The sequence below is a fragment of the Salmo trutta genome, chromosome 11 (genome assembly GCF_901001165.1).
Source record: "Salmo trutta chromosome 11, fSalTru1.1, whole genome shotgun sequence".
Lineage (NCBI taxonomy): Eukaryota > Metazoa > Chordata > Actinopteri > Salmoniformes > Salmonidae > Salmo > Salmo trutta.
In genome coordinates, this window is record NC_042967.1 from 833,343 (window position 1) to 894,002 (window position 60,660).

Here is a 60,660-nt window from a genome sequence, read left to right on the forward strand (position 1 = left end):
CTTTCACGATAAATTTGATCATTTGATGTTTTGTTGATGGTGGTGGAAAACGTTGTCTCAGGCGCCGCTCCAGAATCTCCTTTAAGTGTTCAATTGGGTTGAGATCTGGTGACTGAGCATATGGTTTACATAGTTTTCATGCTCATCAAACCATTCAGTGACTAGTCCTACCCTGTGAATGGAGGTATTATCATCCTATGTGGCATAGCCATGGTAGCCAAAATAATGGCCTGCCCAGCATTTTTATACATGACCTTAAGCGTGATGGGATGTTAACTGCTTAATTAACTCAGGAACCACACTTGTGTGGAAGCACCTGCTTTCAATATACTTTGTATTCCTTATTTACTCAAGTGTTTACATTATTTTGGCAGTTACCTGTAGGTTGATATTACACTGCAACAATGTCAGGATCAAACATTTGCTCAAAGTTTGTTTTGTATTTTCACACAAAGGAAATTGTATTCAAAATTGCACTCTATTCCCTCTGGACCTCAAAGCCAGTTTTTTCATTCTAACCCCTCTAATCAGGGACTAATATAGACCTGGGACATCAGGTGGGTGCAATTCATTATCTGCCTTAATTGACAGCGACCAGTTGTTGTTGGGGGTTATCTGCCTTCCTTAAGGGCAGAACAGCAGATTTTTCCACCTTGTCAGCTCAGGGATTCGAACCAGAGATCTTTCAGTTACTGGCCAAACGCTCCTAACTGCTAGGCTACCTGCCACTAGTGGCCCTGGTCAAAAGTAGTGCACTACAATACATAGAGAACAGGATGCCATTTCAGACACAGACTTGATTGTGACAGCTGTGATGGTAGGCCTAAAGGAGGAGATCAGATGCAATTCAGAAAGTAGAATGGGGCTGAGAAAAAGGTAAGGAAGAAAACATTTATTTTGTTATGTTCTATTATTACAATCATGTAGCCCTCGGTCATTATAGGCTGCACAACTCGAAACATGGATCAGTAAACAGGAGGTAAAACTTGTCCACCCCTCAACATTTAAAAAAAAGCAACAGAAACACTGATTCTGTCCCTAACAGCACCCTATTACCTATATAGTGCACTAGTTTTGTGCAGTGTACTGAAACTACAAGGCCCATCCAAGTTGACCTGTGAGCCAAAACCAGTGCAACAGCACAGCAGCTTTGACTAAACGAAGGGGATTGTGTTCTTTCTTTGTAAATCTCGATGTTCCAAAAAGGACAATCTATCTAAAAACAGTAATAAATGCTTTTATTAGTGAACATTTGATCAAATGTTTGATTCAAAGAGGACATGTGACATGATAAGTATAGGCTTATATCTAAACATTAGACAAATATATATTGAACCTTTATTTAACTAGGCATGTCCGTTAAGAACAAATTCTTATTTACAATGTCGGCCTACCACGGCCAAACCCAGACGACGCTGGGCCAAATGTGCGCCGCCCTATGGGACTCCCAATCATGGCAGGATGTGATAGTCTGGATTCGAACCAGGGACTGTAGTGACGCCTCTAGCACTGAGATGGGCCCCCACTAGTGAGGCCAAAATATATATAAATTACAGCACCAGTCAAAAGTTTGGACACACCTACTCATTCAAGGGTTTTTCTTTATTTTTTTACTATTTTCTACATTGTAGAATAATAGTAAAGACATCAAAACTATGAATTAACACATATGGAATCATGTAGGAACCAAAAAACTGTCAAACAAATCAAAATATATTTGAGATTCTTCAAAGTAGCCACCCTTTGCCTTGATGACAGCTTTGCACACTCTTGGCATTCTCTCAACCAGCTTCACCTGGAATGCTTTCCAACAGTCTTGAAGGAGTTCTGATATGCTGAGCACTTGTTGGCTGCTTTTCCTTCACTCTGCGGTCCAACTCATCCCAAACCATCTCAATTGGGTTTAGGTTGGGTGATTGTGGAGGCCAGGTCATCTGATGCAGCACTCCATCACTCTCCTTCGTGGTCAAATAGCCCGTACACAGCCTGGAGGTGTGTTGGGTCATTGTCATGTGGAAAAACAAATGATAGTCCCATTAAGCGCAAACCTGATGGGATGGCGTACCGCTGCAGAATGCTGTGGTAGCCATGCTGGTTAAGTGTGCCTTGAATTCTAAATAAATCACCGGCAGTGTCACCAGCAAAGCACCCCCACACATCACACCTCCTCCTCCATGCTTCACGGTGGTGCTTCACACCTACTCTGCGTCTCACAAAGACGGTTGGAACCAAAAATCTCAAATTTGTATTCATCAAGCCAAAGGATAGATTTCCACCAGTCTAATGTCCATTGCTTGTGTTTTTTTGGCCCAAGCAAGTCTCTTCTTCTTATTGGTGTCCTTTTTAATAGTGGCTTCTTTGCAGTAATTTGACCATGAAGGCCTGATTCACGCAGTCTTCTCTGAACAGTTGATGTTGAGATGTTACTTGAATGCTGAAGCATTTATTTGGGCTGCAATCTGAGGCGCAGTTAACTCTAATGAATGTATCCTCTGCAGCAGAGGTAACTCTAGGTCTTCCTTTCCTGTGACGGTCCTCATGAGAGCCAGTTTCATCATAGCGCTTGATGGTTTTACGACTCCACTTGAATCTTTCAAAGTTTTTTTACATTTTCTGGATTGACTGACCTTCATGTCTTAAAGTAATGATGGACTGTCATTTCTCTTTACTTATTTGAGCTGTCTTGCAATAATATGGATTTTACCAAATAGAGCTATCTTCTGTATACCACCCTACCTTGTCACAACACAGCTGATTGGCTCAAATGCATTAAGGAAAGAAATTCCACAAATGAACTTTTAACAAGGCACATCTGTTAATTAAAATGCATTCCAGGTGACTACCTCATGAAGCTGGTTGAGAGAATGCCAGGAGTGTGCAAAGCTGTCATCAACGAAAAGGGAGGCTACTTTGAAGAATCTCAAATATATTTTGATTTGTTTAACACTTTTTTTGGTTACTACATGATTCCATTTGTGTTATTTCATAGTTTATGCCTTCACTATTATTCTACAATCTAGAAAATAGTAAAAAATTAAGAAAAACCCTTGAATGAGTAGGTGTGTCCAAACTTGTGACTGATACTGTACTTAAGTAGTTTCTTTGGTACAGATGAAGTCGGATGTTTACAAACACCTACATTTAAACTTAGTTTTTCACAATTCCTGACATTTAATGCAAGTAAACATTCCTTGTTTTAGGTCATTTAGGATGACCACTTTATTTTAAGAATGTGAAATCTCTGAATAATAGTAGAGAGAATGATTTATTTCAGCTTTTATTTCTTTCATCACATTCCCAGTGGGTCAGAAGTTTTACACACACTCAATTAGTATTTAGTAGCGTTGCCTTTAAGTTGTTTAACTGGGTCAAATGTTTCGGGTAGCCTTCCACAAGCTTCCCACAATAAGTTGGGTGAATTTTGGCCCATTCCTTCTGACAGAGCTGGTGTAACTGAGTCAGGTTTGTAGGCCTCCTTGCTCGCACACGCTTTTTCACTTCCAACCGCAAATTTTCTATAGGATTGAGGTCAGGGCTTTGTGATGGCGACACCAAAACCTTGACTTTGTTGTCCTTAAGTCATTTTACCACAACTTTGGAAGTATGTTTTGTGGTCATTGTCCATTTGGAAGACCCATTTGCGACGAAGCTTTAACTTCCTGACTGATGTCTTGAGATGTTGCTTCAATATATCCACATAATTGTGCTTCCTCATGATGCCATCTATTTTGTGAAGTGCACCAGTCCCTCCTGCAGCAAAGCACCCCCACAACATGATGCTACCACCCCTGTGCTTCATGGTTGGGATGGTGTTCTTCGGCTTGCAAGCCTCCCCCTTTTTCCTCCAAACATAACGATGGTCATTATGGCCAAAAAGTTCTATTTTTGTTTCATCAGACCAGAGGCCCTTTCTCCAAAAAGTATGATCTTTGTCCACATGTGCAGTTGCAAACCGTAGTCTGGCTTTTTTTTATGGTGGTTTTGGAGCAGTGGCTTCTTCCTTGCTGAGCAGCCTTTCAGGTTATGTCGATATAGGACTCGTTTTACTGTACATGATACTTTTGTACCTTTTTCCTCCAGCATCTTCACAAGGTCCTTGTTCTGGGATTGATATTGTTCTGGGATTGATTTGCACTTTTCGCACCAAAGTACGTTCATCTCTAGGAGATAGAACGCGTCTTCTTCCTGAGCGGTATGACGGCTGCATGGTCCCATGGTGTTTATACCTGCGTACTATTGTTTGTACAGATGAATGTGGTACCTTCAGCCGTTTGGAAATTGCTCCCAAGGATGAACCAGACTTGTGGAGTTCTACAAAAAAAAAATCTGAGGTCTTGGCTGATTTTATTTTCCCATGATGTCAAGCAAAGAGGCACTGAGTTTGAAGGTAAGCCTTGAAATACATCCACAGGTACACCTCCAATTGACTCAAATGATGTCAATTAGCCTATCAGAAGCTTCTAAAGCCATTACATAATTTTCTGTAATTTTCCAAGCTGTTTAAAGGCACAGTCAACTTAGTGTAGGTAAACTTCTGATCCACTGGAATTGTGATACAGTGAATTATAAGTGAAATAATCTGTCGGTAAACAATTATGGAAAAATGACTTGTGTCATGCACAAAGTAGATGTCCCAACCGACTTGCCAAAACTATAGTTTGTTAAAACTTCTTATGGATGGTGGCAGTATTGAGTAGCTTGGATGACTGACGTGCCCAGAGTAAACTGCCTGCTACTCACGCCCAGAAACTAAGATATGCATATTATTATTAGATTTGGATAGAAGACACTCTGAAGTTTCTAAAACTGTTTGAATGATGTCTGTGAGTATAACAGAACTCATATGGCAGGCTAAAACCTGAGAAAGAATCCAAACAGGAAGTGGTTTGTAGTTTTTCAAGTGATTGCCTATTCAAACTACAGTGTCTGTGGGGTCATTTTGCACTTCCTAAGGCTTCCACTAGATGTCAACAGTCTTTAGAACCTTGTTTGAGGCTTCTACTGTGAAGTGGGGATGAATAAGAGCTCATTGAGTTAGAGTACTGCCAGCAGCGCATGAGCCTCAGCCATGCGCGCTCACGTGAGAGATAGCTCAGTTCCATTGCATTTCTGAAGACAAAGGATTTCTCCGGTTGAAACTTTATTGCAGATTTATGATAAAAACATCCTAAAGATTGATTATATACATAGTTTGACATGTTTCGACGAACTGTAATGGGATTTTTTGAGTTTTCGTCTGACCTGTGCGTCGTGAATTTGGCTTTGTGAACTGAAGGCGCGAACAAAAAGGAGGTATTTTGACATAAAGGATGGACTTTATCGAACAAAACAAACATTTATTGTTGAACTGGGATGCCTGGGAGTGCATTCTGATGAAGATCATCAAAGGTAAGTGAATATTTATAATGCTATTTCTGACTATTGTTGACTCCAACATGGCGGATATATTGTATGGCATGTTTTTGTGTCTGAGCGCCGTACTCAGGTTATTGCATGGTGTGCTTTTTCGGTAAAGCTTTTTTGAAATCTGACACAGCGGTTGCATTAAGGAGAAGTGTATCTATAATCCTATGCATAACACTTGTATTTTCATCAACATTTATGATGAGTATTTCTGTAAATTGATGTGGCTCTCTGCAAAACATTACTGAACGTAACGCGCCAATGTAAACTGAGATTTTTGGATATAAATATGAACTTTATCAAACAAAACATACATGCATTGTGTAACATGAAGTCATATGAGTGTCATCTGATGAAGATCATCAAAGGTTAGTGATTCATTTTATCTCTATTTCTGATTTTTGTGACTTCTCTCTTTGGCTGGAAAATGGCTGTGTTTTTTTGTGTATAGGCACTGACCTAACATAAGGCTTTACGCCGTAAAGCCTTTTTTAAATCAGACACTGTGGCTGGATTAACAAGAAGTAAAGCTTTAAAATGGTGTATAATACTTGTATGTTTGAGGAATTTTAATTATTTTAATTAATTTTAATTATTTGTTGTTTTGAATTTGCACTTTCACTGGCTGTTGTCATATCGATCCCGCTAATGGGATTCAAGCCATAAGAAGTTTTAACAAGTCATTTGTGGAGTGATTGAAAAACGAGTTTTAATGACTCCAACCTACCAAGACTCAAAATAAATAAAAGCTGAAGTAAATCATTCTCTCTACTATTATTCTGACATTCCACTTATTCTTTTTTTTTACCCCCTTTTTCTCCCCAATTTCGTGGTATCCAATTGTTAGTAGTTACTGTCTTGTCTCATCGCTGCAACTCCCATACAGACTCAGGAGAGGCGATGGTCGAGAGCCATGCGTCCTTCGAAACACAACCCAACCAAGCCAAGCCGTACTGCTTCTTAACACAGCGCGCATCCAACCCGGAAGCCAGCCGCACCAATGTGTCGGAGGAAACACCATACACCTAGCGACCTGGTCAGCGTGCACTGCACCCGGCCCGCCACAGGAGTCGCTAGTGCACGATGAGACAAGGATATCCCTGCCGGCCAAACCCTCCCTAACCCGGACGACGCTAGGCCAATTGTGCGCCGCCCTATGGGCCTCCCGGTCACGGCCAGCTGCGACAGAGCCTGGGCTCAAACCCAGAGTCTCTGGTGGCACAGCTAGCACTGCAATGCAATGCCTTAGACCACTGCACCAGCCGGGAGGCCCTTCATTTCACATTCTTAAAATAAAGTGGTGATCCTAACTGACCTAAGACAGGGAATTTGTACTAGGATTAAATGTCAGGATTTGTGAAACTGAGTTTAAATGTATTTGGCTAAGGTGTATGTAAACTTCTGACTACAACTGTATGTTCTCAGCCCTCTCCTGTACTTCCTGTTCAACCACGACTGTGTGGCCATGCACACCTCCAACTCAATCATCAAGTTTGCAGACAGCACTGCAGTGGCAGGCTTGATTACCAACAACAACGAGACAGCCTACAGGGAGGAGGTGAAGGCGCTCAGAGTGTGGTGCCAGGAAAATAACCTCTCACTCAATATCAGCAAAACAAAAGAGATGATCATGGATTCAGGAAACAGCAAAGGGACCACCCCCCTATCGACATCGACGGGACTACAGTGGAGAAGGTGGAAGGTTAAGTGTACATATCACCAACAAACTGAAATGCTCCCCGCACACAGACAGTGTGGTGAAGAAGGCGCAACAGCGCCTCTTCAACCTCAGGAGGCTGAAAAAATGTTGCTTGTCACCAAAAACCCTCACCATAAACCCTCAAGCTAGGTTTTATTATATAGGTGCACAATTGAGAGCATCCTGTCGGGCTGTGTCACCGCCTGGTACGGCAACTGCACCGCCCACAACCTCAGGGCTCTCCAGAGGGTGGTGCGATCTGCACAACGCATCACCGGGGACAAACTACCTGCCCTCCAGGACACCTACAGCACCCGATGTCACTGGAAGGCAAAAAAGATAATCAAGGACAATAACCACCCGAGCCACTACCTGTTCACCCCGCTTCCATCCAGAAGATGAGGTCAGCACAGGTGCATCAGAGCTGGGGCAGAGATTGAAAAATGGCTATCTCAAGGCCATCAGATTGTTAAACAGCCACCACTAGCACAGAGAGGCGGCTGTCTACCTACAGACTTGATGTCATTGGCCACTTCAATAAATGGAACTCTAGTCACTTTAATAATGCCACTTTAAGAATGTTTACATATCTCGCATTACTCATCTCATATGTATATACTATATCCTTCGCTATCTATTGCATCTTAGCTGCTCTGTCACTGTTCATCCATATATTTTATACTTCTATATTCTCATACCATTCCTTTACTAGATTGTGTGCATTAGGTTTTGTTGTGGAATATTACCTGTTTGATACAGCTGCACTGTCGGATCTAGAAGCATAAGCATTTCACTACACTCACAATAACATCCGCTAACCATGTGTATGTGACCAATACGATTTGATTTGAATAGCCTGAAGCCACAGGGCTCTTCTAGCAGGCTCTATTTCCCTACTTGGGAACATTGTGAGCCGTAGGTCGGGATTTCTGACCTGGTTACATGTACATTGAACAGCACAATAGCTTTTCGGCATGTTTTGTTATTTCTGTATAACTACTAAACATTGTAAAAGTTGGCTTTTTTACAATTGGGGTCAATAAGAAAGAAAATGTGTTTAGTGGTTGAGGACAATTCCTTATTACGCGAATATCGAGTATACTGTGCATTATAGGGAAATAATGCACGCTCTATAATTTCCTTCAAGACAATCAGAAACGAGTATTCAACAATGGCATGATATAGTTAAGCAATAAGGCACCTCGGGGGTGTGGTATATGGCCAATATACCACGGCTAAGGGCTGATACAGCACGACGAATCGCGGAGTGCCTGGATACAGCCTTTAGCCGTGGTATATTGGCCATATATCGCAAACCCCCGAGGTGCCTTACCAACGTAATTAGAGCAGTAAAAAAAGGTATGTTTTTGTCATACCTGTGGTATGTGGTCTGATATACAGCCAATCAGCATTCAGGGCTCGAACCACCCAGTTTATAATCTATTCTACCTAAGATTTGTTTCTCAATTGATTGTGGAATTTAAATAGGTTGGTTTCGTTGTGTAATCTTTCTTGTACAGTGTATAAAAAACGTTTTATGGGACTGTTTTCATAAACAACGCTGTCTTCAGCGAGCAACCCTCACTTCTTCCTCAGTGGTCAGTTACCGAGTGAGTATTTTTGTCCTTGAGCTCCCATTGGACACATTCAATGTCAATCTGATGAGGAAGGTTTTCAAGAATGGAGCCGCAACGTAACATCTGCGAACTGTGAAGGTGCCGTGTTGATTTAGACATAACAGTTTACATTGATAGGGAATCGTGAAGAACTGGTCGTAAAAATGGTATGTAAACATCAACATATTAGATTTCACGGCGACATTTGATTGCTATGGCTATTTTGATGTGCAGTGGTGTGTTTTCCCGTATGAGAACGAGCTATCAGCCTATGGCTACAATATCTGTTCACCATGCTACTTCACTGTAAATTACCACTGAAATTCGTGATGCGAGTGCGATTTTATCGTTCTAATATTCGTGTTGCATCAATGAAAGCATTATTTGCTGTTGAACAAGTCCTTCCAATTACAGTGGAATCATAACACTACCATCACTCTAAGACATTTATTGACATACATGTACTTTCTGATTTATGTTTCTCTTATTTCTGTTTTATATCCGTTTTAGTATGGTTTTGTCAATCACGCCTTGGAACTACTTGTATTAAGAAATTATGGCGAAGACGTGTGGGAAGACATCAAGTGAGTTCAAAGATTTGTTTTGTATTTGTGATTGACACAGGGCATTTGCATACCATAATTCAAAGCAGAAAATGAAAATAAAAACTAAAATTGTGCCATGTTACAAAATGCAAAACAAGGAATCAGCACGTATGTTCAGTAGATAGATATGTTAGTAACGCTTCACGTTAAGTTGCTCCTATAACTAACTGTGTGTAGCAGCATTGTAGTAACACATTTTACACACATGAACGCATAGATTTTTTTGTATTGTAGATATGTGGTAGGAGAGTAGCTTAGTGGCTTGAGGTCAGACACTTCATGTGTTGCGAAAGGTTTTATGAAATGTACGATTTTAAATTGTAGATAACTGCGTTAATGTTACATAATAAATACAAATGACACTACTGCTTAAGTAATTACCATGTAATAACAATTGCTGTTACTTTACATTATTACACTTTAATTTTGTTTACTACATTGTCTTGACCACAACTTTATGTAACCTCCCAATATGACGTGGATAATAATGCAAAAATATGTCCATTAACCATATTATAGTTTTGAAATCAATGATCTCCCCCTATTGCTAGACAGAGAGGACAACGAATGGCCATGTCATTCCACTGATGATACATGACCAGCAGATATAGTGGGTCTATCTGTAACTTAAAACCATGTGACCATAAATCACCAGCAAGCATAAAAGAAAACAATATCTATAATTCATTATTAAATTACACCACTCTTATGAGAAGGCGAGCCATATTTTTACTCATCATTTCATTTTCATTAGCTTTCTAATAGTGGTGATAAAGGGAGGTTGTGCATTATGATAACAATCCCCTCTTTTCAAAGTGCTCAAATATTTGGCAAGATCCACGTTTATTTTTCTTCCTCAGTCTTCGCTGTTCCAGGACCCATTCATCCCATCCTATCCTATAAGAACGGAGGCACAGCTGCCTCTCCGAAAAATGTGTTTTGAGGAATCTGGTCATTTTTATCACCCAAGAACATTGTGCTGCAATATTTCTCAACCTTATCTTGGCTGACGTAATTCAACATTATTACATGCCTAATTATTCAAGCTAGCTAGCTATTTTCAGATCTTGCAGCTCAGAGCAATTGAAAAAGTAATTCTTATTTTCACTACATTTTTACGTTTGTTCAGCAGATCACATGCTCAGAAAGTGGTTGCTAGCCAGCACAGCAAATCAGTCATTGTTTTCTCAGATCAACTCGGTAATCAGGTCAAATAGACCTCATTAGGATATATAACAGGCTTATTTATTAGCATGCCAAATACATTTTCTCATTGTAACTTCTAAATATAGATAATCCTACGATGCAGTTAAGGTCAAAGGTTAATGGTACTGCAACATTCATGAAGGTGTCATGACTTTTTTTGTAAAGTTGTTATGAATGCCTCATGTATACCCCCATAAAGTAAAGTGTTACTGATTGTTTTTGTTTGGACCAAATAAGTGTAGCTATCACTTTACTGAAGGACCCTTATGTAGGATTCATTTAAGGCTTTTATAACAACTATTTAAGTCGTTATAACATCAGTCATAGGCATAAACAACGGCATACAATGTTATGAAGGTAGTTTTAATGGATACTATATGTTGTCATATGCTCTTGTCAACTGCCTCTTTATTACATAGGTAGTAATCACATGTTAATATGATATCTAATAATTAAATTTTCTTTTTTCCTGTTATCAGGAGGGAGGCGCAACTCGATGTAGAGGGTCAGTTCCTTGTCAGAATCATATATGAAGATGCCAAAACATACGACCTTGTTGCTGCTGCAAGCAAAGTTCTCAGTATGTTTTTTAATCATGTTTTGAAATACAAGATACTTTACTTGAACCAGTTTATTCATAACATAATTGTACGGCAACACTTTAAAATATGGTACCCTTTATAAAGGGTAACTTATTGTAAAGTGTTACCAATGGGACTGAGATGGTGTATGCAACAAGTGTTTATGTTTTTATCTTGCAGAGATTGATGCAGGGTGTATCCTACAGATGTTTGGGAAGATGTTTTTTGAGTTTTGCCAAGAATCAGGGTATGACACCATCCTGCGTGTTTTAGGCTCCAATGTCCGTGAATTCTTGCAGGTAAGCACTCCAGTTCCCTTATTAATCTTTCTTCAGTTAACAGAGACTAATGTAAAACAATGTCCTATTCAATGTTATGAATCCTTCAACGTAAGTTAAATACGGTATGACCTATATTTCAATTGTACAGTGCCAAAACAATTCTGTGACCGCCCCCTCGTCTTTGGATTTGGGGGAGTTGACCATGTAATTCAAATAGGACAGTGGCAGTTATATTTGCCAAGACCGAACCCTCTATTTACAAATAGAAAATGTAGGGCTTCACTTTGGGTTGAAACAGAGATAAAGGAGTGAGGACTGGAGTTATGCAACCTTGTTCTAAAGGCCTGCTTTAGGCCCGACTTGCCTGCTCCCAGATCTGTGTATGCTGTGTAGCCAACTCCTATGGTGTTTGGTATGACAATGACCACAGGAGTTGGCAATATAACACAAACTGATATGGGACCAGTCTAAGTGGAATCTTAATGGAGAGAAACTCCTGTTTCAATCATTTATGCAACCCCCATACAGAATCTGGATGCCCTCCACGACCACCTAGGTACCATTTACCCTGGGATGAGGGCTCCGTCCTTCCGATGCACAGACGCGGAGAAGGGCAACAATCTGATCCTGCACTACTACTCGGAGAGGGAGGGGCTCCAGGACATTGTGATCGGCATCATCAAGACGGTGGCCCAACAGATCCACGGCACAGAAATAGAAATGAAGGTGTGCTGTTTCAAATAAAATAATAAGTATATTATTACTTAAAAGGGATTGGACCCTTTTTTCCATTTTTGCCTAAAATGACATACCCAAATCTAACTGCCTGTAGCTCAGGACCTGAAGCAAGGATATACATATTATTGATGCCATTTGAAAGGAAACACTTTGAAGTTTGTAGAAATGTGAAATTAATGTATAGACAGCACGGGTTCAAACTGTAGAAGCCATTTCCTACTTTTGAATATAAACATTGATTTTATCAAACAAAACTATGCTACATTTTATTTCTGGGACCCTCAAGATGACAAATCAGCGTAAGATTACTGAATGTAAGTACATTATTTACCTTCAGAGGTGAATGTATAAAACCAGTTGCTGTGATACAAGTTTGTTGTTGTGCACTCTTCTCAAACAATAGCATGGTATTTTTTCACTGTAATAGCTACTGTAAATTGGATAGTGCAGTTAGATTAACACGAATGTAAGCTTTCTGCCCATATAAGACATGTCTATGTCTTGGAAAGTTTGCGGTTACTTACGTCATTCTAGTTAGCAACAACTGTCCCGGTATAGGGACACCAATCCCATAGATCCTTAAGAAATGAAAGGGATAGTTCGGGATTTTGGCAATGAGGCCCCTTATCTACTTCCCCAGAGTCAAATGAACTCGTGGATACCATTTATATGTCTCTGTATTCAGTATGAACGAAGTTAGAGGTGGTTTCGTGAGCCAATGCTAACTACTGCTAGACCTAACTCAGGCACTGTTTTTTTGTGTGCCTTGGTAGTTATTCGGATTCTGTGCTGCTTGGGGTTCTTACCTTCAGTCCAAAATGGGACAGTGGTCAACTTTCAAATGCCCCTCTCCATTCAGGAGTTGTTTGGGTCTGAGCAACTGCTAGTGTTGGTCACTCAGTAGGCAGTTTTTGATCTGAGATGCTGGTGGGTCTCTGTTGACTTGGGTCAGATGTCTATTAAAGGGGCAGAATGTTAGTACACTCAGAAGGTGACGTAATGCAACTACCAAATAGCTAGTAGTTATAGTGTAAGATAGTGTATTTTAAAGTGTCTAACCATTATTAGACTGATATAAGTGTCATGATAGTTTTAAAGCTAGGAATATGTGAATAAGTTATGTACCTTCTTCATAGCATAGTAGTCCATGCAGCAAACACCAGGTGGAATTAGTATATACCATTGTTATAGACTTGGATAGTCCTTTCAAAAATCTTCTCTCTGAGCACTTAGGTTACCTCCTCATTTTCAGAGAAAGCCAACTCTACCATCAAACCTAATCATATCGCAGAGATAGGTGTCAGTATGTATTTTTTTTATCTCCCAGGCTCAGAGTAAAATTAAATGGGGGAGCTGAATTGACAGACCCTCCAAATATGAAGTCTGGAAATGTTATTCGTCGTTGCCAGGGAAACCGTGTGCGTCAAACCATTTGACGTCAGTGTATAGACTAAAAAGGACTTGTTGTGGCCAGGCAGTAACCCTCACAAGAACATCACTGTGTTTAAAACCATCACACCAAACCTTAGATATTTATATAAAGACATACAGTATTTCGATGTCTATGCATTTACCAATCACCCACCGGTATGTCTTACATTATATATTGCCATAATGGGTGGACTGGCGGACATTTTGAGTGTCCCCATAAAGTAAAGCAGGATATAAACACAGGAAGCATAGCATGCACTCTTTCTAATTTTATGGTTGCACCTTTCTCCCTTTTATGAAATCCATTCTTCCTTTCCCAGGTGATCCAGCACAAGAGTGAGGAGTGTGACCACATCAAGTTCCTGATCGAGGAGAAGGACTCAGAGGAGGAGGCCTTCTATGAGGATCTGGACGGCTTCGAGGAGAACGGCACGCAGGAGACCCGGATCAGCCCCTACACCTTTTGCAAGGCCTTTCCCTTTCACCTCATGTTCGACAGGGACCTGATGCTTACGCAGTGCGGCAACGCTATCTTCCGTGTGCTGCCGCAGGTTTATGTCTATTTAGCTATAGGACATTCAGATTTTATGTGTGTAAATAACTACTCTTATACTGCATTATAACTCAGTAGGAGTGTGTTTATAATGCACTGTAGATATGGGCTTCACAGGTAGCCTGCAGTTGTAATGCATTATGTGGTTATAATGTATTGTAAGACTTGTCATAAGTATGTATGACCCCCTTATGAAGTGTTTTGCTGTTGTATCCTTAGCTCCAGCCGGGCATCTGTAACCTGCCCTCCGTGTTCTCTCTGGTGCGTCCACACATAGACTTCAGCTTCCAAGGCATGCTCTCCCACATCAACACTGTCTTCGTTCTGCGAAGCAAGGTACTCCAAGAATACTCACTACTGAAACTTTTATTTTTTTTAATTTAACGTTAAAATTACATCACAAAAATAATAATAGAGAAACTGGATAGAAAGCTACATTTATATTTTTTGTGTGTCCTGGCTGCTTGTGTGTCCATGCGTGTGTTTATATTATGCCCTTCCAGGAGGGCCTCTTGAACGTGGAGACTTCGGAGAACGAGGATGAGCTGACTGGTGCTGAGATCAGCTGCCTGAGGCTGAAGGGACAGATGATCTACCTGCCCGAAGCGGAGAACATCCTCTTCCTCTGTTCCCCCAGGTTCTGCTGCTGTGGCGTTAGACAAAAACTATGGGCTCTTCTAGGCTGCGTTCCAAATGGGCACATAAAGCTCTGGTCAAAAGTAGTGCACTATGTAGGGAATAGGGTGCCATTTGGGATGTAGTCCTAGACTTGGGGTGGATGGCTGGGCTGGATGGATGTCTCTTGGTTGGTGTGTGAAACCTAAATTGGATTCAAAACCACAGCTACTCTAGTGCAGCAGATGGTCTGGCCTTAAAGGGCCAATCTACAGTGGAAACAATAAAAGTCCAACCCCGCCTTTGCTTTGGTAAAAAGCTGAGGGATGGGTCTAAACATTTTACTACTCTCAGATTCATACAGAGCTATGGCTGCAATGACTGACCATCCATTAGATAAAAGTGTTTGTTTACATTTGCAATGTTTAATAACATTGGAGTAAAACAAGGTTCTATTTGGGTTCTGACAGGGTGTCACAGTTGAACTAAGCTCATTAGGATTTTAAGTGATATTCAAGAATCACTGTATACATACATACATACATACAGTTGAAGTGGGAAATTTACATACATTAGCCAAATAGATTTAAACTCAGTTTTTCACAATTCCTGACATTTAATCCAAGTAAAAATTCCCTGTCTTAGGTCAGTCAGGATCACCACTTTATTTAAAAAATGTGAAATGTCAGAATAATAGTTGAAAGAATGATTTATTTCAGCTTTTATTTCTTTCATTACAGTCCCAGTGGGTCAGAAGTTTACATACAGTCAATTAGTATTTGGTAGCATTGTCTTTAAATTGGTCAAACTTTTCGGGTAGCTTCCCACAATAAGTTGGGTGAATTTTTGGCCCATTCCTCCTGACAGAGCTGGTGTAACGGAGTCAGGTTTGTATGCCTCCTTGCTCGCACACGCTTTTTCAGTTCTGCCCACACATTTCCTATAGGATTGAGGTCAGGGCTTTGTGATAGCCACTCCAATACCTTGATTTTGTTGTCCTTAAGCCATTTTGCCACAACTTTGGAAGTATGCTTCTGGTCATTGTCCATTCGGAAGACCCATTTGCGACCAAGCTTTAACTTCCTGACTGATGTCTTGATGTTGCTTCAATATAGCCACATAATTTTCCTTTCTCATGAAGCCATCTATTTTGTGAAGTGCACCAGTCCCTCTTGCAGCAAAGCACTCCCACAACATGATGCTGCCACCACCGTGCTTCACTGTTGGGATGGTGTTCTTCAGCTTGCAAGCCTCCCCCTTTTTCCTCCAAACATAACGATGGTCATTATGGCCAAACAGTTCTATTTTTTTTCATCAGACCAGAGGAGTGAAAAGTATGATCTTTGTCCCCATGTGTAGTTGCAAACCGTAGGCTTTTTTATGGCGGTTTTGGAGCAGTGGCTTCTTCTTTGCTGAGCGGTCTTTCAGTTTATTGTCGATATAGGACTCGTTTTACTGTGGATATAGATACTTTTGTACCTGTTTCCTCCAGCATCTTCACAAGGTCCTTTGCTGTTGTTCTGGGATTGATTTACACTTTTCTCACTCTAGGAGATAGATTGAGTCTCCTTCCTGAGTGGTATATCGGCTGCATAGTCCCATGATGATGTTTATACTTGCGTACTATTGTTTGTACAGATGAAAGTGGTACCTTCAGGCGTTTGGAAATTACTCCCAACGATGAACCAGACTTGTGGAGGTCTACAATTATTTTTCTGAGGTCTTGGCTGATTTCATTTGATTTTCCCATGATGTCAAGCCAGGAGGCACCGAGTTTGAAGGTAGGCCTTGAAATACATCCACAGGTACACCTCCAATTGACTCAAAATATGTCAATTAGCCTATCAGAAGCTTCTAAAGCCATTACATAATTTTCTGGAATATTCCAAGCTGTTTAAAGGCACAGTCAACTTAGTGTATGTAAACTTCTGATCCACTGGAATTGTGATACAGTGAATTATGTCTGTAAACAATTGTTGGAAAAATGACTTGTGTCATGCACAAAGTAGATGTCCTAACTGACTTGCCAAAACTATAGTTTGTTAACAAGAAATTTATGGAGTGGTTGAAAAACGAGTTAATGACTCCAACCTAAGTGTATGTAAACTTCTGATTTCAGCTGTATATAGTCATTTGTTGAATGTAGCAACTACAGATTGTTAAAAGGGACAATCTTTGGTAACACTTTACTTAAATCATCCATTTATATGTTGTCTTATAACCAGGCTTGTCTCAAACGGTACTGTATTTAGTTAACACATTTTCTGGTTGAAAACGGCCTGTTGGTGGTAGTCATGTACACCATTTCTAATCCCAGAAGTGACTAAAAAGCGTAATTAGGATAACTTGAGTCATAAAAAAAGTTTTTCCCAAAAATACAATGTCAGAGGGTTGGGTTTGATTTTAAGTTATGCCCACAAACATGTGGGTATTGGTTTGTAAATTTTCTCTTTGAATGCACACTGACCATGGTAAAGTTTGTTAGATGTTGGTTCTCTTTATGGGGCTAGTTAGGTACCGTCAATAAAATTACAATGTATATGGGACAATATGTTCACATTTCAATAGTTCCACATTTTAGATGTCATACAAACCTCAAACCAACTATAAATTGTATAAATTCATGTAAAATAGTGAAAGCATTTAATAAGGAAACTAAAAGGTGTGCAACATGAAAATATTGTCCCATGCCAACCAAAAGTATTGGTTGGCATGGGCTAGATGTCCTTTCAAATCAATGAAGGGAAGTGAACAAGTTCACACTTTGGGAGATAATTGGAACACACCCCATGTACCCGGTAAAACCTTATTTCTATCAAGGGATAATCTAGAGGCAGTAATGTCCCTGCATGGTGCCAGCAGGTGGTGAAACGTGTTGTTTCTTGAAGGAAAGAAAACTTTTGCAATTGTATCAGTTTGGCCCTGCTGATTATTATGTCTCTAACAGAGAGCTTGGCATCTAGAGTACATTGTGTGTGTTTCATTGAAGTTTATTGAAATTGATTGTGATGAGAGAATTGAGCTCTTGATAATGGACAAAGGGATAGAAAAATAACATAGCTAACCCTCCTGCGTTCATAAGAGGACAAGCCTTTATGTCTTTATGTATAACATTTTCAACTGACCCAAATTACTTATTTAGTCAATCTATCACAACTCCGGAGAAGACTTCGAAACTGTCTGCATCTGGGTAACGAAAGTTTATTTAAAAAACAGGGGGCAGGCAAACGACCGGTCAAGGGCAGGCAGAGGTCAGTAATCCAGAGCAGAGTACGAAAGGTACAGAACGGCAGGCTGTCTCAGGGTCAGGGTAGGCAGAATGGACAAAACCAGAGAGAAAAAAACATGGAGTACGGGAAAAAACGCTGGTAGGCTTGACAAGACAGACAAACAGAGAACACAGGTATAAATACACTGGGGAGGATGGGCGACACCTGGAGGGGGTGGAGATGAGCACAAAGACAGGTGAAACAGATCAGGGTGTGACACAATCATTATAAGATGATCGTTATTAGTTATTATAAGAGGGGCATACATGCTAATCATAATGCATTATATGTTGTCCCTACTGAACATAGCCCCTGTTGGGTTGTGTTCAACCACTGTTCAGTGTTCAGCCTCTGATGCGTCACCAACACTGTGTTCAGTGTGATGAACCTGGACGACCTGACGCGGAGAGGCCTTTACCTGAGTGACATCCCGCTGCACGATGCCACACGTGACCTGGTGCTGCTGGGAGAACAGTTCCGTGAAGAGTACAAGCTGACCCAGGAACTGGAGATCCTGACTGACCGTCTGCAGCACACCCTTCGGGCCCTGGAGGATGAGAAGAAGAAGACAGACAGGTTCGTAGAGACTCCCGACCCATCGCACTCACCGTTTGATAGAATCAACCTCTTCACCCATTTCCATAAAAAAAAAATAATAATAATAATGTAAAGAGTCCAATAATGTGCGTGGTACACTCCAAATAGAATTTCAGCAGTGTTGGAGTCTTTGGTGTAGCTTTCTAAAATCCCGACTCCGACCACGCACACACCCCCGCTGACTGGGGTTCGAGCCCTGTTGTGGCCACTTCTCTGTGTCTATCTCCCTCTAACTTCCTACTGTACTGTAAAAAAATGATACATTTATTTAAAATTGACAAAATGCCTTTCGTGAATGTGAAACCTAATTAACCACAAATTGTTTGAACTTTGAGTGCAGTAGCGCCAATCTGCTCAGTAGTGCGGATTGCCTCAGAAGGAACTTATGTACCGCTCTTCCACTGAAAATCAGAAAAGGGGTATCTTCCCTTGATCCTTGATCTTCATGAACGTTAACATATTTTTATAAAATATACAACGCTACATTATACCTCATGTAATGTCATTAACTCTGTCTTTCTTTTTTATTGCAATATTCCAATGAATGTGTGAGGTACAACTCTTCATATAAAATACCAGTCAAAAGTTAGGACACCGACTCATATTTTCTACATTGTCGAATAATAGTGAAGACATCAAAACTATGAAATAACACATATGGAATCATGTAGGAACCAAAAAGTGTTTGAGATTCTTCAAAGTAGCCACCTTTTGCCTTGATGACAGCTTTGCACACTCTTGGAATTCTCTGAACCAGCTTCATGAGGTCATCACCCAGAATGCATTTCAACTAACAGGTGTGCCTTGTTAAAAGTTCATTTGTGGAATTTCTTTCCTTCTTAATGAGTTTTAGCCAATCACTTGTGTTGTGACAAGGTAGGGGTGGTATACAGAAGATAACCCTATTTGGTAAGATCAAGTCCATATTAAATGGCAAGAACAGCTCAAATAAGCAAAGAGAAATGACAGTCCATCACTACTTTAAGACATGGTCAGTCAATCCGGAAAATGTCAAGAACTTTGAAAGTTTCTTGAAGTGCAGTCGCAAAAACCATCAAGCCCTATGATGAAACTGGCTCGCAAGAGGACTGCCACAGGAAAGGAAGACCCAGAGTTACCTCTGCTGCGGAGGATAAGTTCATTAGAGTTAACTGCGCCTCAGATTGCAGCCCAAATAAATGCTTCAGCATTCAAGTAACATCTCAACATCAACTGTTCAGAGAAGACTGCGTGAATCAGGCTTTCATGGTCAAATTGCTGCAAAGAAACCAGTACTAAAGGACACCAATAATAAGAAGTGACTTGCTTGGGCCAAGAAACAATGGACATTAGACTGGTGGAAATTGGTCCTTTGATCGGAGTCCAAATTTGAGATTTTTGGTTCCAACCGCTGTCTTTTTGAGACGCAGAGTAGAAGAACGGATGATCTCCGCATGCGTGGTTCCCACCGTAAAGCATGGAGGTGGGGGTGCTTTGCTGGTGACACTCAATTTTATTTAGAATTCAAGGTACACTTAACCAGCATGGCTACCACAGCATTCTGCAGCGATACGCCATCCCATCTGGTTTGCACTTAGTCCCACTATCATTTGCTTTTCAACAGGACAGTGACCCAAAACACACCTCCAGGCTATGTAAGGGCTATTTGACCAAGAAGGAGAGTGATGGAATGCTGCATCAGATAACCTGGCCTCCACAATCACCCGACCTCAACACAATTGAGATTGTTCGGGATGAGTTGGAACATAGAGTGAAGGAAAATCAGCCAACAAGTGCTCAGCATGTGTGAACTCCAAGACTGTTGGAAAAGCATTCCAGGTGAACTTGGTTGAGAGAATGCCAAGCGTGTGCAAAGCTGTCAAAGGCAAAGGGTGGCTACTTTGCAGAACCTAAAATATTTTAGATTTGTTTAACACTTTTTTGGTTACAACATGATTGCATATGTTTTATTTCATAGTTTGTCCTCACTATTATTGTACAATGTAAATAAAAAATGTTTATTGAGTAGGTGTCCAAACTTTCGACTGATACTGTATGTAAAATCCAAAGTCCAATTTTATTAAGCATTTAGGTAAAAAAAAATGACCCTGTTCAAAATGTTATTGCCATAATGTCACACTAGGTCTTCTCAGGTCTTGAAATTGAATCCATAATTCTAATCTGACACCGACAGAACCCAGTCATAATAAATAAATAAATCAATACGGATCCGAGGTGGACCAGATCCGACCCAATATGTCAGAAATGAGGGAGAATCAGATCCACATTGGATAATGTCTATCGGACTCAAATGGATCCGAAAGAAATGCAGCTTTATTGATGTGCAAGCCAGTAGAATTGTTTTGACTTGTCTGGCAGGCAGTGAACGTTAACATATCTCAAATAATTGAGTTATGGTCTACACAACAACTTAGTATTTTCATAAATGACATCCCTAATTTAAAATGTCAACACAAGAAGGGAAGGGGTGTGTGACGACAAACGCGCTATAGGAGCTTCTCTCTCCAGAATGCGCTTTCTGCCTCCTGCTAGTTCGTGCGCATTCATTGTTTCATTGTGTGAATTGTTTGTCCCTTTGTTAATGTTTATTTTGCTTGAGCATGCATAGAAGTACCTGGGCTGACGTGCACTAATGTAGGCCTATGAAAGTTCCCATATGGGAATGTCTGATAGCATCACCTCACACAACAGAGTTTTACATCCATTGCGAATGACAATAGTTTCTCACTGTATTTGAAAAATCTTTCCAACACTCTCCTTCCCGATAGGCCTAAGTAACCACTGCACCTCGGTGTGCTACAGCAACATATTGCTGATCCCATATCTCCAGAGGAACATCGTAAAATAGGTTTGTGACATCAAATGGACTTGTGGTCAAGAAATGTTGGTATCTGGCAAAAAGCCATGACAGGGAGACATATAGTGGAGTGGTAACGCGCATGCAAGCAGTGGGTATCACTTGGGTACACTGCAGCATCCACCGAGAGGCTCTTGCTGCCAAGGGAATGCCTGACAGCTTGAAAGACATTTTGGACACTACAGTGAAAATGGTTCACTTTGTTAAAGGCCCCTGAACACTCGTGTATTTTCTGCATTATGCAATGATATGGGCAGCGACCATGTAACGCTTTTACGACATACAGAAGTGCGCTGGTTATCAAGGGGCAAAGTATTGACACGTTTTTTTTAATTGAGAGACCAGCTTAAAGTTCTTTACTGACCATAATTTATTGTTTTTTGTCTGACTGCTTGCATGATGATGAGTTTCTCACACGTTTTTGTGACGTTTTTTCACGCCTGAATGATCTGAATCTAGGATTACAGGGACTCTGCGCAACTATATTCAATGTGCGGGACAAAATTGAGGCTATGATTAAGAAGTTGGAGCTCTATGTCTGCATTAATAAGGACAACACACAGGTCTTTCCATCATTGTATGATTTTTTTGTGTGCAAATGAACAAGCTTACGGACAATGTCAAATGTGATATAGCGAAGCACCTGAGGGAGCTGGGTGACCAGGTACTTTCCCGAAACGGATGACACAAACAACTGGATTTGTTATCCCTTTCATGCCCTGCCTCCAGTCCACTTACCGATATCTGAACAAGAGAGCCTCATCGAAGATGCAACAAGCAGTTCTGTGAAAATTCTATTTAAATCAGAAGCCACTGCCAGATTTCTGGATTGGGCTGCGCTCAAAATATCCTGCCTTGGCAAATTGTGTTAAGACACTGATGCCCTTTGCAACCACGTACTTATGTGAGAGTGGATTCCTGGCCCTCACTAGCATGAAAACGAAAGTGTCATTTTTCACACAGACTGTGTGAAAAATGATTTAAGACAGACTCTCTCATACAACACAACACAGCAGAGTTTTGTGCATCCTTTCAAGCAAACCCTTCTCATTAACCTGTGGTGAGTTATTCAGTTTGATGAATAAATAAGGTTTTATATGTAAGATGGCTAAATAAAGAGCAACATTATTGATTATTATATTATTATTTGTGCCCTGGTTCTATAAGAGCTCTTTGTCACTTCCCACGAGCCGGGTTGTGACAAACTCAGTCATTCTTATGTTTAATAAATGTATTGTATAGTGTGTGTGTGTGTGTGTGGCAAGCTTACAATGATGGCAAAAAAACATTTGAGTGCACTGACCCTGGTGCTAGAGGGGGTATGCAGCTGGAGGTTTAATGTTTGAAGGGTACGGGACTATAAAAAAGTTTGGGAACCACTGATCTAGACTGAGGTGGATTTAACAAGTGACATCAATAAGGGAACATAGTTTTCACCTGGTCAGTCTGTCATGGAAAGAGGAAAATAAATGTTTTGTACACTCAGTGTATATGCCATTTAGCAGACACTTTTATCCAAGATGATTTACATTTACCTGTGGATGGCTCCGGGAATTGAACCCACAATCCTGGCTTTGTAAACGCCATACTCTACCAACTGAGCCATACAGGACCACACGCTGTATGTTTTCGGGGGGGGGAAATGGGAATAAAAACATCTCTAGAAGACAAAATAAATCTATACGAGACGTTTTCTTTTCACTTTTCTTTAGATTGCTCTACTCAGTCCTGCCTCCGTCGGTGGCCAATGAGTTGCGCCACAAGCGTCCAGTCCCGGCCAAACGCTACGACAATGTGACCATCCTCTTCAGCGGCATAGTGGGATTCAACGCCTTTTGCAGCAAACACGCGTCAGCCGAGGGTGCCATCAAGATAGTCAATCTGCTCAACGACGTCTACACCCGATTTGACATCCTGACCGACTCGAGAAAGAACCCCTACGTGTACAAGGTTTGAAGGGATATTTTGTTTCTCTACTCTTATTTACAGATCAAATTAAAACATTGACACATGTGCAACAGTCAGATGCATTGCACCATTATCACACCTTATACCATGGCATTGTTTGAATGCTCCGTTCTGATTGGCTTGAAGGGCATTCTAGAGCGTGCATTATTTAAGTAATAATGCCCTCGAAGCCGGTGTTTGGAGGATATATTGGTACGTGCCAATATATCCTCCAAACACCGGCTTCGAGGGCATTATCACTTTTATACAACGGCTTAGCAACATAATGAAAATGTCAATCATTATTTGAATAAGTTATTGATGAATTTATTAATACCATTTCATCCATCCACAAGATATAGGCCCGACCACAAATCTAGGTTTGCTACCCAAGCCGGCTGGTCATTGCCAGAGATGCAACCCAGTCATTGTCTTTTTGTTCTGTCTATGGACCCGACCCAGTCGTTCGTTCTAAATGTTCCATTGTCATACTGGCTGGCAACGTTCTTATCCCTTGCTTGCTAGCTAGCCAACTATGGCTAACTAGTCACGTCAAACACTGCAGCCAGAACAACAGCATCAGTTGCATTTGCATTTGTTTAAGCTGTTTTCTAGTGAAATTTATTTGGACACATCCATAACAATGAGGCGTGATTCATCCTGGCATAGAAAATATGCTCTCGTTCAGAGGAGCTGAACAACGAAGCTGGAAAGACTGCAAACTAGCTGCACTTCGTTTCGTTTTACCTTTTTTGAATTGAATTGTCTTTTGTATATATCAATAAAAATTATGCCAGCATGATTTCAACAGGCTGAGAAACGTTGCCTGCCTTTGTCTCGTCCTGACACGTTCGTTACTATGGGACAGCAGGAGATCCAATTTGAATATTGAAACAATGTTGCAAATGTCGGAGACAAATACAGCAAGGTTTATACAAATCTCCACTGTTAAAAACTAAATGTTATTCTAAAAGAAATGTGAGAATGTCTAGATGCTTTTTATAGTGGAGATCAAGTTTATAAAGTTGGGGGGCGGGTTGAAACCATTTTGCATTACTGCTTTTGGCTAGTAGAAACACATTGAATAACAGATTCACTACATGGAACAACAAATAGTCCCCCAAAAAATCGTAATAAGTTTATTCTGAAGTGTCTGTCCTATATCTGAAAGGAAACTATATTTAAAAAAACATTTGACATGCATCTATCCCCTTATTTTAAGCACTAAAGCATCTCCATATATACTACCATATACAGTTGAAATCGGAAGTTTACAAACACTTAGGATGGAGACATAACTTGTTTTTCAACCACTCCACACATTTCTTGTTAACAAACTATATAGTTTTGACAAGTCGGTTAGGACATCTATTTTGTGCATGACAAGTAATTTTTCCAACAATTGTTTACCGACAGATTATTTCACTTATAATTAACTGTATCACAATTCCAGTGGGTCAGAAGTTTACACACACTAAGTTGACTGTGCCTTTAAACAGCTTGAAATATTCCAGAAAATGATGTCATGGCTTTAGAAGCTTCTGATATGCTAATTATCAAAATTTGAGTCAATTGGAGGTGTACCTGTGGATGTATTTCAAGGCCTACCTCCAAACTCAGTGCCTCTTTGCTTGACATCATGGGAAAATCAAAAGAAATCAGCCAAGAATTGTATACCTTCACAAATCTGGTTCATCCTTGGGAGCAATTTCCAAACACCTGAAGGTACCACGTTCATCTGTACAAACAATAGTAAGCAAGTATAAACACCATGGGACCAAGCAGCCGTCATATCGCTCAAGAAGAAGACGCGTTCTGTCTCCTAGAGATGAACGTACTTTGGTGCGAGAAGTGCAAATCAATCCCAGAACAACAGCAAAGGACCTTGTGAAGATGCTGGAGGAAACTGGTACAACAGTATCTATATCCACAGTAAAACGAGTCCTATATCGACATAACCTGAAAGGTCGCTCAGCAAGGAAGAAGCCACTGCTCCAAAACCGCCATAAAAAAGCCAGACTACGGTTTGCAACTGCACATGGGGACAAAGATCATACCTTTTGGAGAAATGTCCTCTGGTCTGATGAAACAAAAATAGAACTGTTTGGCCATAATGACCATCATTATGTTTGGAGGAAGAAGGGGGAGGCTTGCAAGCTGAAGAACACCATCCCAACCATGAAGCACGGGGGTGGCAGCGTCATGTTGTGGGGCTGCTTTGCTGCAGGAGGGACTTGTGCACTTCACAAAATAGATGGCATCATGAGGGGAAATTATGTGGTATATTGAAGCAACATCAAGACATCAGTCAGGAAGTTAAAGTTTGGTCGCAAATGGGTCTCCCAAATGGACAATGACCCCAAGCATACTTCCAAAATTGTGGCAAAATGGCTTAAGGACAACAAAGTCAAGGTATTGGAGTGGCCATCACAAAGCCCTGACCTCAATCCTATAGAAAATTTGTTGGCAGAACTGAAGAAGCGTGTGCGAGCAAGGAGGCCTACAAACCTGACTCAGTTACACCAGCTCTGTCAGGAGGAATGGGCCAAAATTCACCCAACTTATTGTGGGAAGCTTGTGGAAGGCTACCCAAAATGTTTGACCTAAATTAAACAATTTAAAGGCAATGCTACCAAATACAAATTGAGTATATGTAAACTTCTGAACCACTGGGAATGTAATGAAAGAAATAAAAAGCTGAAATAAATCACTCTACTATTATTCTGACATTTTCACATTCTTTATAGGAAGTGGTGATCCTTACTGACCTTAGACAGGGAATTTGTACTTGGATTAAATGTCAGGAATTGTGAAAAACTGAGTTTAAATGTATTTGGCTAAGGTGTATGTAAACTTCTGACCTCAACTGTATATATCTGTTTACTGGTACCAGGGACCTTCAGACGAGTCTTGTGTGCGTCCTAGAGAACAACATTGTGTTTGTGAGAGTCTCAGCTTTCCACAGAGGTGTCATTTTAGTGTGTAGCCCAAACCATTCGGATGCTACAGACGGGATGTCTTTTCGGGATGTCTTATGGTCTGATAAACACTGTCTAGCTCTGTCACCTTTCACCCCAGATGTGGAAGAGCAATATTGGCGGATTTTTGTGGATTGAGACGCAGCCCATGAGAGGGGGAGGGGGGGGAAAAAACAGGTCTCATGCTTAAACAGAAGGATTGGGATTTTGATTTCGGCGCAGCGAGGAAATTGTAGGCTAAGAGTTAAATTGCTACAAAACAAATTACATTTTTTGTATGTCAAGACTTTACAGCAAGCTGTTTGAAAAATGGAATGTTCTATAAACATTTACATTAAAGATATGCTTTCATTATGTAAATCCATCAATTTTAATCTTCAGTTTGTTGCAGAATGGTTGGTTAACATTCATCGGAATCTCATCTATATCTGTGGTATACAGTATTATATCAACTAAAAAGGGTAATCTGCAGTTCTGCATCCATTTTTAGATTGTATTAAATGGTATATACACCCATTGATTCTTGAAGAATTTAACTTACAGATTCCTCTGTTGTACCCCATCAGAATCCAAAATATAAGCTTGTTTTACTCCTTTGTTTGTAAACAATCTAAATGTGGAAAGAAATACTGTATAGCCTTAAAACATGGTTAAAACTATAATGTTGCTATGATGGATAGTCAGTCCTTGTATCCATAGCCCTGTCCATGAGTTTGAAAGTGTTTGCATTTCTCCAGCCCCATCCCTCAGCTGTTTACCAAATCAGTGGCGGTGTGTTTTTGTTCGAACTGCTGATTGCTCCTTTAATAGTAGCACCAATTCAAACTTTTTCGAATGTCGTATTGTCACAAGTGTGATGTACAGTGAGGGGAAAAAAGTATTTGATCCCCTGCTGATTTTGTACGTTTGCCCACTGACAAAGAAATGATCAGTCTATAATTTTAATGGTAGGTTTATTTGAACAGTGAGAGACAGAATAACAACAAAAAAATCCAGAAAAACGCATGTCAAAAATGTTATAAATTGATTTGCATTTTAATGAGGGAAATAAGTATTTGACCCCCTCTCAATCAGAAAGATTTCTGGCTCCCAGGTGTCTTTTATACAGGTAATGAGCTGAGATTAGGAGCACACATTCTTAAAGGGAGTGCTCCTAATCTCAACTTGTTACCTGTATAAAAAAATACCTGTCCACAGAAGCAATCAATCAATCAGATTCCAAACTCTCCACCATGGCCAAGACCAAAGAGCTCTCCAAGGATGTCAGGGACAAGATTGTAGACCTACACAAGGCTGGAATGGGCTACAAGACCATCGCCAAGCAGCTTGGTGAGAAGGTGACAACAGTTGGTGCGATTATTCGCAAATGGAAGAAACACAAAAGAACTGTCAATCTCCCTCGGCCTGGGGCTCCATGCAAGATCTCACCTCGTGGAGTTGCAATGATCATGAGAACGGTGAGGTGCCCGCAAGTTCCCTGCAGCGCCCGCAAGGTCCCCCTGCTCAAGAAAGCACATATACATGCCCGTCTGAAGTTTGCCAATGAACATCTGAATGATTCAGAGGACAACTGGGTGAAAGTGTTGTGGTCAGATGAGACCAAAATGGAGCTCTTGGCATCAACTCAACTCGCCGTGTTTGGAGGAGGAATGCTGCCTATGACCCCAAGAACACCATCCCCACCGTCAAACATGGAGGTGTTTTTCTGCTAAGGGGACAGGACAACTTCACCGCATCAAAGGGACGATGGACGGGGCCATGTACCGTCAAATCTTGGGTGAGAACCTTCCCTCAGCCAGGGCATTGAAAATGGGTCGTGGATGGGTATTCCAGCGTGGCAATGACCCAAAACACACGGCCAAGGCAACAAAGGAGTGGCTCAAGAAGAAGCACATTAAGGTCCTGGAGTGCCTAGCCAGTCTCCAGACCTTAATCCCATAGAAAATCTGTGGAGAGAGCTGAAGGTTCGAGTTGCCAAACATCAGCCTCGAAACCTTAATGACTTGGAGAAGATCTGCAAAGAGGAGTGGGACAAAATCCCTCCTGAGATGTGGGCAAACCTGGTGGCCAACTACAAGAAACGTCTGACCTCTGTGATTGCCAACAAGGGTTTTGCCACCAAGTACTAAGTCATGTTTTGCAGAGGGGTCAAATCCTTATTTCCCTCATCAATCAAATCAATTTCTAACATTTTTTACATGCGTTTTTCTAGATTTTTTGTTGTTGTTATTCTGTGTTCAAATAAACCTACCATTAAAATTATAGACTGATCATTTCTTTGTCAGTGGGCAAACGTACAAAATCAGCAGGGGATCAAATACTTTTCCCCCTCACTGTACTGTAGAATTGATTCATTTGGATGTTTCTCTATTCAATAGCCTCACTGGGTAAACTTCAATTTAAAACCCCATTTTGTTATCGAGCAAGATTTTATATTCATCGTCACTGGGCACTTTAGGCTTTCAGACAAAAATGCACTTTAAGAAGTCAAACAAACCCAGGACTTCAGCACTGGGTCACCAAAATAAGTAACATTTATACTACCATCCTCAATGACTAGGTGGTCCAAGTTGTTAACTGGCTCCGAAGAGCCTTGAATGTCTATAAGCTGGCATAAGTGTTTAAGTAGAGATGTTTCAACTGCAGGGCATTTGCCTGAAGTTAAAATAACTGACATTATCGTGGTCCGCTCCTGAAGGGGTCTGAGTTGGGCTAGATGAGCCCAAAAGGGTTGTCTCAAAGAAATACTCCTGCAAATTGCACTATCATGACAGTTTTTGCTCTGTACATGTAGTATCTTAAGAGGCTTCTTAGATTGATGACGCCGGACACATAAGTACGTTTTAGTATTTAATGGTAACTTAGAATAACATTCCCTAATGCACCTGGTGTAAGCTACCTGAGGTTCTCTCAAGCATGGTTATATGGTAGACACAAAACGGCTACAGATAGCGGAACGCAAACCCCCATCTTGGGTCAATACTGCTATCTATTGGTAAACAAATATACCAGGTTACTACATTCCACTCTTTAAAGCTAATAACACAATTCCTTTCTGAGCTAAAGCTGCCAATTTTCTCATAACAAATCACATGCTATTTTTATATTTTTTTCCCCGAACATGATCTCCCTTAGGATCTGAAATAGTCTGGCGGACGTCTCTCTAATAGAGCGTCTCAGAGGTGGTGTAGCTAGTGCCACCAGCACTTCACCCCTTGATTGTGAAAAAGTCCTTTTGTGGAGACTTCACAGGAGGATGTCGTCTCGGATTGGTGGTCTCAGGAAGTTGAGCCTTGGTCTGTTTGTCCAACTGCAACTCTAGGGAACGTTCCAATGTCCTGTCCTGCTCATTTCAGCATTGATCCATGTCCACGGATGGAACTGGAATTCGAGCTCGGATCTGATCCACGTGTCTCCTTAGTCTTTGTCCACTTCCGATGATCACAGTATAGGATACTGGTCCTGAGCAATCCTCAGTTGTAGCTGGAATCCATTTAGGACCAAACCCATAGTTTCTTGTGTAGACATCTCCAGGTGAGAAACTTCTGAGTTTGGCTCTGTCATGACTCCGTTTTTGATTCCATTGCTTTTGTTGTATTTTCACTTTCAGGTCTGGCCTGATGAGATCAAAAGGTTGACCTTAACCTCCTTGGCATTAGCATTTCTGCAGGTGACAACCCAGTTGTAGCTTGAGTGATCCTGTAGCTAAACAAGAATCTTGACTCCTTTGTTTCAGTGCTGTCCCCTTGCATCTTCCTCATCCCCTCCTTCAAGGTCTGAAACGCACGTTCTGCTAATCCGTTTGAAGATGGGTGAAAAGGGGCTGACGTTACATGCTGAATTCCATTTTGTTTTATGAAACTTGTGAATTCAGTGCTTGTAAAACAAGTAGCATTGTCGCTAACCAACATGAGGCAATCCCATGACACTGAAGCTTTGTCTCAACTTCTCAACCGTAGCCTGCGATGTCAACGTGTTCATGGGGTAGACATCCATCCACTTTCATTCTTATTCAATCAGCACATGGAACATTTTCCCTAGGAAGGGTCCAGCATAGTCGCGCCCATGGTTTTTCCAGCCATTTCCATGGATGTAATGGTGCGGTGGAGGGGGGTGACTTCCTGTTACTCTGACAATCTGCACACAGGCTAACCTCATTTTCCAGATCCTGGACCATCTTTGGCCACCAGACGTAGGACCTCGCTAGGCCTTTTATTCTCAACATACCTGAATGCGACTGTAGGCATGATCTGAGGCTATGTCACTGTAGGCCATCCTTTCAGGATAAATTCATGCACTTGTGATAACGTCACATCCTTTGAAGTCCATTTCCTGATTTGTGCTGTGTTCACGGTTGGATCTTCCAACACGATCATTTTCTCCTTCCTGATCGATGCTTTCTGGAATTGGCAGCTGTCACAGTATCCACAGAAGATGGCGCCCCTCCTCGGTCGGGCGGCGCTCGGCGGTCGTCGTCGCAGGTATACTAGCTGCCACCGATCTATTGTTCTGTGTTCTTTGGTTTTTGTCTGTCTAGGTCCGCACCTGTTTCTTGTCTTGTCATTAGTGGGGGGGGGGGGGGGTATTTAGTTTGGTCCTTTGGGTTTGTTTTTTGTGCGGGATTAATTGTATGTCAGCAGGCAGTGTTTGTGTACGCTGTTGTTGTGTGTTCCCAGTAGCGGAACACGTATTATTATTATTGCCGGGCTGCGCCCGTGCGTATTTTTCATTCGTGGATTACCTGTTTTTCCCTTTTGGGTATTGTGCGCACCCTGTGCCTTTTTGACCACCGATTGTTCGGTGTAATTAAACTTCGGCACTACTGGACATACATCTCCTGCGTTTGACTCTGCCCCTTTCTCCTGCCCTTAACCTCTCTGGCGCATGTGGGACGAACTCGTCCCACCTACGTAACAGCCACTGGATATCCAGTGGCGCGATTTTTGAATCGTTAGAAATACTATTACTTCAATTTCTCAAACATATGACTATTTTACAGCTATTTAAAGACAAGAATCTCGTTAATCTAACCACACTGTCCGATTTCAAAAAGGCTTTACAACGAAAGCAAAACATTAGATTATGTCAGCAGAGTGCCCAGCCAGAAATAATCAGACACCCATTTTTCAAGCTAGCATATCATGTCACAAAAACCCAAACCACAGCTAAATGCAGCACTAACCTTTTATGATCTTCATCAGATGACACACCTAGGACATTGTGTTATACAATACATGCATGTCTGTTCAATCAAGTTCATATTTATATCAAAAAACAGCTTTTTACATTAGCATGTGACGTTCAGAAAAAGCATAACCCCCGCAAACTTCCGGGGAATTTACTAACAGTTTGCTAAATTACTCACGATAAACGTTCACAAAAAGCATAACAATTATTTTAAGAATTATAGATACATTACTCCTCTATGCACTCGATATGTCCGATTTTAAAATAGCTTTTCGGATGAAGCACATTTTGCAATAATCTAAGTACATAGCCCGGCATCACAGGGCTAGTTATTTAGACACCCACCCAGGTCAGCCTCCACCAAAATCACATTTCCTATAAGAAAAATGTTCTTACCTTGCTTGTTCTTTGTCAGAATACACTGCCAGGACTTCTACTTCAATAACAAATGTTGGTTTGGTCCCAAATAATCCATCGTTATATCCAAACAGCGACGTTTTGTTCGTGAGTTCTAGACACTATCAGAATGCTACATCACGGTCTCGAGCATGGCGCATTGGCATGACAAAAAATGTCTAAATATTCCATTACCGTACTTCGAAGCATGTCAACCGCTGTTTAAAACCAATTTTTATGCCATTTATCACGTAGAAAAGTGATAATATTCCGACCGGGAATATGCATTGAGCCTAAACAGCCAAATAAAATTTCTCCTCAGGAGCGAATCGTGCACGCGCCTCATTCAAAGGTCCTCTGAGCCGCCACTTGCCAAAGGCGATAATGTGTTTCAGCCTGAGGCTGCCTCGTAAACCTTCAGGTATTTCGCGGGTTCTGAGAGCCTATCGGAGCCCTGGGAATTGTCACGTTACAGCTAAGATCCTTACTTTTCAATAAACAGATGCAAGACGCACGACTCCTTGTCAGACAGGTTACTTCCTGCTTGAAACCTTGTCAGGTTTTTGCCTGCCATAGTAGTTCTGTTATACTCAGACACCATTCAAACAGTTTTAGAAAATTCAGAGTGTTTTCTATCCAAACCTGAACAATAATATGCATATTCTAGCTTCTGAGTTGGTGTAGGAGGCAGTTAAAAATGGGCACATATTTTTTCCAAAATTCTCAATACTGCCCCCTAGGCCAAACAGGTTAAGGATCCGTGACAGCAGCCTACTCAGAGCATCAGCATTCCCATGGTATCTACTTGGCTTGTAAATTATCCTGTACTCGTAGGCCCTGAGCCACGCAGCCCAATGTTTAACTCTTGGAGAGACCATTTGTGGTACTGGCTTTTGTTCATGGAACAGAGAGATCAGAGGCTTATGGTCGGTCACAATAGTGAATGTTGTCCTGTATAAGTACTTGTGGGATCTCTGTATTCCGAATATGACAGCCAGTTCTTCCTTGTCCAGCTGGGAGTACTTTTTCTCCGCTGGTAACAATGTTATTGACATGAACCCGATAGGTTTCTCTGCACCATTCTCCATCCAGTGTGATAGCGCCGCACCCACCATACACTGAGGCGTCGCACGATAAGATGAGGTCTCTGTCTGCTGAGTAGTGCACCAGCACTTCTGCTGATTGCAGTAACACCTTTGACTTTGCAAAAGCTTCTCCTGTATTTCTGACCATTTCCAGGCCACATCCTTCCTTAACAGTTGATGCAGAGGAGCTAAGAGGGTAGAGAAGTTCGGGAGGAAGCGATTAGAATATTTCAGTAAGCCTAAATAGGCTTTCAGCTCTGTAACGCTTGTCGGAGCTGGAGCTTCCACGACAGCCCTCACTTTAGCTTTGACTGTGTGTAACCCCTTGGCGTCCACCTTGTGACCCAGGTACTGCACTTCATCAGCTAACAGTGTACACTTGCTCCTCTTCAGCCGGAGACCAGCCTCCTCCATCCTCCTCAAAACTTCACCCAAGTTTCTGAGATGCTCCTCCTACGTGACAAGAAAGTTGAGGTAAACTGCTACCTTGGGTATCTCCTGCAGAACTCCCTCTATGGTTCTTTGGAAGATACCTTTTCTGGGTGTCTTCCGCACCAGCTAAGTGTTTATAGGTAAACATCCCTCTGTGGGTGTTTATGGTCAGGTACTTCTATGACGCTTCATCCATTAGCACTTGCAGATATGTGTGACTCGTGTCCAGTTGTGAACTGTTGCCCTCCGGTTAACATTGAAAGCAAATCCTCCACTTTGGGTATAGGTTCCTGCTCCAGTGATGAAACTATTTAGTCCGCTTGTAATCACCGCATAATCTGATTGAACCATCTGGTTTGAGTATGGGAACTGGTGCTACCCACTCAGAAATTGACAGGAATAATTACATCCTCTGCTAAGTGTCTGTCAATTTCCACATCCACTTTAGGCTTCATGGTATATGGAACTGATCTTGGCCTATAGAATCTGGGAGTAGCATCTGCAGCAACATGAATGGTAGCTTGGACACCTTTTAATATTCATAGCTCTTCTTTGAAAACACACTCATGCTTTGAAAGCACCTGAAGCAGTGTCAATGTCTCTGTGGTGACATGTTTGATTTCGTCCCAGTTCAATTGTATTTCCTCCAACCACTCTCTAGTTAGCTGGAGCCTGTACCTTCCACTACTAAAGAGACAGACGTTTCTTTTGTCCATGATATTCCACTTGAACATCAGCAACTCCAATCACAGTGATCTTCTCCCCTGTGTACGTTTTGAGTTTAACTTCTTATGGGCAGGTGGGACAGTAGCATTCCACCTGGCCAACATCCGGTGAAATTGCAGAGCGCGGAATTCAAACTACAGAATTATAAATTAACTTTCATAAAATCACAAGTGTAATACATCAAAATAAAGCTTAACTTCCTGTTAATCCAGCCGCTGTGTCAGGTTTAAAAAAGGCTTTACGGCGAAAGTACACCATGCGATTATCTGAGGACAGCGCCCCGCATACAAACACATGAAAAACATATTTCAACCAGGCAGGTGCGACACGAAAGTCAGAAATAGCGATATAAAAAATACCTTACCTTTGATGATCTTCTGTTGGCACTCCAAATGGTCCTTTTTGTTCGATATTGTCCTTTATATCCATAAAAACTCAGTTTAGCTGGCGCGCTTCAGTCAATAATCCACCCAGTTTCCCTCCATCAAAATGCATACAAAATGAATCCCAAACGTTACTAATAAACTTTTCCAAACAAGTCACAACATTTATAATCAAACCTTAGGTATCCTAATACGCAAATAAACGATCAAATTTAAGACAGAGAATCGTTATTGTCTTTACCGGAGAAAAATACCAAAAAACGTACTCTCTTCCACGCGCTTGGAAACACTAAAGCCAAAATGGAAGCCACCTAGAAAAACTACAATTTCTGCCTAATTTTTCCAAAAACCAGCCTGAAACTCTTTCTAAAGACTGTTGGCATCTAGTGGAAGCCCTAGGAACTGCAATCTGGGAGGACTTGGCCTTATAATAAAAGTGATAGCCATTGAAAATAGTTGTAGGCTGAATTTGTTTTTTTTGGGGGGGGGGGGGTTTCGCCTGCCATATCAGTTATGTTATAATCACAGATTACATTTTAACAGTTTTAGAAACGTTAGAGTGTTTTCTATCCAAATCCATATGCATATCCTAGCTTCTGGGCCTGAGTAACAGGCAGTTTACTTTGGGCACACTTTTCATCCAGAAGTCAAAATACTGCCCCCTACCAAAGAGAGGTTAACGGGGTCTCTCAGTTTAGGCACTTCCACTTTTTTACACTTCCCATTGAATTGGGACCTGTTCAGTGTGACGCTACATCCTGTGTCTATTTCAAACGGTACCTTAAATCAATATATTCCCATTTCCACATTGAAAGGCTTCACCTTTTTCATATTTGCCCCCTGTACACAGAGCGATTGATCTGCTTCTACGTACTCACTTTCACTTTATCAATTGATTTGAGCGGTAGCTAGAGTGTCGAGAGGTATTCCGTTCTGTCCGTTCTCTTTTCTGTAGCCCGTGGCTTTTTCTTATTGCTGCATGCCCTCGCAATGTGTCCTATTATCCCACAGGCATAACACTTTTCATGTTTGAATTTACAGTGAAACGCTGCCTTTGCAACGATAAGTCTATTGGCTGCTGCCCCGCGGCTTTCCCCACTTTGAAATTCAGCGCGCTCAGAGCTACTCTCCTTTGCTGTATGGCATGCAGTTGCGCCCCATGCCTGCAAATCCAGTACATTTCTATTCGTGGACTGCGTGGCCTGGACCAGTTTGAGTGTATTCTCAAACGTGAGATTAGGCTCTGATAACATGCGTATTTATATCCTGTCATCATTAATCCCACACACCAGCCGATCGCGTAGCATTTGCGATAATGTATTCCCATAGTTACAGTCCAGTGCTAGTTCAACTCAGCCACATATTCCCCCACTAATTCGGTATGTTCTCTCATGCGTGAATCAAACTTGAATCAATGCACTATTTCACTGGGTTTGAAGTGATATTTTAATAGATCGACAAATGATTTTTCTCCTGGCATATCTGGGCTCAGCAGGTTTCTCATTAAGATGTATGTCTGTGCACCGACAACATTTATGAGTATGGATTTCTGTTTAGCGGAATCAGTTATTTTAGTACCAGCAACGAAATGTTCCATTATTTCACAGTACTCCTCCCATTCCTGATTTGTAGGATTAAATGGTGGTAGCGAGCCTATTGTTGCCAAAGTCATCTTTTCCGATTCACTCTCCCCGCAGTCAATAATTTGTCCTACCCGTATCCAGGCAATCAATTCTTCAGAATCTTCCACTGCTCACTTGAGTCTCACATCCAGCGTCGCACGCCAAACACTCCATTGAATTTGTGGCAGACAAATCCAAAGCAGTCATCCTCGTCGCCAAATATGTAGTATCTTAAAGATTGATGACACATAAGTACGTTTTAGTATTTAATGGTAACTTAGAATAACATCCCCTAACACGGAACCCAAACCGGCCGCGCACGTGCTCCATCGTGCATAAATGTATTTTGTCCCCCCACACCAAACGCGATCACGACACGCAGGTTAAAATATCAGAACAAACTCTGAACCAATTATATTAATTTGGGGACAGGTCGAAAAGCATTAAACATTTATGGCAATTTAACTGGCTAGCTTGCACTTGCTAGCTAATTTGTCCTATTTAGATAGCTTGCTGTTGCTAGCTAATTTGTCCTGGGATATAAACATTGAGTTGTTATTTTACCTGAAATGTACAAGGTCCTCTACTCCGATAATTAATCCACACATAAAACGGTCAACCGAATCATTTCTAGTCATCTCTCCTCCTTCCAGGCCTTTCTTTTCTTGACTTTATATTGCGATTGGCAACTTTCATAAATTAGGTGCATTACCGCCACTGACCTCGTTTGTCTTTCATACCTACCCACATGGGTATAACCAATGAGGAGATGGCACCTGCTTCTATAAACCAATGAGGAGATGGGAGAGGCAGTACTTGCAGGCGTGCGCTAGAAGTGTGGGTGCAATAATTGAATAACATGTATGTTTAAATGTATTTTGCGACGCGAGCGGTGTAGTCAGCCTGTAATGCACCTAGCGTAAACTACCTGAGGCTTTCTCAAGCATGGTTATATATGGCAGACATTGAAAACGGCTACGGATAGCGGAAAGCAAACCCCCGTCTTGAGTCAATACTGCCATCTATTGGTAAACATAAATATACCAGGTTACTACAATACTGAAAGGGCTTTATCTTGACAACTTGACTATTGACATACACACTCGAGGATTGCATTAACAGGGACTCACTAAAAGATTACAATAATGAGTGTAGTATTATTTTAAGCACCTCACCTCACTTTTAACACAAATACCAACTAACATACAGGTAACTGCCAAAATAAGGAAACACCAACATAAAGTGTCTTAATAGGGCTTTGGGCCGCCACGAGTTGCCAAACACCTTCAATGCACTTTGGCATAGATTCTACAAGTGTCTGGAATTCTATTGGAGGGATGCGACACTATTCTTCCATGAGAAATTCCATAATTTGATGGTGGGGGAAAACGCTGTCTCAGGCACCACTCCAGAATCTCCCATAAGTGTTTTATTGGTTTGAGATATATACAGTGCCTTCAGAAAGTATTCACACACCTTGACTTTTTGCACACTTTGTTGTTTTACATCCTGAATTTGAAATGGATTCAATTTAGATTTTTTTGTCACTGGCCTGCACTCACTACCCCATAATGTCAAAGTGAAATTATGTTTTTTGAACTTTTTACAAATTAATTAAAAGCTGAAATGTCTTGAGTCAATAAGTATTCAACTCCTTTGTAAAGGCAAGCCTAAATAAGTTCAGGAGTAAACATTTACTTAGCAAGTCACATAATAAGTTGCATGGACTCACTAAGTGTGCAATAATAGTGTTTAACATGATTTTTGAATGACTGCCTCATCTCTGTAGCCCACATATACAATTATCTATAAGGTCCCTCAGTCGAGCAGTGAATTTCAACCACAAAGACCAGGGCCTCTCAATGCCTCTCAAAGAAGGGGACCTATTGGTAGATGGGTAAAAAATAAAGCAGACAATGAATATTCCTTTGAGCATGGTGAAGTTATTAATTATACATTAGATGGTGTATCAATACACCCAGTCTACAAAAACACACACGTCCTTCCTAACCGCTCTGGGATTTCACAATGACGCCAATGGTTATTTTAAAACAGTTATAGAGATTAATGGTTGTGATATGAGAGCTGAGGATGGATCAACAACATTGTAGTTACCCCACAATACTAACCTAAATGACAGAGTGAAAAGAAGGAAGCCTGTACAGAATAAAAAAATATTCCAAAATATGCATCCTGTTTGCAACAAGGCACTTAAGTAGTACTGCTAAAAATGTGGCAAAGAAATGAACTTTTTGTCCTGAATACAGAGCGGTTATCTTTGGTGCAAATCCAGCACAACACATCACTGTGTACCACTCTTTATATTTTCAAGCATGGTGGTGGCTGCATCATGTTATCGGTATCCTTGTCATTGTTTGCCATGTTCTACCAACTGAACCCATTCCAAAGATTAACACAGTTCTGAGATCAGATAGTTCTAGTTCCTAAATTTTTTTTGTTGAGTTACATGAACTTGAAATAGTCTATCCAACTCTCATTCCATCGTTTACGGCCATACCAGCCTGAATAAGGACTGGGGAGTTTTTTATGATAAAAATAAATGGAATGGAGCTAAACACAGGCAAAATCCTAAAGGAAAACCACGTTCCACCAGACACTGGGATATGAATTCACCTTTCAGCAGGACAATAACCTAAAACACAAGGCCAAATCTACATTAGAGTTGCTTACCAAGAAGACAGTGAATGTTCCTGAGTGACCAAGTTACAGTTTTGACTTAAATCTAATTGAAAATCTATGGCAAGACCCAAAAATGGTTGTCTAGCACAGGAGGCTGCTGAGTGGAGAACTGCTCATAATAATGGCCGGAATGGAACAAATGGAATGGCATCAAATACCTGGAAACCATTAACACGAGCCCATTCGCCCCAATTAAAGTGCCACCAACCTTCTGTGTTGTGTATCAATGATCAACAACCAATTTGACAGAGCTTGAAGAATTTTTTTAATGAATAAATTGCACAATCCATGGTGTGGAAAGCTCTTAGAGACTTACCCAGAAAGACTCATAGCTGTAATCACTGCCAAAGATGCTTCTACAAAGTATTGACTCTGGGGTTTGAATTCTTATCTAAATTAGAGATTTCTGTATATCATTTTGAATACATTTTCAAAGATTTCTAAAAACAGGTTTTCACTTTGTCATTATAGGGTATTGTGTGTAGATAGGTGAGAAATATATACTGTATTTAATCAATTGTGAATTCAGGCTGTAACACAACAAAATGTGTAATAAGTCAAGGGGTATGAATACTTTTTGAAGGCACTGATTGAGATGTATCTATATACAGTCCCAGTCACAAGTTTAGACACACCTACTCATTCAAGGGTTTTTCTTGAATTTGACTATTTTCTACATTGTACAGTAGAATAATAGTGAAGACATCAAAACTATGAAATAACACATATGGAATAATTTAGTAAACAAAAAAGTGTTAAACAAATCAAAATATATTTTAGATTCTTCAAAATAGCCACCATTTGCCTTGATTACAGCTTTGTACACTCTTGGCATTCTTTCAACCAGCTTCATGAGGTAGTCACCTGGAATGCTTTTCTAACAGTCTTGAAGAAGTTCCCAAATATGCTGAGCACTTGTTGGCTGCTTTTCCTTTACTCTGCGGTCCAACTCATCCCAAACCATCTCAATTGGGTTAAGGTCAGGTGATTGTGGAGGCCAGGTCATCTGATGCAGCACACCATCACTCTCCTTCTTGGTCAAGTAGCCCTTACACAGCCTGGAGGTGTGTTGGGTCATTGTCCTGTTGAAAACAAATGATAGTCCCACTAAGCGCAAATGATGGTTAAGTGTGCCTTGAATTCTAAATAAATCACCGACCAGTGTCACCAGCAAAGCAACCCCACACATCACACCTCCTCCTTGCTTCACGGTGGGAACCACACATGCGGAGATCATCCGTTCACCTACTCTGTGTCTCATAAAGATACGGTGGTGGGAAACAAACGTTTTACATTTGGACTCATCAGACCAAAGGACAGATTGCCACTGGTCTAATGGCCACTGCGCGTGTTTCTTGGCCCAAGCAAGTCTCTTCTTCTTATTGGTGTCCTTTTAGTAGTGGCTTCGACCATTAAGGCCTGATTCGACCATTAAGGCCTGATTCACGTGGTCTCTGAACAGTTGATGTTGAGAAGTGTCTGTTACTTGAACTCTGTGAAGCATTTATTTGGGCTGCAATCTGATGCTGGTAACTCTAATGAACTCTGGGTCTTCCATTCCTGTGGCGGTCCTCTTGAGAGACAGTTTCATCAGAGCGCTTGATGGTTTTTGCGACTGCACTTGAAGAAACTTTCAAAGTTCTTGACATTTTCCAGATTGACTGACCTTCATGTCTTAAAGTAATGATGGACTGTTGTTTCTCTTTGCTTATTTGAGCTTTTCTTGCTATAATATGGACTTGGTCTTTTACCAAATAGGGCTATCTTCTGTATACCACCCCTACCTCACAACACAACTGATTGGCTCAAACACATTAGGAAGGAAAGAAATTCCACAAATTAACTTTTAAAGCACACCTTTTCATTGAAAAGCATTCCAGGTGACTACCGCATGAAGCTGGTTGAGAGAATGCCAAGAGTGTGCAAAGCTGTCATCAAGGCAAAGGGTGGCTATTTGAAGAATCTGAAATATATAATATATTTTGATTTGTTTAACACTTTTTTGGTTATTACATTACATTAGTTTCTTAATTTTCTGAGTAAATAACTCATGGACACTAGAGAAGCTTTAACCAAGTTGAATCATTCCCCAAAGGTTCTGTACAGCTGAAAACAGACAGCTAAAGATTTCAGACTTCACAGTTTATATGCATTCTACTTAAGACACTCCCCTTTCTCTCCAATCCTTAGATATTATGGCTCTACAGGAAGCTAATAAAGAGGGTAACAGGATTCCAAACATTTATTACTCTCTTAACAGAATCTGTCCTCACCTTCTGACCTCAACCCCTCTCATCTAATACACAGATGTCCATCTGTCTCCCCTGTATCAACACATCACTCTCCTCTCCTCCATCAAACACATTCCAAAGCCTTCTTCTTTATTCTGAGAACCATTAACTTCTAACATAACCCAGTCTCTTTCATTTCCTATCATTAATTTAATATCTCAATGTTCAAAGTTTAGCACATCCCAACACATGATTTCACATGTGTTATTTCATAGTTTTGATGTCTTCACTATTATTCTACAATGTAGAAAATAGTACAAATAAAGAATAACCCTGGAATGAGTAGGTGTGTCCAAACTTTTGACTGGTTATGCATGCATGTAGGCATGCAGGTAGGCATGCAGGTAGGCATGCAGGTAGGCATGCAGGTAGGCATGCAGGTAGGCATGCGCATGCAGGTAGGAATGCAGGTAGGCATGCACGTATGCATGCACGTATGCATGCAGTGCATTCGGAAAGTATTCAGACCCCTTCTTTTTTTCCACATTTTGTTACGTTAGCCTTATTCTAAAATTGATTAAATAATTTTCTTTATTCATCAATCTACACACCATACCCCATAATGACAAAGCATAAACAGGTTTTTTGAAATTCTTGCAAATGTATGGAACATAAAAAACAGATACCTTATTTACATAAGTATTCATACCCTTTGCTATGAGACTCGAAATTGAGCTCAGGTGCATCCTGTTTCCATTGATCATCCTTGAGATGTTTCTAAAACTTGAGTGGAGTCCACCTGTGGTAAATTCAAATGGTTGGACATGATTTGGAAAGACACGTACCTGTCTATATAAGGTCCCAGTTGACAGTGCATGTCAGAGCAAAAACCAAGCCATGAGGTTGAAGGAATTGTCCATAGAGGTCCGAGACAGGATTGTGTCGAGGCACAGATCTGGGGAAGGGTACCAAAAAATTGCAATTGGGGGAGAGGGGTCTTGGTCAGAGGGTGACCAAGAACCCTATGGTCGCTCTGACAGAGCTCCAGTTTCTCTGTGGAGATGGGAGAACCTTCCTGAAGGACAACCATCTCTGCAGCACTCCACCAATCAGATCTTTATGGTAGAGTGGCCAGACGCAAGCCACTCCTCAGTAAAAGGCACATGACAGCCCACTTGGAGTTTGCCAAAAGGCACCTGAAGGACTCTCAGACCATGAGATACAAGATTCTCTGATCTGATGAAACCAAGATTGAGCTCTTTGGCCTGAATGCCAAGCATCACGTCTGGAGAAAACCTTTCACCATCCCTATCGTGAAGAATGGTGGTTGCTGCATCATGCTCTGGGGATTTATGGTTTGTGGCCCCAAGTGACACTTTATAGTTTGATGAACCGTTGAAAGCCAAAGATCCTTCTCATCATAAGGATTTAAATTAAGGGGAAATAATATTGTATATTGATATCAAGATCTGCATAGTAACCAAAATAGCTCTCTCTACCTATAGATGGAAACAGTGAGTGATATAAAGTGTTAAAAATTACAGTTTTCTAGACCTCACGTCTCTTTAACATATAACCACTTACGACACACAGCATTTTCTGATATAACGTTCTGCCTAGCAACCAAAATGTCTCTCTTTCTATAGGTGGAGACAGTGGGTGATAAGTACATGACGGTCAGTGGGCTGCCAGAACCATGTACCCACCACGCTCAGTCTATCTGTCACCTGGCCCTGGACATGATGGAGATTGCTGGACAGGTCAAAGTGGATGACGAGCCAGTACAGGTGAGGATGGGATATGTTTCCTTTTTCCACCATTTTTACCAGAATCAATTGAGAAAGGCAGCAAATGTGAAATGCTGGTGCTGGCTGAACCATTTCATCAGCCTTGTCTAGAAACAACCCCTAGGCCATAGACAAGGGGTGGGCAATAATTTTGGCTCAAGGGCCACATGGGGATTTCAAAATTCAACTGAGGGCCACACAGTTTTTTGGGGACCAATTTGTTTGTTAAAATTTGGTGGCAGAAAAATTACAGTTATTTCAAAGTATACAGTGCCTTCGGAAAGTATTCAGACTCCTTGACTTTTTCCACATTGATTAGGTTACAGCCTTATTCTAAAATTGATTCAATCGTTTTTTCCCCTCAACAATCTACACACAATACCCCATAAAGACAAAGCAAAAACAGGTTTTTAGACATTTTTGCAAATTAAAAACAGAAATAGCACATTTGGCATTTTTCCTATTTTGTTGCCTTACAACCTGGAATTTAAAATTGTTTTTTGCGGGGTTTGTATCATTTGATTTACACAACATACCTACAAGTTTGAAGATGCAAAACATTTTTATTGTGAAACAAACAAGAAATAAGACAAAAAAAAAACACTTGACCGTGCATAACTATTCACCCCCCCAAAGTCAATACTTTGTAGAGCCACCTTTTGCAGCAATTACAGCTGCAAGTCTCTTGGGGTATGTCTCTATAAGCATGGCACATTTAGCCACTGGGATTTTTGCCCATTCTTCAAGGCAAAACTGCTCCAGCGCCTTCAAGTTGACCGAATACAAACATGACAAACATGACCGAATACAAACAGCGTAGCTATTCCCTCCGCAAGGCAATCAAACAAGCTAAGTGTCAGTATAGAGACAAAGTAGAGTCGCAATTCAACGGCTCAGACACGAGAGCTATGTGGCAGAGTCTACAGTCAATCACGGACTCCAAAAAGAAAACCAGCCCTATGTTAATTAGCTATCTAGCATCCTCTGAACACCTGTGTGTAATCGTAGAAGGCCACCAGAAACGTGTTGTCACTGAAAAATACTGTCGACTGTACCTGTGATAAAGTCGGTTAAAACAGTGTACAGTAACTGTATATTTAGCATTTGTGAAATTATTTTGATGTGATATGAAAGTTAAGGGCCTTATCTTTCTAGAACCGTATCGGAATTGATAATCAATTTGTTCAGATGGAGTATTATGCTGTTTTGGCTGCCAGAGCCAGTACTAAAAAAACATACAGTGAGCTGCTAAAGTATTTGGACAGTGAGAAATATTAAATTTTTTGGGCTCTGTACTCAAGCACTTTGGATTTAAATGATACAATGACTATGGGGTTAAAGTGCAGACTGTCAGCTTTAATGTGAGGGTAATTTCATTCATAATGGGTGAACCGTTTAGAAATTACTGCACTCTTTGTACATATTGCCTCCATTTTAGGGGACCAAAAGTTTTGGGATAAATTCAATTATGTGTATTAAAGTAGTTCTAAGTTTTCTTTTTGGTTTCATATTCCTAGCACGCAATGATTACATCAAGCTTGTGACTCTACAAACTTGTTGAATGTATTTGCTGTTTGTTTTGGTTGAGTTTCAGATTATTTTGTGCTCAATAGAAGTGATTGGTAAATAATGTATTCTCATTTTGTAAATAATTGTAATTAATAATAGAATATGTTTCTAAAGACTTTACATTAATGTGGATGCTACCATGATTACGGATAGTCCTGAATGAATCGTGAATAATGATGAGTGAGAAAGTTAGATGCAAAAGATCATACCCCTAAGATACATACTAACCTCTCACCATTACAATAACAGGGGGGATAGCTTTTATTGGGTGGTATGATATTTGTGAGTCTGTAATTTTCTCACTCATCATTATTCACCATTCAGGATTATCTGTAATCATGGTAGCATCCACATGAATGCAAAAGTGTTTAGAAACATATTCTATTATTTACAATGAAAGTGACTCAAAAATTAGACAAATTATTTACACACAAAATACTCACAAAATAATCTGGAAGACAACTAAAAACAGCAAATGCATCCAATAAATGTGTAGTCACAAGCTTGATATAGTCATGGCGTGCTATGAATATGGGACTAACTACTTAACTTTTGACTACTTTAATACACATACAGTACCAGTCAAAAGTTTGGACACATCTATTCATTCAAGGGTTTTTCTTTATTTTTACTATTTTCTACATTGCTAAATAATAGTGAAGACATCAAAACTATGAAATGACACATATGGAATCATGTAGTAACCCAAAAAGTTTGAAACAATTCAAAATATATTTTATATTTGAGATTCTTAAAAGTAGCCACCCTTTGCCTTGATGACAGCTTTGCACACTGTCAACTTTTGACTGATAGTGTGACAGTGTAAGTGAATTTGTCACAATACTTTTGGTCCCCTAAAACAGTGTGAGAGCTGCCCCCCCCCAATTTTTTTTAATTCTATTTTACATGTGATGTTACACTATATAGTCTGAGGACATGCTTTCAGATGATTCCCTTGTTTTGAATTGCCACATACCGTTATTGATCCCCTAGAGTAACTTTAGTGTATCACAGCTTGCTAGCTATCTGGTAGAAAATAAATAACCATGATAGTTATCCAGCTAATTGTTTCAACAAAAAAGCCACTTACCGAACAAATGTACAATGGTGGTAGTAGTACAATGAGAAAATTTTTTTTTAGGCCATGACCATGGTACCATGGTATTTTCTTGGTAGTGACCAAAAAAACATGATAGTACCATGATATTTTTTTCATTGTACTAACAATGGTAGGAAAATACCTTGGTATTTGCACCAGTGCCATGGTATTTTCCTCCCATGGTAGGGACCAAAAAAACATGCTTGTTTTTTCATTGTATTAGCTAGTATGGTACAAAAATGTACAATGGTAGTACAATGAAGAAGAAAAAACGTAGTGTACCCGCTTAAACGTTGGGACCTGAATAGGGCATGGTGAGAAGAATGAATGTATTCTGAAACCTTGAAGATTTAAAATAATTAGTTTATCTGGAGCTTCTTTCTTCAATACAGTTTTCAGTTGACTCTCTCTCATTCAACTGACTCGGCTACTCTTGTGCATTTCTAGGGTAGCCAACATACTGTACCAAAAAATATTTGTAAAATGGTATTATCATCTTATAAATACATTTATTTAATTCTCCACATATTCCTTAAAACAACAAGTTACAATGTTTCCCTTTGTTTACACTCTGTGTGAACATTCATTGTCACCATGACGGCAGGGAGCCTAGTGGTTAGAGCGTTGGGCCAGTAACCGAAAGGTTGCTCGATTGAATCCCTGAGCTGACAAGGTAAAAATCTGTCGTTCTGCCCCTGAACAAGGCAGTTAATCCACAGGTCCTAGGCTGTCATTGTAAGTAAGAATTTGTCCTTAACTGACTTGCCTAGTTAAATAAAAATAAATACATAAAAATTACTACAGCAGGCTGTCTTGATTGGCCCTAACTTTAGCTGACGTTAGCGTCTATGCTAATGGTCTTTTATACATTTATTAAACTATCAAAACATTATAAAAAAATAACAATTATATCATTACACTCTGCTTAACTTGGTGTTTCATATCCTATGCTTTATAACTCGCTCACCGTGACGATAATGTTTAAAATAATTTGTTTATCTGGTGCTTCTCTCTTCAGTTTTCTGTTTGCTTTCTCATTCAACTGATTCACTGACTAGGTAGGTTAGCACGAGAGTGCGTGAAGCAACCAATAGAGCGGGCCGAAACAAGCTACAGTTGTAATGTGGAAATGTGCAAGTTTGTAGATGCATGTCTATGTTTGGTTTTGTTAGTCCTGTTAATGAGAACGTGAGATAAGTAAATGGTAAGGATATGATGCAAGATACTTTTTATCCCAAATTATAAACCCAGGAAATATAATCATATTTCATTCACGAAATATGTATCATATTACATTAAACAAATTATAGGAATATTGAGATATATTGTCTCTTATTTAATAATCTCTATTTTATTGTCCCGTTTCAGAAATGAGTGAATGATTTGTTTTACCCCCTAGTATTTTTAAGCATCAAGTATTTGTCAACTCTTCTTCAAAAAAGCCACTGTCCACGTAAGACATTGTAAGAGTTGTAAGTTTGATGTTAAAACTTCTTGAGGCTACCTGGGACGTTAGCGTGCCACCTGTGGCGCACCCTATCAACAGCAGGTGCATTTCAAGAGCGGCAAATTTGAAACCAAATAAATGTACAAATTCAAATTTCTCAAACATACAACTAACTTACAGCCTTTGAAAGATAAACATCTTCTTAATCTAACCACGTTTACCGATTTCAAAAAGGTTTTACGGGGAAAGCATAAAGTTAGGTTATGTTAGGAGAGTACATTGACAATAGCTGTGTGCAATGCATTGTCGATTCAAAGACATGCGTCACCAAAACCATACAATCAGCTAAAATTATGCACTAACCTTTTACAATCTCCATCAGATGACACTCCTAGGACATTTTGTTAGACAATGCATGCATTTTTAGTTCTATCAAGTTCATATTTATATCTAAAAACAGTGTTTTACTATGGCGTTGATGTTCAGGAAATCGTTTCCCTCCAATACCGGCAGTCAAGTCATGACGACAAAATAATTAATTAATATTAGAAAACATTGCTAAAATATTATATTGTCATTCAAAGAATTATAGATTTACATCTCTTGAACGCAATGGACTTGTCAGATTTTAAATTAACCTTACTGGGAAATCACACTTTGCAATAATCTGAGCACTGCGCCAGAAAAATACGCATCGCGATACAGACTAACCGCCATGTTGGAGGAATCTAAAATCTAAAATACTATATAAATAATCCATTACCTTTGATTCTCTTCATCAGATGTCACTTCCAAAGAGTCCCAGGTCCATAACGAATGTATTTTTGTTCAAAAAAGCTCATCATTTATGTCGAAAAACCTCCGTGTTGTAGCGCATGATCTAAGCCAGCCGGACTTCACTTCACTTCAAGAACGGAAAAAATATATTTCCGTTCGTTCAAACATGTCAAACGTTGTATCGCATAAATCATTAGGGCCTTTTTTAACCAGAACATGAATAAAATTCAAGGCGGACCATTGGGTTTTCTTTTAAAACGTTTCGGAATGAGAGTACCCACCATCAAATCGCGCGCCAGGGTGAATGATGGACCATCACGTTCCATGGCTCTTATTCGGTCAGATCTCACTGTAGAACACTCAAAACACTTTGTAAAGGCTGGGGACATCTTGTGGAAGCAATAGGAAGTGCCAGAATATAATTCACCCCCTTTGTTTTTCAATGGCATAGGCTCAAAGTCAATTCAACACATCAGGTATCCACTTCCTGTCAGAATCTGTCTCAGGGTTTTGCCTGCCAAATGAGTTCTGTTATACTCACAGACACCATTCAAACAGTTTTTGAAACTTTAGGGTGTTTTCTATCCATATATAATAAGTATATGCATATTGTAGTTACTGGGTAGGTGTAGGAGGCATTTAAAAATGGGCACATCTTTTTTCAAAAAAGTCTCAATACTGCCCCCTATACCCTAACAGGTTAAACAGCAGACTTTTACTTTAACTGACAGATTGAGTTTGTTATTGTATCAGTGACTCTTGGAGACTTGGCGTTGGAAAATCACATCTGGTGAACAAAACATTGTTTATCAGACACATGGCATGGGGTGGAGAGGATCCCAGTTTGGCAGTAGAAACAACCTTCAATCATCTCACTGCCCCAGGTTAAAAATAGGTCCCCGTTGCACTTTATCCTAAACATTTAGTGTTCAGCAAGTGTTCTCTTCTCACTGTTCGAGCACCGACGGTCCTGAACCCATAAGGGACACGAATAGAGGGTCTGCTACGTTCAAGAGAATGTCTAGTGTAACGATTCCAATCATGGCAGCAGTTATTGAAGGTATGTCTACTAAAAGAGAGTCCGAAAATGACTGCATATTGCAAAACACTGCTCGCCTGTAGCAATTTCCCCAAAAAACAAACAATTCGCAGTGGCTAGAATATTCACTGTAGACACTGTAAACAGTTATAACAGTCTTCATCTGTCATGTTCTCTCTTTTCATGAGCTCATCTGCATAGGCACACAGAGCCAGTGCCACTTTTAAACAGTGTAAAGACTTTTTTGTCAAATGAAATGGATCCTCGCACAATAAGGGGTGGAAGGGGCTGGCACAGTCATATAAATATACTAATATACTCAGACCATGACAATTTGACTGGCACACTCAATTCCTAATTCTATGGGCACAGTCCGATCAGGGCTGGATTATCTAACGGGCACGCAGGGCAGATAGCATTTGAACACATCAGTTGAGGGCCCCTGGAGGTCGGGCCCCCCCCCCCCCCCCCCCCCAGATAGCATATGAGCACGTCATTAGCCATGGGAAAATGTCTGGAATTGCAGGAAATTATCTTTTAAAACTGCAGAATTTCCTCAGCCTCATAGCAAGTGTGTAGAATGACATTAGCTATACAACTGCACATTTTTCTCTGCATCATAGCAAGTGTGTAGAATTGCAGGACCTTAGCTCCTCCCTCCCTCCCTCAAAAAACATTTGCCCACTTGAAGTAGGTGCCCCGAGACCCCAGATGTGGTAGTCTGGCCCTGAGTCCCATAGAGCTGTAGAGAACTATAAAGATCCTGAGAAAGCTTGACCTTGTAACACCTCCAAACTAATGTGCCAAAAACATGTTCACAGTTGTTTCAACCTGATTTAGACACATGGCAGAGATGTTAAAAACAGCGACACTGCATCAGATACATTGTTAAACATTCCATGACCAAGGACTAGTCATCTCGTCTCTGGTGTTTATCCATGTCTTTGTGGAACACATCATCAACCTGTCTATTGTTTAACGTTGGCTTAACATTTGGTTACAAAGACGTAAATGTCATGGTGGGTGTTTCGGCCTCATTTGTAAACAGTACATTTACTATAGACAGTCGGCTCCAAAATGGTTAGCTATGTGGAAGTTATGATGGTAGGAATGTTGTGTGAATTATCTGATATATACTGGGTCATTACATGGCAGGTGATCAGCCACTGAACCGTCCAAACAGCTTGATGAAGTAAATAGATTTATGTACACTGTTCAGCATGTGCCAATGTTATGGGAATCCCGCTCTACCTTTAGTATGTTTCATTCTTTATTAGACAGACTTAAAACAGATGCTAGGACACAGGCAAGTAGGGTTGAAATGGAGATCAAACCCCAGTCTCCAGTGGGGAGGCATGTACATATGCTGTCCCGGAGTGTTCGTTTGTTTTATTTATTTGCAGGGGACAATATCAATATTACAATAATGCAACATCCATGTAAATGTGCCGGGGTTAGCCAAAAGCTCATTTGCACCCGTGGTCCCAAGGCAGCTAAGGACAATTACACAACCACAATATAAATACTCACTAAAACAACACAAAATACAAATACATTACATCCTATAATATAAAATTCTAACGAATACTATCAACTGTAGTCTTACATATGAGGAACATCAGATAACTCGTGTCCAGGTTTGGATAGATTTTAGCCATGTTTTCACTTAAAATGTAAAAGTACAATAATCAGTGCAGCTTCTCAAGTCCATGGGCATTGCATTCCAGTATATTCTAGCTCTAACAGAGAAGGCCGATTTTACTGTGTTGAAAAGGGACAACGCAATCCCCTCTAGTTACTGCCCTTGTTATCCTGGAGGTGCTTTCCTTGAGCATGATATGTCGGCGTAGGGGTGGAGGGCAAGACCATGCAGGATCTTAAAGACAAGGCTTGCATCTACGTACTGCTTAAAGCTATCCAGACTAAATAAATGATGTTTGTAAATGATATGACAATGGTGGTAACTGTTTGGTTTGTTATCATAAATCTTAAGTGTTTGCTTGTAGAGTGATTCAATTGGTTTCAGAATAGCAGCTCCTGCTTGTGACCAGCATGTGAGGCAGCATCTCAGATGTGAGAAGACCATAGCATGCATATATAGTTTGGCGGCCTCCAGAGGAAGGACATTTAACCGTTATTCTGCCCTTGAATTGCGTTCCCATACAAAACTAGACAGATAGCTAACAACTAAGTCTTCAATAAAACTCCCAAGGCGTGACTTTTCTTGAATGAATATATTGAAAATGTTAATGTTGTGAAAAAACAAATATTTTCCGAGGCTGAAGCGCGACAAGAAGTAACTGCACTGAAAGACCTGCACCGTAGCGTTGTTTTTAGCTGCTTCTGTGTGTGCAGAACGAATTCTCTACTTCCTGTTTCCGTACAGTCTTTCTATGTACCAGAAAGCTCCACTGGGGGGGGGGGGGGGGGGGGGGGCACACACCCCGCCTGGTATAATTAAATTCTGCCACTATGAAATAAAACGTGTATTAAGAAATAAATAATGTCCTTTTTATTCTTATCTTTTGTCTCTAGGATGCTTCAGAAAGAAAAACAACAATCTCTGAGATTGGTCTCAGAAACACCTTAGCAGCTCCTTGCTTGACAATGTTTAGTTCTACTTTCCTAACCTTTTTGTCAGTACTTTGTTTTGGGAACTCTTTTCCATTTTCAAGGCATTTGAATTCCACTTTGAAGGCTTCATGTTGCACACAGTGAATCATTGCTGTTTTGGTTTGTGACAACTCACTTGTTACTGCATGGTTTATTACAGTCGTGCCAGCCTCTGCAGCTGGTGTTGTCCGCACCTTCATGGAAGGATCTGGCAACATGAATGAGTCGTGCTGTGGCTTGATTGAGAGCTTTCCAGCTTGAGAACCTCTCAAAGCGATGAGAGCCGAGTTGAGCTCCAGAAACCTTAGTGGCGAAGACATTGACATCTGGTCAAATCTGCGTCTACGTGAGGCTCCAAGGTCAAAATGTATGTTCTCAGGCTCACTTGAGTTTGTTTGGGTCAGGAAAGGTGGACCTGAGAACCAACTAGTGTGCTTTAAGAGCGCAGCTAGTATGGGCCTGGTTGCATGGTCTGCTGGATTGCTGTCAGTGTTTACATAACACCACTGATCTGGATGGGTAGACTTCCTGATGTGAGTTACCCTATTGGCAACATATACATAGAATCTTTTGGTGACATTGTGGATGTAACCGAGAACTATCTTACTGTCTGTATCGACCCCACCCTGTGCAACTGGGTCCTGGACTTCCTGACGGGCCGTCCCCAGGTGGCGAGGGTAGGAAACAACATCTCCACCCCGCTGATCCTCAACACTGGGGCCCCACAAGGGTGCATTCTCAGCCCTCTCCTGTACTTCCTGTTCACCCATGACTGCGTGGCCATGCACGCCTCCAACTCAATCATCAAGTTTGCAGACGACACTACAGTGGTAGGCTTGATTACCAACAACGACGAGACGGCCTACAGGGAGGAGGTGAGGGCCCTCGGAGTGTGGTGTCAGGAAAATAACCTCTCACTCAATGTCAACAAAACAAAGGAGATGATCGTGGACCACATCGACGGGACAGTAGTGGAGAAGGTGGAAAGTTTTAAGTTCCTCGGCATACACATCACGGACAAACTGAAATGATCCACCCACAGACAGTGTGGTGAAGAAGGCGCAAAAGCACCTCTTCAACTCAGGAGGCTGAAGAAATTCAGCTTGTCACCAAAAACACTCAAACTTTTACATATGCACAATCGAGAGCATCCTGTCGGGCTGTATCACCGCCTGGTACGGCAACTGCTCCGCCCACAACCGTAAGGCTCTCCAGAGGGTAGTGAGGTCAGTACAACGCATCACCGGGGGCAAACTACCTGCTCTCCAGGACACCTACACCACCCGATGTCACAGGAAGGCCAAAAAGATCATCAAGGACAACAACCACCCGAGCCACTGCCTGTTCACCCCGCTATCATCCAGAAGGCGAGGTCAGTACAGGTGCATCAAAGCTGGGACCGAGAGACTGAAAAACAGCTTCTATCTCAAGGCCATCAGACTGTTAAACAGCCATCACTAACATTGAGTGGCTGCTACCAACATACTGACTCTCAGGTAGGCTACCGCTCCTATGGCTACTGTAGAGGCATCCGAGAAGATGTGTAGCTCTCTTCTTTGAGTGGTAGACAAGGAGACTGGGATGTAGGTCCGCCAAATATACATATGTTCCAACTCATCAAAGATTCCTTCCACATTTTCCAATCCTCTTCTTTTTCTGTGGGAAGAGGGGCATCCCACTCACTCTGGTCAGAAGCAAGTTCTCTAATTAAGGCTTTACCTTGCATTGTTATTGAAGCAACGAACCCAAGGGGGTCATAAAGACTATTCACTGTGGACAGGATGCCTCTCTGCGTAAAAGGCTTCTCATTGTGGGACACCTGGAATGAGAAGCTGTCTGTTTCCAGGTTCCAGGAAAGTCCCAGGCTCCGTTGAAAGGGGAGAGGATCCACTCCGAGGTCCAGGTCTTTTAAGTCTTTAGCACGGTCCTCCATAGGGAAGGCTTCCATAACTGTTTTGCTATTGGATGCAATCTTGTGTAGTTTCATGTTGGACTCCGCTAACATTGCTTGTGTTTTTCTTAGAATGTTGATAGCTTCTTCTGTAGTAGCTACTGATGTCAGCCCATCATCAACGAAGAAGTTCCTCACTACATATTGCTTGGGTTCTGACCCGTGTTTCCTAGAGCTGCTCGTCTCATGCAGTAGATGGCTTTGGCTGCTGAAGGGCTGTTCCCAAATACATGGACTTTCATCCTGTACTCAGTTATGTTTCTATCTGGGTTGTTGTCTTCATACCAGAGAAACCTTAAGTAATCTCTGTGATCCTCACGTACACCAAAACAGTAAAACATTTGTTGCACATCTGCCGTTAGTGCAATGCAATACTTGCGGAAGCGCATAAGGACGCCCAAGAGTGTGTTGTTTAAGTCTGGACCACTGAGCAGGATGTTGTTAAGTGACACACCTTGACACTTAGCACTGGAGTCAAACACCACTCTTATTTGTTCAGGCTTTTGTGGATGGTAAACACCAAATATGGGCAGATACCAGTGTTCTTTGTTTCCCTCTAGTGGCAGAGAAGGTTTGGCTTGGTCGTTATCCAGCATCTTTTGCATGAAGTCAATAAAATGACGCTTCATGTCAGGCTTTTTGTCTAAAGTCCTGCGAAGTGATGTGAGACGGTTCATGGCCTGCTCCCTGTTATTAGGAAGGCGACGTCTAGTGCGGCGAAAGGGTAGTGGAGCCACCCAGTTGTTTCCATCATCCTGGAAAACCTGTTCGTCCATAATGTTCAAGAAGGCTTTGTCCTCCACTGATGGTGCTGGTTTTTCATCGTCTTGTGTTTTGTCGAACACGGAACATCCCAGGCTGTCTGTGTTCACAGTTGTGCTTGGATCTCTCGAGTGCACTGTAGAGGGAGAGATGTGTTTCTGAGCTACGCTGTTGTAGTTTTCTTTCACCTGGATGATGTCAGGGCAAGGGCTCAGATAGAATGTGTGACCATTTTGAAGTATGTTTGTCCTGAACACGTTGACACTGGCTGGTCAGTGAGCCGTTCCCAGACAGACGTCACCCACAATGACCCACCCGAGGTCGAGTCGCTGTGCATAAGAAGCCCATTGATTTGCTCTCGTACCTTGTGTACCCTTAAGATGTCTCGTCCTAAGAGCAGGAGGAAGGGAGCGTCTGGGTCCACAGCTGGAATTTTGTCCATCACTGGTTGCAGATGGGGATGATGATACGCAATGTCAGGAGAGGGAATCTCCATCCTATCTGGCATCATATCACACTCTATCAGAGTAGGGAGAGTGAGCTGCATGTGTCCATCTATAGACTCCAGCATGAAGTTGACGGCTCTCCTACCTGAAGTCTGTTACCCCAGAACAGGTCTTCATGGTGTATGGAGCAGAGTTGTCATTGATGTTGAAGAGATTGAAAAACTCTGTCTTGGCCAGAGATTTGTTGCTCTGTTCATCAAGCACTACATACATTTTGACAGCTTTCTCTCTTTTCCCAGCTGGATAAGCTTTGACTAGGCATATTTTTGAACATGATCTTGGATTGACTGCCTCACCACAGATCTCGGTACACTTTGAGGTGACAGATAGAAGAGCATCGTCACCTTGCTCCCCGCCATGCTCTTTCTCTGCTGTAGCGGTGTCTGTATTTGAAGGGGCTGGGCCTGGATGCAGAGCAGCAAGATGTCTGTCGCTGTCACACTCAGAGCACTTGATTGACACCTTACAGTCTTTAGCTCTGTGCTGAGTTGACCCACAACATCGGAAACAAATGCCATTCTCTTTGAGATATGATTTGCGCTCATCTAGAGTTTTGTATCTAAACCCACAACACTTTTTAAGAGGATGAAGCTTGATATGTATTGGGCAGTGAAGGTCAGGGCTTTCAACCTTTGTCTTACTGGGTTTGGTTTGGTGGTCTGAGGGCTCAGATGACACGTCTGTTTTAGATACAGTCACAGGTGTCTTGCTGCTGTATCTGGCAGGTTTCTCACTTTTCATAGACACCTGGGTAGTTGAGGTGTAGAGGATGAAACTGTGGTCGTTTCTAGTTTTCGCCTGGTTCCTGATGAATCTCGAGAAGAACGAGAATGGTGGGAATACTACCCAATAGTCCTCCTTGTATTTGGATCGCTGTGCTATCCATTTTTCTTGTCAACTGAATGGAAGTGTCTCTACTATAGGGTTTACCCCCCGAGATGTGTCCAGATAAGCGAGGTCTGGAAAGTACCCTTCTACTTTAGCACACTCCAGTTCAAGAAGAGCGTCACCTAGTTCTCTTAGTTTGTGATTGTCTTTGTTAGCCAGTTTTGGAAAATCATACATTTTCTTCAACAGTGCATTCTCGATCACTTCGGGTGTACCATAGCACTCTTCTAGTCATTGCCAGGCCATGTTCAGCCCTGCTGTTGCATTGAAAATATGGACAGATTTAATTATCTTTGCTTGCTCAAACGACTCTGCCCCTAGCCACTTGGTAATTAGATCTAACTTTTCCATGGCTGATAAATTCAAGTCTCTGGTCGCATTCAGAAAGGATGCTTTCCATGCCCAATAATTTTCAGGACGATCATCAAACTTCAGGAGTCCGGAACTCACCATCTCACGGCGTAGGAGGTACTTGATGAGGTCTGGTGCCACTTGTGACCCAGGGAAGCTTTGTGTGTGTGACTGGAAGTGGGCTTGTTTTCCATTTCCACCATGCTGCTGTTAATTTCTTTTGAACGAAGAGTCTCTGCTCATGCGCTGTTGTTTGCTACTTTCTGGATTGTGGCATGTAGCTGGGTTAACACTAAGCTCTTGTGTCTCCACTTCAAATGAAAGTTCAGCAAAGTAAGGCCTAGCATGTTGTTGCACATACTCACATCTACGTTGGACTGGACTTAAGGGCTGTGTTCCTGTGTCTTGTTTTTTGCGAAGCTCTCTGCGTTCTGATCCTACAGCTTCTTCAAAGGCTGCAGCTTCAGCCAACGCAGCAGCAGCTGTTCTCTCAACTTGGAGAACATATAAACTTATAACGATGGAATTAATCGAACAAAAGGACCATTTGTGATGTTTATGGGACATATTGGAGTGCCAACAGAAGAAGCTCGTCAAAGGTAAGGCATGAATTATGTCTTTATTTCTGCGTTTCGTGTCATGCCTGGCGGGTTGAATTATGATTGTCTGTTTGTTTGGTGGGGTGCTATCCTCAGATAATCGCATGGTTTGCTTTCGCCGTAAAGCCTTTTGAAATCTGACACGTTGGCTGGATTAACAACAAGTGTAGCTTTAATTTGGTGTATTGCATGTGTGATTTCATGAAAGTTTAATATTTATAGTAATTTAATTTGAATTTGGCGCTTTGCCATTTCACCGGATGTTGTCAAATCGATCCCGTTAACGGGATTTGAACCATATTAAACAATTGGTTGTTAACAAGTTATTTTTTGAGTGTACATACAGAACTGTATTGTCTGCATACATCTGCATGTTAACTTGTGGGCAAGCAAGTGGGAGGTCATTTATATAGATGGTAAACAGAAGGGAGCCTAATATTGACCCCAGTGTTATAGTAAAGAGAGTCCGACTGAGTGTTCCCCAAACGAACCCTTTCACTTCTGTTTGTCAGATAGGAATGCATCCAACTAATGACTTCAGTGGACACATTAAGGGAGGATAGTTTGGATACGAGGACCTCATGATTCACAGTATCAAAGGGCTTTTTAAGATCCAAAAAGACTGCGCAGACTACACCACCTATGTCCAGTTTAGATTTAATGCACTCCAGAAAATAGCAATTGGCTTTTTCGGTAGAATGGTTAGTTCTGAATCCAAATTGCATTTGATGAATGGAGTTGCCCTGAATGAGGTGATCAGTCAGGTGATCAACCACCCATTTTTCAGCTACTTTTGATAGCACTGGAAGAATGCTTATAGGTCTGTAATTTTCCACCAGTGTTGGGTCACCAGATTTTAAAACCGGTATCACTGCAGCTGACTTCCAAGCATTGGGGAAGAACCCATATTTGATGGACAGATTAACTAGATGTACAATAGGGGCAATAAGAGAATGTGTTTGTCTCTTCAGGAATACGTTGTCTAGACCAAATACATATTTTGTGCTAGAGCTCCTGAAGAAGCTAATAATACTGTCCACTGCTGACACTGAGATTTCAGGAATTCTGAATATTTGTTTATTATTATCTATGGGAGTGAAAACTGTGACCTTGGTTGAAAATCTTTGAGCCAGTTCGCTGAGCCAGTTCTTTGAGTCAGGTTGAAATAATCTGATCTGAGTTTTTTCCTGCAAGTTTTGTTTTCCCAGTTTATATTGAAATCGCCCATGAAGATAAGAAGGAGATTATGATCACATTCTTTAAGCATGGCATTTAGATGGTCTTAAAACGAGATATCAGATGTTGATGGACGATATAATCCAATAATAGTGAGAGACATTCAGGGGAAGATATTCAGCCCCATACATTCAATGTCATTGGCATGTTTCCATATGATACGATTGCATTTAAAGTTATCTTTCATGTACATAAGCAATCCACCCCGTCTGCCCTCTCCCCTGTCCCTCCTGAATATGAAATGTCCAGGGACATTAAAGGCAGAAATGGGAGAATATTTCTTCAGCCATGTCTCAGAGAAACAGAAAAAAAATCTAGATTAGAGTCGTTCTATAAATGTTCTACTTGTTCACTCTTAGAAATAATGCTACGAATATTTAGATGACCTCCCAATATTCCTCTAGGCTTGGAACGAGTGTCCCAGAGCATTTTAGCCTGATTAACAGTTTGAAAAAGTTTCATAGTATAATGTCTTCTAATACCTGGGTTAAGGGAACTGAGTTTCTGTGTCGAAGGCGGGTTTTGTTTGGGACATGTATCAAGAGTTGTGTCACGTCCTGACCAGTAAAGGGGTTATTTGTTATTGTAGTTTGGTCAGGACGTGGCAGGGGGTGTTTGTTTTATGTGGTTCTGGGTTTGTTGGGCTATGTTAGTTTATTTCTATGTTAGCTCTAGTCTTTCTATTTCTATGTTTAGTTAATGGGGTTGACCTTCAATTGGAAGCAGCTGCTCCTCGTTGCTTCTAATTGAAGGTCTTATTTAAGAGGGGTGTTTTTTCTATAGGATTTGTGGGTAGTTGTTTCTTGTTTAGCTGTGTGCCTGACAAGACTGTTATCGTCGTTATTTTTGTATACGTGTGTTTTTGTTATGGTTTTTCCTTCTTTCTGCCAATTAAAAAGAAGATGAGTATACACATTCCAGCTGCGTTTTGGTCAAATCCTTACGACACCCGTGACAAGTTGGCATTAAAATTCAATTATCAGCACATTGCCCATTCTCTTGAAAAGCCATGTTAGCAACAGAAGTTATGCTCACATACACAGATAATATAGGTTGCTCAAATATAAATTATTTCAATCCATCAATGATTTCGGTCTGGATGGCTAATTAGGGGGACTTTTCTCCACTTCTTCCAGAATTAAATTCTCCATATCAGCCTTTTTTTCTGCATGTGACCTAACTCCAGACTCTGATGGGGAGCTTGGTACCCTGGGCCGCTTGGGTGTATATTGATTCCGGATTGTTTGAATGAAGGCCAGCATTGATGTTTGGCTGCCTTCTATTGTATTCCCCAAAGAGTTGCACCGCCTTCCGGGTCCCTTATTAACCTCAAGATTTTCTATTGGGTCATGATTGTCACTGGTCTCAGTAGCTACTTTCCCAGCTTAATTCTTTGCATTTTTCCAAATTTTTCTCGGAATGAGAGGTCACTGTTGCAGACTCTGGCTCACCAGGTACCAACTCCAATGTTTCATTTACTCCGTCTTTGTCCTTGGGAGCCGAGGAATTATCTTCTTCAACCTCAGTCTCTCTGAGATCAGTCATTTCAGCTGAGATATGTGATACGTCTGCCGTACTCATGGGGACAGGATTGTTGTCCTGCACATAGTGTTACTTACTCGACCGTGGCTCTGTATGGGAACCCTGTTTTCTTGAGCATCCTCTTCTCTCCCTAGATAACCATTGGGATCCACACAGGAGAGGTGGTAACTGGGGTCATAGGTCAAAGGATGCCCCGCTACTGCCTGTTTGGAAATACTGTCAACCTCACCAGCCGTACAGAAACCACAGGAGAGAAGGGAAAAATCAACATTTCAGAATATACTTACAGGTAAGGATAATAACGGCTTTATTTAGATGAATGAGACATTGCTGTGAAGTGCTGATCCATCCTTTGTAAGATTGTGCATGGCATGTTATATTACTGTTGCTGACACCTGTATGTGTGTGTCTAAAGGGGAAAAAAACCTTTCTTTTGAAGCAGCCTTTGGGAACAACATATTGTTGAATTCTGTGAAAATGTGGGAAATACATTTTGATTTCAGGTGTTTGCAGTCAGCAGAGAATGCCGACCCCCAGTTTCATTTGGAGTACCGAGGACCCATCACCATGAAAGGCAAGAAGGAGCCCATGAATGTCTACTTTCTGTCGCGCAAAAGTACTGAAAGCATAGTTTGATCATAAAAGCATTCCCCTTTCCCCAGTGGGCAAAATGCATAAAGGTGTAAATTTGGGGTCCTAATTTGGTTTTATGGGTTGAAGAGATGTCAGATAACCAAATTAGAACCAAGAGAAGATGTCCTTTTCTGGTCGCTAAAAAGAGATGTTAAAAAACGTTTTACAATCAGCATAAAACCGGACCATGACGTACGCCTGACCAGTTTTGCTCACTGGGTCACTTGTCAGTTTCAAGAAGCTGCTATATCTGAAGACATAAAAATTTTACCATCTAGAAATATACCTTGTTTTCTCCTTCACCAACAGTTATTCTTATTGTTGGTATGTACAGTTGAAGTCGGAAGTTTACATACACTTAGGTTGGAGTCATTAAAAGTAGTTTTTTAACCACTCCACACATTTCTTGTTAACAAACTATAGTTTTGGCAAGTCGGTTAGGACATCTACTTTGTGCATAACACAAGTAATTTTTCCAACAATTGTTTACAGACAGATTATTTCACTTATAATTCACTGTATCACAATTCCAGTGGGTCAGAAGTTTACATACACTAAGTTGACTGTGCCTTTAAACAGCTTGGAAAATTCCAGAAAATGGCTTTAGAAGCTTCTTGACATCATTTGAGTCAATTGGAGGTGTACTCTTTGCTTGACATCATGGGAAAATCAAAAGAAATCAGCCAAGACCTCAGAAAATTTTTTGTAGACATCCACAAATCT

At 41.0% G+C, this 60,660-nt stretch overlaps 1 protein-coding gene across 1 annotated transcript; it reads left to right on the top strand.

Annotated features, from left to right (window-relative positions):
• Nucleotides 1–8,744: 8,744 nt before the first annotated feature.
• LOC115202059 (guanylate cyclase soluble subunit beta-1) lies at nt 8,745–60,082 on the top strand. The gene is made up of 13 exons (XM_029765918.1): nt 8,745–8,885; nt 9,229–9,302; nt 11,009–11,109; nt 11,291–11,409; nt 11,920–12,117; nt 13,881–14,111; nt 14,333–14,449; nt 14,617–14,750; nt 18,376–18,573; nt 23,164–23,401; nt 42,785–42,925; nt 59,439–59,593; nt 59,808–60,082. Exons 1-13 carry the CDS (start codon nt 8,883–8,885, stop codon nt 59,938–59,940), a joined length of 1,842 nt encoding a protein of 613 aa, XP_029621778.1. The 5' UTR covers nt 8,745–8,882; the 3' UTR covers nt 59,941–60,082.
• Nucleotides 60,083–60,660: the final 578 nt, after the last annotated feature.

What these genes read in the sequence shown, in the direction of transcription:
- LOC115202059 (XM_029765918.1), top strand. An exon ending in TCTTCGTTCTGCGAAGCAAG is followed by an intron (nt 14,450 to 14,616) that starts GTACTCCAAGAA and finishes ATGCCCTTCCAG; the next exon opens with GAGGGCCTCTTGAACGTGGA. An exon ending in ATTTCAGAATATACTTACAG is followed by an intron (nt 59,594 to 59,807) that starts GTAAGGATAATA and finishes TTTTGATTTCAG; the next exon opens with GTGTTTGCAGTCAGCAGAGA.